The sequence below is a fragment of the Neopelma chrysocephalum genome, unplaced genomic scaffold (assembly GCF_003984885.1).
Source record: "Neopelma chrysocephalum unplaced genomic scaffold, ASM398488v2 Primary Assembly neopelma1_22, whole genome shotgun sequence".
NCBI classification, from domain to species: domain Eukaryota; kingdom Metazoa; phylum Chordata; class Aves; order Passeriformes; family Pipridae; genus Neopelma; species Neopelma chrysocephalum.
The window spans coordinates 5,961,035-6,021,982 of NW_020897689.1; the positions used below are offsets into that span (position 1 = coordinate 5,961,035).

The 60,948-nt window shown below is 38.5% G+C and overlaps 1 protein-coding gene and 1 long non-coding RNA gene across 3 annotated transcripts; one reads left to right on the plus strand and one right to left on the minus strand.

The window, feature by feature from the left end:
* Positions 1–27,413: 27,413 nt before the first annotated feature.
* On the minus strand, positions 27,414–37,627 carry LOC113970846. Its single transcript, XR_003535355.1, has 2 exons — positions 37,470–37,627; positions 27,414–27,522 (listed from the first exon to the last, which is right to left on the minus strand). It is a non-coding gene; the product is annotated as an uncharacterized LOC113970846 (long non-coding RNA).
* Positions 37,628–48,404: 10,777 nt separating this feature from the next.
* Positions 48,405–59,158, plus strand: IL7 (interleukin 7). 2 transcript variants are annotated; one of them, XM_027690095.1, is made up of 6 exons: positions 48,405–48,497; positions 51,858–52,000; positions 55,548–55,634; positions 56,392–56,544; positions 57,988–58,146; positions 58,251–59,158. In XM_027690095.1, exons 1-5 carry the CDS (start codon positions 48,488–48,490, stop codon positions 58,138–58,140), a joined length of 546 nt encoding a protein of 181 aa, XP_027545896.1. In that variant the 5' UTR covers positions 48,405–48,487; the 3' UTR covers positions 58,141–58,146; positions 58,251–59,158. The 2 variants fall into 2 exon arrangements, with proteins under 2 accessions (XP_027545896.1, XP_027545814.1); XM_027690013.1 differs by having other exon boundaries at positions 57,988–59,154.
* Positions 59,159–60,948: the final 1,790 nt, after the last annotated feature.

The following is a 60,948-nucleotide window of genomic DNA, read 5'->3' on the forward strand; positions in this document are numbered from 1 at the left end:
CTCTACAACTACCTGAAAGGAGGTTGTAGCAAGGTTACTTCTCCCAAACAGTAAGTAATAGGGTGGAGGAAATGGCCTCAAGTTGTGCTAGGGAAGATTTAGATTTACTATTAGGAAAAACTTCTTCACTGAAAGAGCTATGAAGGAAGGGTTAATGGAATGGCTGCCCAGGAAAGTGGTTGACTCACCATTCCTGAAAGAGTTCGAAACAAGAGTGGTTGTAGCACTTAGGGACATGGTTTATTGGTGAAGATGGCAGCGCTGAGTTAACAGTTGGATGTGATTGTTTTAGAGGTCCTTTTCAACCTAAAAATTCTATGATGCTATGAAAAATCCTAAGATACCCACTGCCATCATCTGAGCATTACTGATGCTCTCACAACTGTCTTTCCGTCATCAACAGTGCCAAAATGAGAGAAGTGCTCAGGCTGCATCATAGTTCACTGCCAGATATTCTCACTCCAGAGTAGAATGAATTTAACCTTCCCTTTTACACACAGGACAATGTCCAAGATTGTAAAACATGGTCTTGTAATGCTGTGGAATGAAAGAAATTACCATCAGCTCTCCCTCTGAAATGAATTTCCAAAAAATACTGGGGGGAAAGAGATTTATTATAGAGCTCTGCACATTCATTTTGCGTTTTCCTACTATTTTTCCATTATTTGACAGCATGCCTCTCTTATGCATATTAAGCACCCAAAGCTATTGCAGGCTTTTTATTTAGAACAGATATAATGGCTAAAGTATTCAATGATTTTTTTGTTAAAAAAAATTACAAACCTTAAGACAGTTGCTACCTAAGAGTGATTGAAATACCATATATTCTATATCAAAGAAACTTTGTGTCAATATTGAAGTTATTTTCACAAGCAGGAAACTCTTCATTCATTAAAAAAATTACTAAAACCATTTTAAAAGATAGATATTGCAATAAAAAAACACAATGACAGATAAGTTCTTTGAAGATCTGAGCCCAAATTCTTTGATAATGAATAGCTGTACTAAGACTAGTCTTTCTTAGCAGTCCAAATGTTTCTTTTCATCTTCTGTTTACATAAGAAAAGCAAAGAAAAAAATTTGACTGTCAAAACTTTTCCTTCTGTATAGCTAGATGCCAAATCAGCAGTTACATGATTCATAACTGTCATGAGATACATTAGTAATGTGCAATTAAAGTGAAGTCTGTTGTTCCCCCTTCATTTACTCTGATGTGCTAAATTCACATGCCTTAAATCATAAACTAATGATGGCCGTTAGGGTTTATTAAGGAAATCCAAAGTTATCCTGCATTTCTGTACTACATGGCAAGAGGGGCTGCTTTAACACCATATAATTGGATACACTAAGATTTTTAGATGCTAAATGCCAGTGAAAAGGAGAAAACACATCAGAAAACAGTACACATTAATGAAATATTTGTCTTTAATAGACTCACAACCTGTTTGTTTATTTCTTTGTTGTGGAAGATGTGGCAGGACTTTGGTCTCTCTCTCTCCCCCCCCCATGTACACAAACATCCAACCATAGACACGAGCATGCATGGTTCATAAAACTCCACTTACTGATGTTCAATTTAGTGCCCTTTAACATATAAGTTTCATTAAATATGAGTTTCATTAAAATAAGACAAAGTGAAAAGAAAAAAAATTCTCTGAGAACTTCATCACTTGCAGTTCCTCAGGTAAGTGCTCCCTAATTCTTCTGTGCTTCAGGCTGAATAATACTGGCAATCTATTTTCAATTTTTCACTGTAATATAATGGTATTTTCCCCTACAGTTACCTGTGATTCCTCCATTGTTCATCCAGGCTATTATCCACAGGAGACTTCTTTTTAAACTGAGAAAAAGGAATTATTTTTGAAAGAACTGATATCCAGTATTTGTGATTAGGTGTAAATCAGATCAATGTAGAGATCGTTAATGGTTACAAAGCCACATTCTAAACCGTAACAAAAGTTCACTAGACAAACATGGGAAAAATAGTTAATTCCCTTTTTTCTTTCTTGGAATTTTTTTGCCTTGCTTTAATAATGAGAAAAAAAGTCACAGGAATCTAGAGATTTGCATTTGAAATAAAGCCCAGACCTGTCTGTGTTTTGGCTATGCGTTCATCACTCTCTGTCTTGATAATTTTGACCAAGTGACATTAGCATGCATTTGCATATAAATCCTCCAGACTTTCTTATCTAGATCCAGAAGTACTACTTCCTTGTGGCACTCCTATGAGTTTGGTTATTAAATATTTGTAAAGCTTTCCATAGACAATTGCAAAACCAAATCATACTTTTTGGGGTTTTTTTGGCTAACAGGTATATTGTAAGCAACACAGGGCAGCCAAACAAAGCAAGACATCTGCACAGGCTGCAAATGCCTTTTTCCACCACGCACTGAGAGAAGAAGATAATGGATGCAAGTCTGTCTCATTTTCAAGCCTTATTTAACTAAGAATGAATTAATTCCAAAAGTGTCATCTCCTTCTTTAAGTAGAAAACTGCTATATCCAAACCAGGCAGAACAGGGGTTGGAAACAGAAAACTCTATTTTTGAGGTTTTTTTACTGTCCTAAGAACTAAGGAAATGAACAATTTCTGTGACAAAGGAACAGACGCCTCTTATGATCTGGTATTAAAATTACTAGAAATGCCTCTACCCGACTCAAGGTACAAATGAGACCAAATGTCAAAGTCAAAGCAGAGGGTTTATTTAAAGGTAAATATGAGACAGAGAAAGAGACATAGAAAGAAATAGGGAAAAGGGGGAGGGGGTGTAGAAGAAACAGAATGACAGAGAGAGAAAAAGTATCACCACTCCGTGTAACCTGGCGGCATCCTGTCAGTCCAGCTCTTCTGGTCTTCTTGGTGATGAGAGTTTCCCAGAAAACATAGAGTCCAATGGATTAATATACGTTCAGAAAATGCCCAGCACCTCCATTTGGGGGGGAACTTGCAGTCTCTTGTAACAGATTTGTTGCCTCACTTGGATCACGTGCAATCTTCTGGTGGAGGAAGGCCTCAGGAATGAATTAGGGGGGCGCTTTGGGGATCTTTGGTGGTTTATGACTTCTTCTCAGCTGCCTCTCGGGTGAATGTCCCATGTGCACGCGGTCTTCTTGGGAGGGGCAGGGAGTTACTCCATTGGTTTGCTGTGAAGAGATTTCACCATTACACACCCAAACCCCTTCTCCCTCACCACTCCCTGAGCCCAGCTAGGGCTTATTCTTAACACAGATACATTCTTCTTTCCTGAGCCTTGTTTACTTCTCCTCAGATTTGACATGATTAGACAATAGTCTTATCTCAAGTCCCCAGACACAGCCCAAATTCCAGTTGGGAGGCATTGCGAGGAGGGGAGTGCTTCGGTGGCAACAGACAGACTGTTGCTTCCTTGCAGTTTGACAAAAAGTCTTTCTATGATTTTGACAACGTTTAAGGCATTACCAACCTTTCAGTCCATCACAACCCCTTCATAAGAAGAAGTGGTGGAATAGGTTAAAACACACTCCTGCAGGCTTGGTGTGGTGACCATAATCTATTGCATCTTTAAACGAGGGCCAAAGAAGAGACTGAATTATTCATGGATCAATAAAAATCAGATGGTCTTATAAATTTCATTGCCCTCTCACCTCCTTCTATGGCTCAGGACCCCTAGTATTTCAGCAAATGGAGCACAATGTCTCAACAGATCTGACAGACCCAGGGCCACCTGCTACAATGACAATTAATACTTTTTAACACCTTTCATGCTTCACAAACCCAAATTAACATGCGAATAGTATATATGTGAATATATATTTAGAGATATAAAAATGATGATGTGTAGATAGATATATGTATATATATATATGGGTAATTTACATATGATGATAATGCATGATATTTTGTGGTTGAAGACAGGGAATGTGGTAGCTGATTGAGGAATCACACAGAAAGAAGGTAAAATTGTTTAACTTGTTCATCAGTGATTTGGACAAAGGGACAGAGTGACTCCTCAACAAGTTGGGTGATGATACCAAGCTGGGAGGAGTGGCCAATACCCGAGTGCAGTGCTGCCATTCAGTGAGACCTGGACAGGCCGGAGAGTTGGGTGGAGAAGAACATAATGAAGTTCAACAAAGGTAAGTACTGGGTTCTTCACCTGGGGAGGAATTACCCCATGCACCAGTACAGGCTGCGGGCTGACCTACTGGAAAGCAGCTCTGTGGAGAAGGACTGAGGGATCCTGGTGGACAACAAGCTATCATGAGCCAGCAGTGTGCTCTTGTGGCCAAGAAGGCCAGTGGTCTCCTGGGAAGCATTAGGAAGAGGGAAGTGCTAGTGAGGCCTCAACTGTAGTGCTGTGTCCAGTTCTGAGCTCCACAGTGCAAGAGAAATAGGTTGCTCCTGGAGTAAGTCCAGGGGAAGGCAACGAATATGACTGGGGGACTAGAGCATCTCTCTTACCAGGAAAGGCTAAGAGAGCTGGGTCTGTTCAGCCTCAAGAAGACATGACTGAGGGGATCTCACTGATGTATGTAAGTGTCCAAAGTGAGGGTGTCAAGATGATGGAGTGACCTCTCCTCCATGGTGCCAAGCAATGGGATAAGAGGCAATGGGCAGAAACTGATGCACAGGAAGTTCCACCTAATTATGAGAAAGATCTTCTTTACTGTGGAAGTGACCATGCACTGGAACAGATTGCCCAGAGAGGTTGTGGAGCCTCCATCACTGGAGATACTCAAGAATTGTCAGGACATGATCCTGTGCAAGGTGCTCCAGGAAGACCTTGCCTCAGCAGGAAGGTTGGACCAGATGACCTAAATGTGGTCCCATTGTGTGATTACATGAAATCACATTACTTCCTGATTTAGCATTTGGCAATCTCTAGTGCTCGGTATGCCTGCCCCAATAAAAGCTATTGTATAGCTCTAACTGAACATACTCTGTTTCTATGATGGTTTTTCCCAAACCTGATGGTCCACAGGCAATAAAAACAAAGAAGTAACACACTACTTAGATTTTCTTATAGACCTGGGGAAGAAAATACATCTGCAGAAAGTGAAATAACACAGTTTTAGAACCTATAGGTTGGAACACACTGGGTTACAATAGTGGCAATGAGCAGAAATAGCTCTGTTTTGTCTGTCATTGAGTAAAGAATCTCCAGCAACATTTCCCTTACTTTACACCATAACATCTACACTAACTTTAGTTCTGATACTGAAAGGACTTAGGTGAGTCATTGTGACTGACGTACAATCACAAGTATCTAGGAATCACAGTAACAAGACCATACAGGGATGATTACTGCCTTCCACTGAGGCAACTGCTTAAGTAACCTTTGAAGATATTCTATTCAGTATTCTGGTCTCTCCCAAGCTTTCTTCATTTGGAGGATTTGACAAATGCTATTTCATATCTCTGTTACTACTATTTCTCCCAGGAATTCTGATCTTATCAGAGCAAGATCATAGCCAACATGAGCCAGCATAGCAGATGTTATTCACTGAATTCAAAAGTCACCTTTGATCAAGCAGCATGGGTGTTGTCAGAAAAAGTATAAACCTTCCAAGAGGACAAAGTTCATGCGTAACATCAGGGCCAAAAGCCAAAAGAACAATTTTGTCTTTACTTTAGTCCTCAGCAAACTGATTTCTCTTAATAGTAATCACTGTTGTTCTGAATCTTAATTACAGGGCAAGTAGATTGCAACATCACTAAAGGAACACATAGGGTTTATTAATTTCTCCATATAAAAGTTAATAGTTTACTCATTGCACAAGTTATTTTAAGGTAGCTGAATACACAGATACAAATATTTCAAATATTTTCAGGAATGAGTATCTGGCTACTACCCGTGGGATGATTTTACTTGCAGTCATTGTAACAATAGCTATTGCAGGACAGTTTGATAATCCTCAGCAACTTCAGATGGTCTATATAAATGCTCTTAGGTCTTGACTATGAAGAAGTCCCTGTTACTGAGTTACATCCAAACCCTGGGAAGTGCTGATGGCAGAGTGTTTGCAGACTTGCCCTCCTCAGTCTGCAGCTGAGGAGCTGGGGCTGCTGCCTTGACTCTTGCCAGCACTGCTGCAGCCAGGGGAGCAAAACCAGACCCAGACTGAGACACCAAAGGGGAGTGTCAGAAGGCGACTGAAATACAAGTATGCATATCTACTGATGAACACACACATTGGATTTATTTGCCTCTAAAACAATCTTCAAAGATTTAGTACTCCCACTTACCCTGGACTTGAGTCACTGAAATCAACTACTGGCAGAGGGACAGAGCTAGGGCAGCATGAAAGCATATTCCTAGTACTGTTATGTTCCTTGACAGATGCAGTGTATTCTTCACTGTCTACTGTTGTTCCCACGGCTTGTTGGGACCTGTTTCATATTAGAATGCAAGTTGCTATGGGCAAAGTGTGTGTGTACTTGGCCACACCTACAGCACCGTGATCCTGGCTTGGGGCTTAATTGCTTTTATTGTAAGTAATGCATGATAAAATTAGTCATATAACCCAAGAGAACAAATGGCACTAGGCAGTTTCTAAACAACCTGCAGATGGGAATCATTCACACAAACAATTCAGCAAGCATTCAGTATAAAATATTTGACAAAAATAAAAACACTGCATGCATTGCTAACTATAGGTAAAGCTGTCTATGGCAAACTTAAAGACAACTGCATTTAGTGTGCAAAGGCTTTACTTCCGATTGCTTAGAAGTTTTCCTAATGTTAGCAGTTTTAAAGGAAACTTTTGTATTCTACCTATTAACTGAATTGTACCTGTCTCCCCCTACTGTTTCTGTCTGAATATTTCAACCATTTCTGAGAATGAGATTGGGAGGAAAAAAACCTTGTTATTTGGTCTCATATGAAAATATTGTAATGATATCTGAGGTTTTTCAATTTGAAAGGAAACATCATGCTCTTTATCTTGATCAAGAACACAAATCAATGAGTTCTGCTAAGAAATATTTAGAGATACTTTGCTGAAACCTGTGTGCACTGTGAATATTCTTTGAATGTGTTTGTTCAATGTATATTATTACTGTTAGAGAATCTAACCAAGGAAAATAACTCATGTATCTTTTGGTCATTGACAAAAGAGGTACACACACTTTGCTAATTATAAAAAATTAGGAGCATCCAAAGCATGTCGTTAGAGCTGGTATGTTAGTGATTTGTACATTAGTGACTAACTAACATAGCTGCTCATTGCAGTGGATTCCAATTAGATGACCTTTAAAGGTCCCTTCCAACCTCAACTATCCTATGATTCTATGACTACAGTGTATGTTAACAAGATCAAGCTAACCCAGAGTATTATAATATAAAATTAATTATATTTGGGTTTGTCTTTTCCATAGAAGCAATTTCATATTCACAAACTTATTGGAAAACATGGGCAAATCAGTTTGTCTTAAGAAAAAGGTAGTCAAGCTCTATCCTGGTGGAGTATAGTGGGCAACCTAAAAGTATACCACAATTATGGAGAAACATCAATACTTTTCCTCTGGTCTTGTGTTCAAAATCTGAAACAGGAGCCAGGCCTAAAAGAGTTAACTGAGATATCTTGGCCTGCTAAGAAACCTCAATACCTGTTTTGTTAGAACATTATTTTAGGAGTACTGGTTAATATCATGTTCTGTTCTGCTCACTGGACCAAAGGCCTTATTATAGAAAGAATAGGAGTAGCACACACACAGTAATAAATTAGGTAAACTAGACGTTTGAATAAGATCTACAAGGCCCAGAGCCAGGATTTTGCAAGCTTGAAGAATTCAGGTCACCTAATTGAAGAGGTCAAACTGAGGAAGACGTCCATGGCGACCACCAGGGGGATGAAGGCTTGAGCAGAAGACCCCCACAGTAGAAGACTGGGCATGTCTGGAAAGACTCTGCCCAGAGACCAGCCTACATATTAATATGTATGTTAAATGATGTAACCATGTATCTAAAGTGTATAATATGGCTTAGTTTTGCACTTGCAAGTTGAGCAAGTTTGTCCAGCGCGAGCTGGCTTGCTCCCAACGTTGAATAAACAAATACCTTACTGCTTAAAGATAAAAAAGTCTCTGAGCAGTTTTTCGGGCCAATTTTTCGGATTCAACCAATGTAATTTCCATTCCCCAGGAGGGCTCTGGTATACATTTCCTTAGTGTAACCAGCAACAATTAACGGATTTTACAAATTGCTATTTATGAATCTTAATATTTTGCTTCTTGTAGCTCCCTCCCTATCAAATCTATGATTAAAAGCAATCACATCTGTCAATATCTCATATCTGATTCAGTAGCACACAGCACCCAGGGGGCTGAATATGAGGACTGAGGCTACACCTACACAGTAAATAGTGCGAAGTGCAAGCAACACCATGGTCTACATCCAAATCACTGAACTCTTTTTTTCCCTCCCATTCCCTGTGCTATTCCTTTCTGTCACTGAACAGAGAGTTTTTGACATGGATATGGTTTAAAATGCTAACAGTAAATGATACTGGATAATCCATAAGCACAAGCATGGGCTATGCTGTGTGCTGATAAGAGAGGTAACCCCAGATTCCAAACTCAGTTCTCTTTCCTGTATGTGTCTTCACTCCCAACATTTTTAATGAGTATGATAAAGTTGTCACAGAAACTGACTTTATTCCTGATGGTAGCTGAGGCTGAAAGCAAGAAGCCTGCATGCTTTAGACTGGACTGGCAAAAGAGAGACGTTAGAGCAGTAAACATATACTGAGACAGGGTATACATATATTTATATTTTTTTTATTTTTTCCCTTTGTCTTATTTGCACCAAGATTTTGCTTGCTTCTGAAAAGAAAAGGTCCTGATTTGGATCTTAGTGAACATGCAGATTTGTGCATTGCCATGACATAAAACATCAAGACTATAATTTTCTAAAGTTTAGATAAGACAATTTCTAGACATGTTACTGAAAATAGTAGGAGTATTGTAGAACTAAAATTATCATCTCAAGAAGAACTGCAGAATATACACAAAGAAATCTGAATTCTGTATTACTTTCTTAGTGTCAATGATGAATGACAAAGATCATCAGAGTTCCAGATAACAGGTTTCTAAACACAATTTACTTCATGCAAAATGCAATGAATCATCCAACTTGTATCCTCTGTCATTTTGGAGAGATGAGACAGTGGAGTTGCTTTGGTTTTATGCATATTTGTTTGTTCTACAATTTACTGTTGAAAGTTTGAGAAAGACACAGTGAGTATATGTTCAAGACATGACAGAACTTGATCAAGATCTAACAGTATCTTAAAGTCAAAGGGACTTAAGGTGAAATCTCAGTGCCTCACATCCTCTGTAAATCTAGCCCCAGAAACAATTCTATCAATCTTTTATAATCTGCATTTTTTTTCTGTCATCACTTCTTGGTGTTTGAAGGAATCGATAGAGGTGTTACAGTTGGACTAAATGCTAGAAAAACAGACACAAAAGACAAATGACCCAGTGTCCTTCAGAGGAGACAGGCCACAGGAAAAACAGAATATTATCTTTATTTCTTAACCTAGTAATTCCTGATCAACACATTGTATCACAGAAGGCAGTAAGGCTTTCCATATTTATTGCATTTCTTTTAGTAAAGACAGATTTTTTCCTTTTAAAAATAATTTTTAAAAATTTGAGATTCAAATTTACTTGCCAAACAGATACATATCTCCATAAAACTAACTTCATAAGGAAAAAAAATCAGGACATTTTCAGAAACTTCTATTTCTCCTATGGGATCAACTACAGAAGAGCTGAGAAACTCAGCAGAGATTCCTTTGGACACTGTGTGCTCTTTGCAAAATGGAGCACTCAAAAAGATAGCTCATGAATGAGCCCAGATTTATTGTGTCATCAGCAATAGTTTTTTTTTAGGGTTTTTTTTGCTGAATTTTCTTGTACTTCTAAAAAGTTCTGAAGATAAAAAAAAATGATAAATTAACTCTGTGTGCAACAGATAGCTGACTAGCTTTTAAAAAGTGCTAAGGAATTTAAAATGTTTTATGCTGTTATTATTAACATCAAGTTCTAATATTATGAACTTCCCACATAAATAAGATACCGTGTCATTAGAGAGGTCTATTATTAACATAAAAAAGCACATGTAATGACATGCAGCAGTTTTGAACACCACAATTAATTGGCCTTGATTTAGGGTAAGACTGAAGCATATATTCATATAGGACAAAGCTTGAATTTGGGGGAAACTGTAGTCTGCTCTTTCTTTTTCAAATTCAAGAACTGTGCTATGAAAATTATTTTCTTTTCCTGTAGCTGAATGCAAGAGAAACCAAGTAGAAACTAGGATTCTCCTAGTTCATATTAACTACAAATGGAAATACAAGCTTAATTTACAATACATAATCCATTCTAAAGCATACAAAGAAGAACCTCTACAACTTTCTTGTTCTGCCTTGCTCTCCTCTCCTTTTTGCTTTCAAAAAAGTCCTTTGAGGTTGGTGATGATTTGGCAATGGCTTTGAGTTCCCCATCTGGTTCAGCCTTTTGTTCCTGTCTCACAGCAGAATCACTAAGTTAACTTTCAATGCCAGACTAATGTTCCCTAAGATCACTCTAACAGTGCATATGTGAGAACTAAAGGGATTTAATAGCATTTATTACCCATTTAAAGTCCTCTTCTTCTGTTTTCTCCCTCCCTCTAACCTTCCTTTCAATCCATAAACCTATGCAGAACTGAAGGATTGCACAATATTGCTGAGGAGTATAATCTTTGTTTTAAAAAAGGAAGAAACATTATTCAAAGCACTCATCCAGAAATTTGGCTAAGAGAGGCCTGATCACAATTAACACTCTAAGTCCCTTAGGGCATTTCCCTTTTCTTCTAGAAAAGACAAGACACTGGAGAACACGAGATTAAAAAAAAACCAAAACAAAAGCAACAACAACAAAAAAAACAAAAAACCAACAACAAAACCAAACAAACAAAACCCAAACAAACAAACAAACAAAACCTACACAAACATGAAAACACTAGCCAAAAACAATTAAAAAACCCAAACTCTACCTATGGCAAAGAAAAGCAAATAGACTTTGAAATATTTTGCTTTTGTGACTCATTATGTTCCTGAATTGTGACAAGCATGCTAAAGAGAACAACTGGATGCTTGACTAGCTCTGGGTGTGCTGAATTTCAGTCTTATTTCAATTCAGGAGCATAGTTCTGAGATAAATCTTCTGATCACCCTCACTTACCAGTTAGATTCATGCAAGCTCTGAGTGCACAGCTCAATTTCTTTCAAATTAAACCAAACCAGGAGATGTGCTCCCAAAGCATGCTCCTCCAAACTCTAAAATATTTAGTCCATAGGCTGTAAAGCTGTAAACTTCCCCTAAAATGCATATGGTATAAATGTCAGACCTTAGCACACATTCATTTGCTCTCCAAATGCTTCTGTAGTGCTATCCTGATTGCCACTATGAATTTTGCCTCTATGGCTGCATTGGGATACAGTTTGTGCACACAGTCATGAAATCTATTTGTTGAAATAAGAAAGACTTCTGCCTACAGCCATCCTGGGAAATCAGGTACAGTGAGTGCTTTTCCTGTGAAACAATTACTCTCCAAACGTTGCAGGTCAGGATTTCAAAGCATATGAGAGAGAGACTATAGTTGAGACCAGTGAAGGCAGAAACTGGGGGATTTTTTAATCTCTTAAAATTTTAAGACCATTTACCATTTTTCATTTGTATATGAGGACATGTCTAACAGAAGTTACTGTGCTGACAATGTCAAAAGATCACATCTTTGTCACGATTTTCATTGTTATTCTTATGTTGGCATGAATAGCTGCATACTTACAATTATCTATAGTTCCGAATTGATAAACCAACAATCAATTTGATTAAAAAGACTATTTGCAGAGCCATGCTCTCACTGCTTCCATATGCCTACAGAGGGAAGATCACAGCATATTACTACAAAATCTGATTTAAGTCTCCAGAAGCAGTAAAATTCTGGTTTGTTGCCAACACGTGTGAACCCAGACACGATGGACCTCAAGAACAGCATTAGGGGCAAGTATATATTAATGGACATGTGAGAGTGATCAGAGAAAGCTGGATGAACTACTCTATGAAAGCATCAGTGTCTCATTATGCAAAGAATGCGTAGTTTGGCATAACCAAGTGTTTCTGCATACAAGAGAACTGGAATATGTATGTACAAGTGAGTTGTTTGAAAAGTTGAGGTCATGATAGTTGCTTGCCATATTTCAGACATTTTTGTGAATACAAAAGCATAGTTGTGCTGTCTCTCTTAAAAAAAAAATAGAAAAAAAGTATGAAAAGTACATGAAAAATGGAGTCCACATTTTAACTGTCTTTGGTACAGCTGTCAGCACATAGGTAAGAGCTGAAAATAGTTACTAATGAGAAAAGTTTGGTAAAAAAACTATTGCTGCTTGTGAAGAACAGAAATGGAAGTTAGTATGGTATGACAGCATCTCATTGCACACAGCTGATTAGGAAGAATTTTTGAGTCAGGAAAATGTCTCATGAGTGGGAGGAAAAAGTGTTGCTCAGAGACGTAAAGTTTTCTCAGAGATGTAAAGTCCTGGATTTTTAAACAACAAATTACAGAGCAAGCAGACAGTGTACTGAAGAAATTAACTTGCACTTGTAGGAGGTGGAACAGGAAAGAATGTAATAGGTATTTTGCAATCCAAATATTTCTTTGCTGAAATTAAATTTGAAAATATGTCTATGAATAGATCTCTACCATAGTAGTATAGTGAAGAACTGATCACTGTTTCAGACCAAAGCTGCAAAATTCAGCTGCAAAATTCAGCATAGCATCAACTACAGCCAGGGGGATAGTTTACAATAGAAGAAATATAGTTTAATGTGGCTGGTTTCTCGGGTCTTTTTCAGAAGGATATGCTGACATTTTCTCAGAAAAACTGTAAAATATGAAGAAAGATCAGAACATTGAAGAACACCTTTAAGAATTCTTTAATTATCTTGTTTTAGACATCTCAAAGTCCTGACAAAGACTACTCTGAGAGCAGTAAAGTCCCACAATAATGTATTTTTCTGACAAGTACTGTAGGCTGAAGCAAGAGATTAAGTTAAACTAACCTATGTTAGTGTCTTTGGAATATGGTTTTCTTTTCCCTCAGTGATGCCATTGTATAGAAGTTGGTCAATGTAAAGAATAAAACAGAGTGATTACTCAGACTCTTGCAGTTTCAAGGTTAGGTTGGAACAATTTTGGTGGCAGACATTATATAAGAAACACTGTTGTATAAAAACAGTGATTTTATCAAGATGGAGAAGATGACTCCAAAGGCTGCAAAGGAGTCCCCAAAGGTCTTCAAAGAAGATATTCATATTTTCAGACATATCATATTTGTCTTTTTGATTACACTCTAAGATTCATTAGATGTGGGCAGGTCCTACATTTAGCCCAGGAGTCCATAAAATCAGTTATACAAGAGTGCAGTCAGACCCTTAGGCACCAGAAAGCAGATCAAAGCTGCATCCTGAATCTTGTTAGCTGCCTTTGTCCTCCACACCCTTAATTTGTTAGGGCTTTATTTATATGGAACTATGTTATAGGAAGTGTATCACTTTTCTGAAGTGGTATTTAATAGAGTAAAATGATTAAATGGCATTTTGGTGAAGATAGCTTGGACTGAAATTCATACTCAGTGATGGATCAGGATCAGGGTTTGGGAATAGAGTGGGTGAAACACTGTGAAATGTTCCAAGATTACTTGAAATATTAATTAAGGGCTCACACTAAATTCAGCTTTCCCTGATAGTGAAAGGCACCAGTCTTTTTGAAGCTTTTTTGTTGTTTTGTGGGCTTGCAGCCTTTTACTTACAACACTTTTTGTTCTTAGGTTGAATGCTTGTACTACAGTGTCTTAAGTTTATCTTGGCATTCTAGAAGGAGAGCTGTCAGAAAAGGTTGGGGCACTTGCAAGTTCAATGACAATAGGTTTTGTTGAAAAGCCTTTAGGAGTCTGTGGGAATCATAACTTGTATCTGTTCTGCTAATACCATAATTGTCTGTGTCCCACAATATGATACTTTGTTCTTCAAGGCTCCAGCATGGTAAATCCTGGGGATGCGTTTCCTCTTAAAACACGTCAATAGTCCAACAGCAGAGAAAAAACCCCCACCACTTTATCAAACACATAATCAGAAATAAATATGAGATCTCAGAGATTTGCAGAAGATTTAAGTGTAAAAATCAATTTAATCATAATTATAGAAACCCATATTCTTTATACTACATATCAGTAATTAGTCAAAAAAATTACCCATGTTTGTTCCAAACAAAAATATTTTGGCAATACTTTTTTAAGTACCATATTTCACTGTGTGAAAATAAGCTTCACATCAACAAACATTAATCACAGATTCAACAGTACTGATTCAATATTTGTGATTAATGCTTTTATATGAGATTAGATGTTGCCATCTCACTTTTCATAAACATATGTAGAGTTAACACTTTGTAAGATAATTTTTTGGGTGATGTTTCAATTCACTGTGCAATGATATTATTACCCCTGGAGGTATTTAAAAGATGTGTAGATGTGGCACTTTGGGACATGGTTTAGTGCTGGACTTGGCAGTGCTGGGTTAACAGACAGACTTGTTGATCTTAAGGGTCTTTTCCAACCTAATGATTCTACGATTCCACTGCCATAATGGCTTTTCAAAGGCAACCATTCCAAATGCTCCTTTATGGAATTTCACTCTGACCATAGTCCACAGCTGGGATTATTTGGTTTGGGTGAAAAAATACCCAAAGAAAAAAAAAACAAACCCTTTTGGATTCATTCCATGTGGAACAATTTTTTTCAAGGACAATTGTGAATCAGCGGAGGGTCACTCTCAGCACTGTGACACAGTAGCCCTGCTGATGGGATGCAGAGGCAGGTTGAAGCTTCCTGGTCAAATGCTGCACAGCTGAAGAGGCAGCATCAGAGGTTTGCAGACAGAGTATTAGATATCATGACTTTGGTCACAGAAGTATTGAAGGAGCTGATTGCAATGCAGTTCCTCTACAGTGACTTCCACAAGGCTTTTACCCTATCAGGGGAAAAAAAATAATCACTTTTCATTTGTATTGAATAAGATGGAGCCTTTTCATTTCCAATTCTCGACATTTTCTATGTTCATTGTTTAAAATTGGTCACCCAGCACCAGCATATTTATAAAAACTGATTAATCACATAAATTTAGCAGTTGGCTTGTTTAAGAGGTTTGTCTGTTATTTACAAGATAGGAAATTAAACTTGGCATAGTGAGGAAAATCGGATTGTTACTATACCAATCATTAATTGTATTTCACTTATAATTTTCATACTGTCAAAAATATATTCCAGTTTGCAACTAGTTTAACAGGGTTTTTTTATGCCATCATACCAAGTTTCCTTTTAATTTTAAAGAATGTTTCGGTTTTCTAATCTGAGGACTATCATTTCATGATAGAGTTACAATTACAGTGCTGAGAATCCTTTCCAAGAGAGTGTTTATTTGGGGTGGATTGAACCCAGTGTTCTGGAAGAAAAAGAGGACAAAGAATATAGTATCACTGAATGTTTTGGTGTCAATAGGGACTTCAGTTACTTATTCTGACCTGAATTTCCAAATAGTCCTCTACAGATGCAAAACATGCCTGGTCACATACAGCTTGGATATTCCATATGCAGAAAGAGAAATTTAGCTGTATAACCAGTTCCACACACAAGTACACTTTCTAAATATATCTGCAATTACTAACACCTAATCACATGGCCATAAATCTACTTAGAAAATTACTTATCTTCTCATGTTGCCTATGCAGGCATAGGAAAATGAAGTCATAAATGCTCCTTACCCCAGTAGTTTGGACACATGATATGCACTTCCATCTATATTCTCACATTGTTTTCCAGTTCAATATGAAGTACAACTCTGTCGCTTTAATAGATGATATATTTTTCATACAAATATCACGCAAAAGCAAAATATTAAGGATATTTAATGAAACCCCATCCTCAAAATATGAGTGAAATTGGACAGACTACAAAAAATTATGTGAAAATTTGACAAATATTTCAGGGTATGCAATATTAAAATTAATCCACTGGAGCAGAATAAGTTAGGATAGGAACTTGATTATTATTGTTTACTAGAATAGCAGCTCCTGGTGGAGACTCCTATGTTTCTAAACTATAATTATATTTTTTCAGCCACTTTTGTCTGTTTTACAAATAATTTTTAAAATCTAATGTTAGTCATACTACTAAAAATTGAATGGTTCAGACACATGATTTGGGAAACTGAGCTATAAGACTTCTGAATGGAGAGCTTGTCACTGAAGAATGTGTTTGTTTGTCATTTGGCTAAATCAGACCCAGACAATGTAAGTATCACCAGCTGGGAAGTATTATTATAATAAAAATAAATTTAAAAAACCTTCAGAGAAATACATTTGAGTATGCACTGGTCTGTATTGCTACTTAAATACTCAAATAAAACCTATGGAACTAAATATCCTTATAGGGTCATCCTGAAACTTGCAAGAGCATGGAGAAGCCTTCACTGAAGGAGTTCAACTTCTTTTGAAAGACAGTAGAAAACTCCAGCCAAGTTTTATAATGGCTGAATGAAACAGTCCGAGTAATTGTATCTTTCTCCAGAATAAAAACTAGATGGCTTGTAACCCAGTATTACTGCATCAGGCCATATGTGCTGGATCATTAAAGGCAGTTAAAATAAACAGATAAGTAGGAAATCCAGTCTGGTTTTACAAATCAACAGTGCAATCAGCTACTTCCACAAGCTTAGTAAAGTGGCCCAGAGCTCAGCAAACTGAACAATGAAAAATGTTTATGCAGTTTACTCATAAATTGTCCTTCACTGAATGCTTGGGACATGGTATATTTTGCTTGTAGATTTGTGACTTTGGGAGAGCAAGTATTCTCATAATAAATATATGTTTAAAGTCTGTTATTTAAAAAACTTAATACATTAACAAGGAAATAGCAGCCATTACTGAAACAAATAGGGCAGTATGGACATGCAATACAAAAACCAGTGGTAGAAGTACGGACTGAGTGAGGTAAAAACTGAACTCTCCCTAGTCTGGATTATAATCCTCTTCTAAGAGGATCAAGTACAACCTGAGCTTGACACTTCTGAAAATCCAGTCATGTCTGCTCTACAAGAGTGGTCTGCAACTTGAACCTGACACAGTTGGGAACAGCCAGAATTCAACAGTAGAGGAAGGAGGTCCTCCCCATGTCCAGGTCCTCAGTCCATCAGGAGCTCTTTTGGGCTTAAATGTTGATCCTACATGAAAAGGTTTCTTAGGAGAGCTGAGGTACTCGACAGCCTTAATAGGCTAATCCTAAGCCACAGAACCACAGTGCTGAAGTTAAGAGCTTGAAGAAAAAATGAAAAACTTACTGAAAAAAAATGTTTGCATCAACTTAAAATTTTGAAGCTCCTTCCTGGTGGAACAAACACACCATTGATTTTGGGTCCAACCAGCTTTGGAAGGAACATCCTGATTTTCTTCTCTGCAACCACCAAAAAAGTCCTCAGAACCTGAAATACTGTTCTTATTTTGGGTCATATCTGTAGTGATAGCCCATAAATATCTTTTACCAAATGGCTAAGCAGAGGCTTATATTTTATTACAGCATTGAAATCAAGAAATATCAGTATTCCATTTTTCAGTGATTTTTATAAAGGATATTAATGGAAGAAAAATAATAATTAATGGAAGAAGCACTATTTTTACCTAATTTAAGGTATATTCAGTCAGCTAACATATCTAGGTGATTGTTACCCAGAATGCACAGTCTTGTTCAAATGGTCTGCTAAAAACAGAACAAAATCACAGAATCATAGAATTACAGAATATTCTGAGTTGGAAGGGACTCTCAAGGATCATCAAGTCCAACTCTTTAAGTGAATGGCCCATATGGGGATCAAGCCCACAACCTTGGTGTTATTAGCACCATGGTCTAACAACTGAGCTAACCTGGGCCAAAAAACCCCTCTTTTTGAGGAAGAAACAGGGACCAAGCTGGCAGATGTTATATATCTGTATTTTTAACTGATTGGTATTTATTTTGCCTGGAAGCAAGCCTGCCATTTTCATACGGCTTATTGGGGTTTTTTTAGCAGTTTTATGCCAATGGGTAGTATCTACTGACGAAATGGAGTCAGAAGAGCTGCTTGTGTAATTGCACTTTCAGTGAAGCAGTTAAATCCTCTCCTTCAGCACTTGCTTGCTCTCACACCCACATGCTCTTATTCGTATGCAGTGTCTTATCTCTTGCTGTCTGGCCTGTGAATTATGTGTCTGCTTTTATGTTTTCTGCCAGTGTTTGCTCATCATTGGTTAGTCATTTTTCACCTCCTGAGATACACAGTCATCACAATTACCAGTTGTACTTCCATGATAGAAAATTAAAAGTACGTCCCTTCACTTCAATATTTAACCCTGTCTGTGCTAAAATGGTTGAAAACTACTCTAGTCACAGCATACTATCTTTTTCTAATTGAGATCAATCTAGAGCTAAAAACGTATGTTTCCTTAGTATTTTGTTACTAAAGTTATCAGAATCAGCAGTAGTCCTGGCCTCTGTCCATAAAATACGTGGTCATAATAGATCACTGTGAGGTTAAGTCTGCTCTTCCATATTATGGTACACAGCGGGCTGAATGGTAGAGTGACACACTAAATGGAGATGCACACAAGTGTGTGTGAAACAGAGAACACTGCAGGGCAGCAAATGGTTTCCTGAAAGCACCAAGAGGCACTTAATCAGAGGGATCGTGTGAGTGGCAGGAATTACTTGCTCCCTTAGCTGGGTGATGCTAGAGCATGTGGCTCCAACGCTACCATTAAGCCACCATAAACACCTCCTATTCTCTCCCATGCAGTACAAAGAGTCAGATACTGGTGGAGTGACTGTATTCCTGGTATTGCTGCCAAAAATACTTCAAGGGCATGTATGAATGGAGGAAAAAATACCAACGGGTTGCTTTTCAGACTGAATTACTGGCACAAAAATACATGCATTTTAATGAAACTTCTGTTCACAGAACAGTGTTCAAGAAATTGAAATACTTATGTGATTTCCAGTAGCATATCTTAAGGGGATTCCTCTATTTTGACTTTTATTAATAAATTAATTGCTGACAAATTTATCACACATTATGTGCACAGATCTTCAATCACCTTTGATCAACCTTTCTTTAAAGCATTTTGTTCTTGACAATAACAGAAAAATCTCTAGGGGTGCCAATAATAGTAATACTTATGCAAATTCCTTGGCCCTAATTGAAAGTCAACAGAAAAAAAGACAAGTTAATAATTTGCTGGTAAAACACCAGTATTGCTCACAAAAGAAAAAACAGACTTAATAACTATTCATCTATGAAATCATGGAACCAGATAAGCCGGAAACCTTGCCAGTATATGTTTACCACTCTGTCTGGCTTTTTTCAGTAGGCTTTAAGGCATTGATAGAAATAAGCACATTCTCCAAATCACCTTCTCTTTTGCAGCAGATACTAGAAAAAATTTATCACATGGGAACAACAGGGATGTTGAAACTAGATGGATCTTTAAGGTCCTTCCAACCCAAACCATTACACGATTCTATGAAATTACAGTTTGCCAGCCCTCTTCCTGCAGCAAACCCCTGCAGTCTGAAACAGGTAGGACTCTGGCTTCAGAAGCACAAGGCTGTCTGACCTGACCCTAGGGTCCAGCCAGATCCCAGGGGCTGCAACCCCACCAGGATGTAACTCTGGGGAAAAAACCGCTCCTTGCCCATCCAGGGTACTAGTAGCCTGCTAACATGGGATGAGCTGAGCTGATCAGAGGCACAATTACATGGTCAAGTACGTCAATGAAGTTGCCCCCTCCTCAGAGAGCTACAGGTTTTAGTAGGGCATGTACTGGAAGCTATGGCTCCTTGTTTCCAGCAGGCACTCAAGGAAGAACAGCACCTGTGGCAAGGTCACGGGAATGACAGATGGGACAACACTTCTGAAACACCTCCAGTCAAAGCTTGCTTCTATGGCACAAAAGAAAACAAGCTTGTTTCTCAGGAGGGCTCTTGGAACAATTAGTGCATTTGCTGCTAAAGAGTATAAAAGGCAAGATAGTCCCAGTTATGTTTACCACTCCTGAAATGGCTGCGCTGCCAGCCATGGTCTATAACCCCTGTACATTCAGTGCTGAAGCTGCTGTTTCTTTCCTGAGAGCTAGAATTAGGGTGAGAATGTTAAGGCAAAGACTGTCTGGCCTGAATTAAAGTCATATGCAAACAACATCGTAGAAATAAATATGCAAAAAGTCATGTTCTTGTCTTCTTCTGCAGTGTGCACCTGTTAAGTATTCCTCTCAAACCCTGTGAACCTGAAAATATATTGGAAGCTCAACTGAGTTAAACAATTGTTGTAGAGCATGGGACAGTATCTTGTGCTACTTTTGAGTGTAGCTGTATAGTTAAATAGTGCTGCTGGTGGCATCCTCTTTTATAGAACCAAAGCAAAAGGCTGAGAGTAACCTGTGGACAAGACACTGTGGGTTTTGTGCAACTGAACTCTAGTGCCAACACTCTTCTGACCAGGGACTCATTTTTAATAACTAGGGAGAGCAGAGCATCCTAAATGAAGCTTGCTCCTGGCAAGCAGACCCACCTGAAAATGTACAAATCTTGGGTGTACAGAGCAAAAGCCTAGACAAAGATATGAATTTTAATATGGTTTCAAAGTTTCAGAGGGGACACATGCTTTCTCTCCCATTCAGGATCTAGAAGCATCTCCCATAATCACAGTAAAAAGCCTTAATTTTTCACCTTCCAGTCCTTTGAAGTGCAGATAGGCCACTTTTAAACAATCATGTTTATATTTCGTGACACTGTTAAAAAACTATGTGTCATTCTGGTCATCTATGTCAAATACTTGAGAACAACACCTAAAATTTGAAAAGTTCTTCATATGACACATGAATTTTCCTGAGGGCTGAAGGATTTTTAGGACATGCCTTTTACATGAGTACTCCATGGCCAACTATCATCTTCTGCCATCTGCAATTTTGGAGGATGTGATTGACTTCACCTGCCCTTGAAAAGAAATAAAAACAAAAACTGGTTTTCTCTAGCTTAGAAGAAAAAGGAAAAAGAAATCACAAAAAACAAAGGTGATGGAATATTCAGTTGTGCAAAAATCTGGTGAAGCATGAAAACAAGTTCTACCCTACCCCAAAGGGTTGATTCTTTGTGCCTAGGTTCATATACCAGCGGCAACTTTTCCAGCTTTGCAAGGGATGCTAACACCTTGCCTTGCCCTCCACTCTGCAGCAAGTGGGACAGTCACAGTAGGGAGAAGGTGGCACAGTTCAGGAGGCAGCAATGCTGCCTTAGCATGGGAATACCCCATCTCTCCAGGGATGCCTCTCCCAGCTGGCTCCTCTCTGAAGGGTCCCACTGTGCCTCCACATCAGTTCCCACTGCTGCTGGAAGACTGTCAAATGTTTTGTTGCGGGCAGCTAGCAGGGTTTGCTACCTTTAGGAGGTGAGCAAGGGGCAAAAGTTATTCCACGAGAATAAGGCATAATTTCAGGTAAAGTTCTCTGTGTGCTGCTGAGTAAACAGTCTGGCTTACGCTGTGCAATTGCTTCCTGTCTCCTCATGAAATAAGGACTGTGTCGGTCCATCGGGACAGTGACCCAAAGTCTTTTCCAATGCATGACAAGTGAAACAAACATGAAACTGGAAGAGATTACATTTCAATTTCTAAATGCTGCCAGAAGTTGTGATTCAGAGTGACAGACTATGTAGGGATGCATACACATACGGATCCTCTGCGTTACAGGGAGCAATCAGTATCTTGTGTTGTCAGTAATTGTCTTTTTCTGTTGTCTTTCATAACAAAAGTTCCAGAAAGGAGAAGACACTGAAGCATGATTTTAATCAAGGGATGCAATTACATACTTCCACCTTTTTTTTCTTCTTTTTTTTTTTCCAAGTCAGTAGCTTTCTAGCAAGTTTTAGAAGTGCTACAACTTATACCAAAATCAACAGCATTCGGTTGTGGACACACACCTCTGAAAAGTAAAAGAAGCCCTTGTTCCTAAGTACTTCTTGTGACCAAAATGCAAAATGTAATTACGAAAAAGGAACTGTGCAAACTCTGCTAAAACAGACTTTTAAATGGTCTATTACTTTTCATTATGCAAAGTTATAAGGTTAAAATCACAGATTTAATATGTTAGTTTTCAGCAATTAGGCAAACCCTTTCTCAGGCAAGTACAGAGCATTCTGAACAAATTATTACTGCAAATGCCATGTGTATTTCAATGTTTTTCATATAAATTAACTTTCATAGTTTCCTTTTTTTTAAAAAGTGCATCATAAGTCATGAATACTCTAAAATAACATGAAACTATCTTTCATTTTTCAATTGCTTTCAAAAAGAGTAGAAAAAATTATCTTGCTCAACATTTAATTAAAATATCATGTTAATATTTAAGAACACAAACAGGATAATATCTGTATGAGATGAAAATCCCATGAGCTACTATAACTTTCTCTGATTCAGCAGATATAAAACAGTGTAGCCTACACTGATAAATCAACAGGTGTAAGACTTACAGTTTACTACATATTCTGCTGCTACAGTTAGCTTGAAACTTCATATACTTGAAACAAGATATATGCTCCATTATTTTAAAAAATTATGTACAAATGTGTGTATATACATTATGTGCCATTAAATACAATTACAACTGAGTTGAATTTTGCATGAATACCAGGAATTCACCTAATCTTTGAACTTCTGCAAAAATAATTTCAGCCTGCAAACATCAGCCCCAGAATCAAGAACTTCTAGGAGAACTTTATATCAGGGATTCAGTTGACCCATCATTCTTTTTCATTTCATTGGAAAGCAGAGAGCCATATTTCGAAATAAATAGATGAATTAATTTTATGTATCTTTACCAGCTATCTCCTTTTGTTATATGCATTGGTAAAGATGACTTTCTACCTTTAGATTGTTTTCATTTATCATTTACAAATGTCATTCTACATAAGACTTTTTTCACTAAATGTGTACTTTATAGTTTCTAGGGAATGTTTATTGGGAAATTTATTTAGAACCATGCTTTTCAATAACACATTCATATGTACATCAACGAATTCAAGACTAACAAAGAATATTTAGTTTCAATTTTGATTATGTTTTTAAATGTTGGCTATTAATTCTCTTTTATTCCTAAATATATTAAAGCAATCTCTTGAGGCATTGTTTATACATTCCAAAATATCTTGTATTTCCTTATGTCCTTTTAGATGAAAGCTTGTTTTCCTTACCCTTTTTATATTCCATGGAAAATTTTTTGCATTTCAATAATCATTTTCAGATGACAACTTGTGTTCAGTATTATTATCTGTATTCAGTTTTCATATATTATTATGCCATGCAGACAAACCCCAATAATTTTAGAAAGCTTCTGGTTGTATCAACACCATTGGCATGTGTTTAAGTCCCATTTGTTATCACAATGATCCTTATCAGTTTGTCCTTTTCCTCTTAAAATTCATGGAAGGAGTCCACATTCTTTTGTTCTTATTCACAGAGAAAAGAAAAGGGTTTTCTGCTGTGGAGCAAGGAAAGTTTATGAGGAGTTCACCAGTTTCAGTGTACAGACAAAATATTAAACTGCCTTTCATCCTTACTTTCTGTGATTTAGCATCTGATTTGATGTAGGTATATCTATACACATTCATAAATAATATACACTGAAGTTTCTTGGTATTTGGTTATTACTGCCATACAAAGAAGATAGATTCTTTTACTTCAAATCCTGAATTTATCTTATTTCACATAACCATATATCTCTGTATTGCAACAATTGCAATTGTTTGTTAGTAGGTTTGTTTCCCTCGAAGGGAAAGTGAAATAATTATTTTGTAATAATTCATCTATTTAATACAGTGATGATGTTTTCCCTGATAAATAATTTACTTGTGATAAGCTAAGCATATGGGCTCTTAACAGTCAGTTCCTAAATTCTAATTGCTAAAAGGGATTGAACTTACACCATCCCCGGGCACCATCATGAAATCTATTTGCAACAGTATATGCTTATTTTCTTTAGGAAACAGTTCCCGGACGTGTGACATATGAGGTGCTGTACAGACATCAGAATGATCTACACCAAAACATCTAAATTGCTTAGCTGGACTTATTTTTAACTCCACACTTTAGTTTCAGAAGAGAATGCTCTGATTAGTTGGATTTCAGAGTCAGTGTGGGAAAGCTGTGTTCTGTTCATTATCCACTGTGCTGGGTATTTAGGCATTGCAATTTCATTTTTATAATGATTCAGCTCTTTTATTGGGAACTTGCAACTTCTTACGTAGCAATGTTCTTCTTTTACATTCAGTTTCACATGAGCTTAATTCGAATTCCATTGAATGAGAGCACTACATAGCACAAATGAAGCCACGGTCTCATTAGTACTTTTTGTAATAATTACTTTTTGCAACCATGGGGTTTTGGTTGGCTTTATAAAGTAAGTTTTAATAAACAAAAGAGAAAATTCGTAGCAATGCAATCTATTGTAAGAAAAAATGACAAAGAGAGACAAGGTGCTAACAGGTACCTACTAGTCTGGAAGTTTTCTCTCATCACATAAAATCAAGATGTCTTTTTTATATGAGATGTATTTTCTTTTTCTCTAAATGAATATGTACCATGCTGGTTTTGGGGTTCTTAATTTCATAGGTTAATCACCTATCGTACAGTAAAATCATTTGTGTTTACATGGAGTTGCTATAGCATTATTGTCTGTACTCTGATTACACCTATATCCACCAGAGATTTCTAATTGTCACTCTTTGGTTTATTAAATATTGATTATCTATAACTATTTTTGATACCCAGACATGCACTGGGAATCAGCAAACCTTTTTGCATAAGCAAATGATTAACAGGGAGCCTTGCAATATAGAGCAGACATGAGGATTTATGTAGTATAATAATGAGAATATGAAATTTGGGTTTATGTGCACAGTGAGAAAAATAAATATTGAAAGAAAAACAATAAATATTTTAAACTGAAAGATTACTTTGAAACACTAACGGACAGCCAGCTTATTTGATTAAACTAAGTGCAGGAGAGTATTTTACAGTTTCTGTAAATGAGTTGTTCTGTGTCAGTACATTTTTAGCCTTAGAGAAACAGCAACCCTGCAGTTGCATTTCACTCACTGGGATAACAGATGACAAACATCCTCCTTCACTACCTTTAACTGTTGAGTAGGATAGCTTCCTATCTGGCAGAAAACTTCTTTCTCCATGGATCTGTTCTTTCATAAAGGTCAGCATAGTCTCTGCTTCATCTTTGTTAGTTTAAAAAAAAAAAGAATTCAGTAAGTATACCAGCATATTTGCTAACTCCTGAGTTCCTAGGGCATTTTTTGCCCTTCTTTCTTAAAGAATTAAAAAAAGAAAGAAGAACAAATGAGAGAAATATATTTCTCATTGAAAATGTTTGCTTTATGATTTCATAATATTTATATAACACCAATCTTCAAAACCCCTCACATTGGTATTTGGCAAGTATTTCTTCCATTGTCAAACAGAAAGTTATTTTTACCCAACAATTAAGGTGCTTGCTAAGATGCTTCCTCAAAAATATTTCTTCCCACACAACTATTTTGTCATCTGACTGCTATCATAAAAAAGAGGATAAAGGTACTGCACTGAATCTGAAGGGATGTTTTCAATAAAATGACCTGGTTGAATAAAAATCTGAGCACAGATTCAATTTCTGAGTTTTTAAATGCATTTTGGCGTCCAGATGTTTGTATTAACTGTTAATTGCAAGCTAATTATAAGTTTTAACCACACATTACTTTGTGTCTGAGCTTACTAGTAATGCACTTTATATTTTTCAGACTCAGTCTGATTCATACAGCATACCAATCCAACAAAGAAGCCAGAATTATAACCTTGCTCAGTGTAATTTCAGGGACACTGTGAGCCACACACAAATGTCAATATTATTCTCTATGTATAATATTCCCTTTGTTTGCATTATCCTCAAGCGTATCATGAGGATAATGATAATCACCAAAATTTGGTCTTCTGGCAAACCAAAGGGCAAGATGGTGGAGAGACCAGCAGCAATGTCTGTTACAAGAAGACTTTGAACAAAAAAAGGTTTTTGGCCTTGGCAAAACCAAAGTAACCAAATTCAGTCTCTGGTTAAAATAAGGTCGGTTTTATGTATGTCAAGTGAGGTTTTCAGGAGTCAAACAAACAAGATACTGCCTAGTGCTTCACCCTCCTCCCACATCCCCCAGTACAATACAAGTAAGAGGAAGGTACGTTACTAATTCCACCCTGGGGTGTGATACAGCAAATATTTGTACATCCACCCCCCCCAAATAACAACAATATTTTACAATCCAGAACATATCCCCTGCCTTAAGTAAAAATTTTTCATTCATTCTTTTAAGCAGCCCTTAATGCCCCTCAGCGCTGGCAATTGGGTCCATCAGACACAAGACTGACTGAGAGGGGACCTCATCAGTGTCTAGAAGTATCTGAAGGGAGGGTGTCAAGAAGACGGAGCCAGTCTCTTCTCAGTGGTGTCAAGTAATAGGACAAGAGGCAGTGGACAGAAACTGATGTACAAGAAGTTCCACTTGATTATGAGGCAGAATTGCTTTACTGTGCAGGTGACTGAGCACTAGAACAGGCTGCCCAGAGAGGTTGAGGAGTCTCCCTCATTGGAGATATTCAGGAACTGTCTAGATAAAATCCTGTGCCATGTGATTTAAGATGAGCCTGCTTAAGCAGGGAAGTTGGATGATCCACCGTGGTCCCTTCCAACCTTACATATTTTGTGATTCTGTAGTTGTAGGGGTTTGCTCTTGAATAAAGGGTTAGCATTGTACTTTCTCTTTAACACACATATATGTCAAATCCTGAAATTCTTCCACCTCATGCCTGAGGAAATGTTGTTTTTGGTTTGTAACATTCAACAATGCCATAAACAACAGTTTTCACTGCAAAAATGTGACTGTTTTAGCTTAATATCATTAACTTGAAAGCAATGGTATTTTTATATTTTGTTCTTTTAAAAGTTTTCCATAACTTCTCATTTTTTTAATGTACCTACAGGTTTTCCTCCTTGCAGAACTCTGCCTTAGATTTTGGACACTTGTTGACCTCCCAGGAAAAAAGTGTCTTGACAGGTTTCTCAGTGTACACCCTTGCTCAGTTAGCATTTCCAGCATGGGATTCAACCAGCAGTTCCAGCTAACCTCCTTAAGGGACACTTACTTGCCAAAGAACCTTTTTTTAGCAGTGGTATTTTTTAGTATCACTGACTCTTATTTCAGATCGGTTAATTTTTATTGCAGTCAATTTCAAAACTCCAGGTTGTTCTGAAATCCATTACCATCCGCTATCTGATTTTCTAAGTCTGTTTTCTTTCTGTGTAGCACATGTATTCCTGGAAGAAGGAATGCAATTAGAGGCTTTGTTAGTTTGAGTCAGTAGGAAGTACAGCTTCATGCATCCAGCTCAATGATCCAAACCCCGTTCTTACTTTCTATTGCACAGCCAGATGCTGCATATTTTAATTCCATTTTCACCCCCCAGTTTGCCTCCTGCATTTATTGCCTCAGCTATCTATGCAGAACAATAAACTACGCTTGCAGATAAGGCACTGCATTCTTTGCTGATTATCCCAACAGGGCTAATAACAATGAGACCCTTGCGTCTTTGCACAGCCACAGCAGAATTTCTTTGCACTGCTAATAATTTCTCGGCACAGTATGCATCGAGTATACAGGAAGAAAGAGGAGGAGGTGGTGGGAGTCGGGGTGGGTCAGAGCATCTCTCTCGCTGCCGTGCGGCACCGGGAGCCTCGGCTGCCCTGACGCGAGGGTGGGCACAGTCCGCGCAGAAGCACCTCGATGTATACCGGCGTCTGAGCAAAACACTGGCTTTGCCAGAAGACAATGTCAGAGCCTCAGGTCGAGTTTAGGCTGTATTGTTTGACAGGGTTTACTGCTGACATTTTAAAGACAGTTCTGGCTCCCTCTCGTGGAGGATGAGCCACAGGCAACGTTTTCCCTATGCAGAGGACATACCGAAGACACGTTTATATATTCCTGGTCCTAAAGTGTACGTACTAATAAGATAAACTATTTCATTAAAGAGATCAAAAGGACCTCACGTTCTGATTTCTAAAAAAATAGTTCCTTTATCTTCACTATCTTCCTACAGTAAACCACCCCACTCAACAGCACAATACTGCATTTCTTCATCAAACTTCAGCAAAGCTTCACAAGGTTCCTTTCCCTCCTCAGTACTTCCACGACTCTGCCTATCTGATATCCACCTTGCCACCAACCTCTAGCTCCTCCGTGCACCAGACCTGAAGATGGAAGACGCTCTTCTTGCCAGAGCTCTCCCTCAGCACTCAGCATCACAAAAATAATGACTACCTTTAAAATAAACAGAACCAATATTGAAGACAATACTTATATTTCATTCTTGCAGTTGTTTTCTGAGATGTTTCAATTTTTTTTGCCGTGCCTCTTTCATAGGAGTGCAATAAAAAAGTGACACTGCAGTCTGGTAAGGGAATAGCTAATGTCATATACAGAAGTAATACAGATTTTCTTTTCCTTCCTTCATATTTCAATTCAGGTCTCCATTGATCCATAAAATATGACATCATCTTACTAAATGCTCATGTTTATTTGATGGTTCTTCATGATCTGAAGTCCTTTATTTCCTTCATTAAGCAGAAGAAAATGTAAAGTGAAACAAGAACCAGTGGGAAAAAAAGGCATCATCCAGACTTAAATCCTTACCAATGGCTCTCACATTGAGCTTGATTGGTGAGATAATACCTTGATATTTCACTTCCACATTAAGTTTTCTATGTGATATTTATATGAGGTATTAATTGATATGGCATATCAAAATAAGCAACAGGTCAGAATTCCACTACGTGCCATATTCATCACTGCACTTAAAGTAAAAACCACATGGAAAAACTCAATTTTTTTTACAAAAGCTATTTTTTAAAAAGAAAGTTGTACATCCTTATAAATACAAAAAGGAAAGTAATGGCATTACTGGCATCACAGGAGTGTTCTGTAGCACTTAAAATGCCACTCACTAGTCTTACTGCTCATTAATAAACTATAGCAAGTAATTTTTATGTGATGTGTTCATTTTTATCTATATAGCAGTAATAGATATTGCAACTGATAAGTAAAAAAAAAATCCACAAGACTGTCAATAAGAGAAGTGTATGATTTTATGCAGAAGCATCCCTTAGAGGAGGGTTACTTGCATTTTTCCCAGCCTCCACTGGCCTCTGTGTGTTCCAGCACATGTTGAATATCCCTCCATGTCTGCATAGAGAACAAATAAATACAACAACTGCTTCCTGGGAAAGTGCAGCCAAAATAAGTAATATGGGTGCTCTGGGAGAAAGAGTGGACACTTCCTACCTCTCCCACATGTACTCTAGGCTTGAATATGTCTGTATAATCCAAATCCAATCCACAGCAGGCTACTTAATTATCCCAAGTTCAACTGTTCAGTTAGCCTAATCCTTCATACTGTGTGAACACTCATGCTAGCAATAACGTAAATAATAGTAACACTGAGCATGGTGTCCCTTCAGAGAAAGCAATAATTTTCATTTGAACTTCTGTACTAGTGAAAAACCAAACATCTTTTGAAAATTCATGCCCTTCATAAATTTAAGGTGTTATGGTGGTAATATATTTTCCCTTACACTTGTTATGTGTTGTATTTTCAATTTTTAATTTCCAGAAAAACAAATACCCCTTGTAAAGAATCTAATTTGCAATAACATGAATCTGTGAAAGGACAAATGAAGATTAATCAAGAAGAACAACATACCTTCATTATAGTTCTTGTGACTGGTCTTTGCAATGCCTTCTTTCAGTATTTTGAGGCAATTCACAATCAGCAAATTCACATCTACCAGAAATTTAGCCTCCTAATTGGAAGAATTAAGTGGCAAAACTGATGCTGCTAATGTTGGTGGTTCTCAGGGAGCCAGAGCTCTCAGCAAAGGTGACTTGCCCAGAATCATATTTTTTCTGGCAAAAATATTTTTTAAAATATGATATGAAAGGATAAAACAAAAAACCAAAACAAGCTGAAAACCCAAGTGTGCCTCCTTATTTCACACTTGAACATAAACACAAATTACATAATGCAAATTGTTCCATGCATAAAAAGAAATTTGTGAGAGGCTTACAGGAATGTCAAAAATTATGCATGTGTCTTGCTAAAACCTCCCAAACTCCGATAAAATCACTATTTTAGGTTTCTCACCATCATTAAAGGTCAAGACAATATTTTATTTGTATATAGGTAATCAAATTATATCTTAATTGCTTGTCAATAGGCAACCATTGATTTTAAGATGAGTAATCAGCTCTTGGAGAAAAAGAGTAAACTAAACAAAACCAGGAATTACCAGTTAGTTCTTTAAATAATCATTAAAATCAAAGAAACACTGTTTTCTCTCACCAGAAAACTACTCCTTTTAAGTCCCAGCTTCAAAGAATCACAGCAGGTACATTAGTGTGGTTTTGCTAAATCAGTTCTTGCTTTTAATTATGTAGAGGATATAAAAATGCTTGTATGAGGGGGAAAAAAAAGAAAGTGAGTATGAGAGACAACCTGTAGTGTATTGTAAGTCTTTTCTATAGTTCAGGACTGGAAAGTACTATTAGGCCATTTTATTTTGTCTTCTACAACCTCCTAGCAACAGTGTTTTCATATTATTCTTACAGCTTTTTTTTTTCAATCTCTACCATAACATAGGCTAAAGGCTAAAATACAAAAATGTGGTTTCTTCTGTTGGTTAGAAGCCATCTTCCAGAGACTAGCCCAAGTTATTTGCAAACTAATTACATGCATCAATCACCCATTAGTTTATCTAGCTCTTTCCCATTGTGCTCAGTCTCTAGATTTATCTATGAGTAACAGTCTCATTTTCCCTCTTTGGTAGACAAAATTCAGCCAGTTAACTTCCTTTTGCGCTAGAGGATCTATGCCCCCTTAATGTCAAGTGCCTGCATCTGTTCTTGTCAACTTTTATTTTTCTTGTATATGCTCCAGTTGTCTCCTTCGGGATCTGTATTTCAACAGCGTCTTACCACTAATACTTCCTCTCTTCACAGGAGATGTTTTTTCTGATGATCTGCCAATTCTCTATGCCCAGAAGTGAGAAAGTGATCTGGCATGATTATTCCTTAAAATAAGTCATACAACCTGGCAAGGAAATTAAACCAAACAGTTTTTCTACAGAACATGTCAGACATCTGTACCCATGAAAGAAATGTAGGAATCTGAAGAGAAGCCTCTAAACATGTTAAATGTGAAGTGTGATTACCTGGGCCAGTTAGCGTAGCTGAGATTGGATTGGATAATTCATGCAGGCTGGATGAGTGGCAGAGTAAGCCTGGTGGAGAAGAGACATGCTGTTGCCTTGTGCCAGGAGAGGACACCATTCGCAGAGGGATAGTGGAACTTTTTATGCTGCAAGTGACCTGGTGAAGGTGAGGAGACAGCATCCTGTCAGAAGAGTTACCTATACAGTTGTCCAAAAGTCTGTCTCTGTTGGTGAAGAAAAGCAAATTCTACTCATGATTGCAGGGAAGAGTTTGGCAGAGGATATGAAGAAAGCAGTGAGAGAAGACTTCGAATGGTCAGCAATGCTGCTAGGAGAATCAGCTGTGCATACATAGGCAGGTCAAGTAGTAGACTCATTATGTGATACTTTAACATTTCTGGGGAAAAAAAGAGGAAGAAGAGCAGTGGACACCAAGACAGAAGACACTAGTTTCAAGGAACTGACTGTATTTCACTGGCAGAAAAGAAGTACACCTTAAAAAAATTTAAAAAATTGAACCATTCCAAAAAAAAAAATGAGGAAACTTAAAAAGTGATCACTTATGGTTCCTCAATAATCTGAAATCAAGAAAGTATATAACACGAAATGAAGGAGGAGCAAAAGTCTTTTTGAAGCATGAAGCCAGAATGAGGCTGTCCAAGGCACAAGGCAAATGTCATAAAGGACAGAAGAAAATGCACTGTTCATGCATATTGTAATGGGAAAAGCACAGAAAGAGATGGCACAGAAAAAACCAATGTTTATTCATTTCTTTAGAGTCACACTCACTAGTTTGTGTTTTGCTTTTGTATTGGCTCACTCTTACCAGCTGCAGATCTTTCACGTCTTCCCATTGAAAAACTTATTTCTCTTCTCCTTCCCCCAGAACTTCCTTAGCTCAGTGAGTTTAGTTGTAGTATTTATCCCGTCCTACAGCATGGATTATACCCTTTACAGTTCCATGGCATCTGAGACCTTAAAAGTAAGTCTCCATCACCAATGCAATACACGGGTTAGCATGGAACACAAACCAGACGCTTGCAAAATATGTATTCTACTTCTTTCATAGCGTTCTCATTGACAAGCTTGTTTGAAATCTGAATTCTAAGTCACGCACCCAGCTAGTTATGCATTGCCTTGGCCATATTTCTCTTACTGTACAAGCATGTCATAAATAACAATAACAAAAGCCCTAATAATGCCAAGACAGATTAAATTTACTGTTTCCTCTCTGTTCAAATGATTTTATCCTTACAAAGAAAGAAATAATACTGGCTCAACACAACTTGTTGATTATAATTCATCTCATTTTGATCTTTCAAGTACTTAAATGTCTTTGAAATTTTTATTCCAGAACTTATCTGGAAATTGTAATTAGTTGACTGGTCTACAATTGTGCACCCACATCTACTTTTCTCTTTGCCTTCCTCCTCTTTCTTACTTATAAGTTTTCTCAGCACTTTCTCTGTCTTTCTCAAGTCAGTAGACAGCGCAAGCAGCTCTGATTTTCAAACCATTTTGAACAATTTTAATTTGATGGCTGATGCAACATGCTGTCTCTTAATTGCTGCCATAAATTCTATTATTTGAGAAGGACAATAGCTCTTAACAGCATAAGTAACAGATATACTTCCCTACAAAGATTATTTCCAAATAGCTCAGAATCAGAGCCAAACAAACTTGTTTTCATTCCCCTGTTGAAATTAAGACCATTGGTACAAAACCTAAAAGTTTGCACTTCACGTACAGTAAAAAATGAACAAGAATATGTTCAAGTAATCAGTAAAAATTCAATTAATCTTTTATATAAGGGTTTATCAGATAACCTATTAAAAATAAATAAAGAAAAAAGACTGGGAACAGACAGTGAAAATTATTAATATATTACAATATTATGTTTACACTAAGGAAGGTCAAAAAAAGACAAAGATACTATACAATTTATTTCATGGTATTTTTTTGTTTTCACTCCTCATTTCTTAATCAAAGGACTTGAATAGCCAAATACTTCTAATCATTACACTCCCAAAAGTAGAACACAGAGTAGCCTGAGAAAGGAGTCTTGGCTGAAATCAAAGACAAGAAAATAATCCATATCTCATAACAGATGTCTAGTCTTTGACACTTTAGATATTCTTCCTTCATGCTTGCTGATTCATTTCTTGACTCTGTCTTTTGTGGAAGTCTCAGCTAAGCAGTGTCACAACCTTCACTCATATATCTTTTTGAACAATAATATAATTTTTACCTAGTGCTGACAGGTTGTCATCTTTCCCCCAAGAATTCATACTGAGAGATGCTGATCTTGTGGTGTATCCAAGATCAAAAGAATCTGCTTTTGGTTTTCGCTTAATAAGCTAAAATCCATAAAAAACTGTGGTACATGAGATTGCACTGAAGTACTGAAATTCATTTTCATTTACAACTGTTCTCAGTGCAATTCTCTGGTTTTTAACCTTTATTGAAAAAGAAGCTTGTCAGAGAAATCCTTTCCTGTTTGCGAACTTGGAGGATTAGAGCTCAGGGACAATGACCCACCTTCTCCCAGCACAAGCATCCCTGCCTGGAACTCTGTTTTGCAAAACTGGTGCAAGACACAGAACTCAAGCAGCATTACACTACTTCTAGCTACTTGTGACAGCAGTGTTTGACATCCTCTCAGGAGAAAGTCTTCCAGAGTAATTTTGCTGCTCCCAGTTCCTTGTTCTTTCTGCTGTGTCAGGTTCAGAAATGAAGGGTTAGCCTACAGAAACTCTGGGGTTATACTGTCGCCGATTTTAAAGCCTGAAAAATTGTTTTAAAAGTCCATATCTTTCAGACATAGCTATACCCAAAATCATGACAATAAAGGTAAATATCCAGCATCATGGAGTTTTGCTCACATAATATAATCCTCACAAATTAAGCTAGGTAAAAATCTATTTAAAATATATTTCATGTATTAGACCACCCCAGTTCCATGTCAGACTGCTGAAGAAGATGAAATCTAATAAATACAAACACACAGACCCCCCAAAAAATCCTGAGAGTAGGGTGCATATGAAAAACAGCAAATAAAATCATGTAAAATTAATGGTTTGTTCAAGTTTGTTTAATTGCTTTTTTTTCAATTGAGAGAGTAGACTTGGCTGGCTGTAATTATATTCCAGGGGTCATTACCCTTATTTAATGGAAGTTCTCAAGTGCTTTTATGATGGGGCTGTATCACAACAGATATACAAAACACACTACTTCCTTTTGCAGTCACACAAGATCCCCATCTACTCTGCAGAACTTCATGAGATACCATCCTGTAAGCACATAGTGTCTGGAGCAGTGCCTGCTCAACATGATCAGCCAGCTGTCTTAAGGCTGTCTTAAGCAAGAATTCCAAAACCCTTCAACGAACAAATATTTAGAGCATCCATGCCTGCAAAAATGTTTTCTTGCTACATTTTTCAAACCCGCAGAATAATTTTCAGAGCACAAAGGCAGCAAAAGGTCTCTAGAAAACAGCATTCCAACATGTCTACTTCTTTTAAGCTCTGCAAAACTCATACATGCTCTCTCATACAAACTCACACATGGTCATGAATGTAATCAATCATAATTTGTCAGGGCAACACACAGCTAGGGACAGAACTATGAGCACACTATAGTGTCATTCACTTTTGACCTTTGCTGCTTAGAAAAGGGCAAGCAATTTCCGGTTCTGCTCCATTAGGAAAAACTTTCATGAAGAAGGACAGAGCTCTGTCCTTCACAGGATCAGGACACTTCAGACATACTCCTAAGCCCTAAGCTGGTAGAACAGCACCATGTACAGAAAAAAAACCCACGGGGACCAAACCACGCTTGGTTTTCTCTGGCTTTGCCTATCAGGTTGTCTGCAAACTGCAAGGTTTCAGAATTCTTTCTCTCATGTTGATTATCTGATTTACAACAAAGCGCAAGTTTATATTACAGCCACTCCTTCTGTCAAGGCATTGAGTTTCTTTCACCCAGCTGCCAATTTTCACAAAACTTGGAGGAACTGTGCATCTTCATGATAGCCAACTTGCTGTCCATAACAACCAATGAAACCAGCATTTTAGGATAAGAAGGTACAAATCCAGTGAGAGCACTGCTTAAAAGATAGCATTAGGCTGACAAGAAGAGGAGGCTGCAGTGACAATGCAGTATGGAGAGACGGACTCTTAACACAATATATTTGCATATAAGCCAAGTACTAACTGGCTTTAAATAAGCTCTCTTCAGTAAAATACTGACAACAACTAAACATTTCCAAAATTGGTTTAAGTTGATTATAGTCCTAAGGTCTCGGAGTCTTGGTTTTAACAATCTTATTTATTCTATTCAGCCTTAGAGATTGTTTTTTCATGAACACAAAACCTAAAATCTCATTTATTTTTGTCACAGAAAAGGGTTGATATGATGGTTTTCCAATTCCTATACAATCATTTACTAAAAAAGAAGAAGCTCTAAGGGAAAAAAACAAAGATTATAGATGTTTTGTAGTCTGTGACTACATACAAAATGTTACTAGTAATATGACAGGGGTTTTTTGCATACTGGTAATTGGTTAAAATCCAACTGTACAATAAATTAAGAATGTATTACATGTATAAAATCCATAGCAGGATTCTATCAAATAGGAAAGTAAAACCTGTGCTTTTTAAGAGACACTGAAAGAAGCTTTTGTAATATTCAGACAGTAGGTATTAGTTGTGGTCTAACTATGAAAGAAGCTCAACAGATTTATGTCCAACAACTCCTGTATTATAGTGTGACTTAGTGCCGCAAGGAAGTAGATTACTTAATATATGAATCACTGAAGTTTATAAAGGAAGATTTCATGTCCTTCACTGTCAGCACTTCACACCCTCATATATCATACTATTATGACACCACTGCTCTGAGTGGTGAGGGTAGGCCTGAACAGATTTGTAGTCCAGAATTTTAGGATTAACTAGGAAGATAATACGTATTCCACAAAGTAATCAACTTCTGCACAGGTTGATTTGTTTATTTCTTCTAATTGCATTCTTCCCAAGAATGCAAAGTATGGATCCAGAAGGAGGCACCTGTAAACTATAGCACATTAGGAAATTTTGGTTCATTTGGAGGGAATTAGTAGAAGTTAAACTACTATAAAAACTCATCTAATCCATTTGTGAAACACATACAATTTCAGATAGCTACATACAACTGAAGGTCAGATTGTTATAACCTCAAATAAAGTATATTACACCTTGTTAAACTGGAATCCATTAAGGACATGGCCTAAAACAGCAATGAGCTACAGGGAAAATTTCATACCCACTGCACTGTACAAATTCAGTGTGCAAAGCATCAGCCATTTAAGTTTCCAAATTGGTGAGACTACAGCTCCTGTTATCAAAGCACAGTATTTGATGTAATCCCCCAAACATGTTTTATAGCTAACAAAAAGGTAAACATGTCTATGCAGAATTTGACTTTGCAGACTAGCTAGACTGCTAAGTTCCAGTTGGTATGTGTTGGCCAAAATCTGTCAGACTAAACAAGCATTGCATAACATGTCTCCCCCAACCTCTGAGCTGTGCTCTAGTCACCTAAATTAGGAGGCAGAAGACAGGAACTCAGAATGGCTTGGGAATTAGTGGCTTTGCAGATGAGTCTGAATATATATTCTCACTTTTTGGCAAGTTGCTGAATTTAGGCAACTTTCTTTTGTTAAAGACCTAGTCAGAATTCTCGAATGTGACTTCAGAGATCAAAAACTGTATTAATCAAAATGTAAGATCAAAACTGTATTCATCTCTATCACAGAAGGGAGATAGTCAAAAGCAAAAAGCATTTTTGCTCAATAAATCTTCTTTTTCTAAGCTCAAACAGTATTTGTTTTACAAAACCGTCTGAAATAACATGGCATCTTGAGATGTACAATTATTCACTTTAACTAAAAAATACCAGGTACTTTATGACCACCACTATCACTCAATACCCAAGGGCAGATTTCAGAAATTTTTTGGCTTACTGACCTGTTTGACTTGAAGCTCCATCAGAGATAATAAATGTATAACAGAAATAATTATTCTGGTTTCTAACTGGTCTTCATATCCCATAATTATCTTCTACTTTGTGAAAACATGGAGCATTACTTCTACCTAATGGGTCATTTTCTTCAGGGTAAGTGGCAAATGACCCATTAGATAAAAAAATAATTATATCTGCATGCTTCTTTTTCTATGTCAGAGAAACGACTGGGAGGACACTTAGCAGTGGTAGTTCTGAGTGTGTAGTCACCACATTAGTTGTTAATGACAGCACTAAGCGACAGTGGCAGTTGGATGAAGCAGTTACCTGCATAATAATCGTTGTGGTGCATGCCACTGGATTCAGTTAGCAACACACTTACCAGTTTATCTGGTTATCACTCTACAAATCAAATGAACTATCTTTCAGCCTTGACACTTCTACTGATACTACCTATTCAGAAGTATGTATCTCTGAAATCAATCTGTATTCATGCCCCTACAAGTGCAAAAAAATTTATTATCTCGCAAATGGCACAGAGAGGAGAAAGCAAATAAAATTTTCATTGGTTATTGAAAAGGAGGATTGGAAATCAGACTGCTTTTGATAAAGGACAACAGCATGAAAATGTTTCCATCAGATGCAACACTTTTTATTTTGGGCCTACCAATATGGAGCAATGAAGCACTTTCCATGAGCCTTTGCCACTTATTTCTCTGCTATTCCAGAATAGACATCCTTCTTTCCCACCCTGTTGCAGGCACCCTCAAACAGCAAGGGAAGGGCACCCTTTAACATGTGCGCACACAGGCACACACTGGCAGATACCTGCAAAAACCAGCACAAATATTTGCTACAGCTGACAGATCACATCAAGTTTTAACTAGAACAGTAAAAATGTTTTGTGTGAGCTATGCCAATTTTCTCCCACTTGTGAGCAGCTAGAGTGAACAAGTTACATCTTAGCAAGTATTTTCCTTCAGTGCCTGTCCTCCTTTCAGAAGTCAAGTAACCAGTTTTTACTTAACTTCCTAAAATAATCTATCAATAATATTTTCAGGCTGAGAACAGACACACCTTTATTCAGTTTAAAAGTAAAGGAATACAAGAATAAAGCAGCAGCCAAAAAGCCATCGGACAAACAATTTTACATATAACTAAAGCTAAGCATTAGGGTCATCCTGGGGGCTTTTGCTAGCTTAAAAATCCTATTCTGGTCCACCTCCTCCTCTCCAAGTAGCCTTGGAAGGGAAACAAAGTCCTTCAACCTTTTTTTGGTGAAGGATGACTTTTGGGTTAATCTGATAATAATAGAAGTTAAAGGCATCCTACTTAGAGAAGCATGCTTTATTCACTTTTCCCATACTTGTATTGTGTAATTTTGTTTAATCTCCTAACTCTTCAGCACTTACTAGAGCGATAATAAAAAATAAAACCCACATGTGAATCCCAGTCCTCACTTTCATGAGTACTTCCAATTTGGAAACAATGGATAATTTAATTTTAAAAAGCATGAGCACTGTGGAGAGCAGCAGCAGGCAGATCTCCCCTAGTAAGGAAGGCAACACAGCTTATATGTTGCCTTGCTTTCTTACAAATGAGGCCAAAGTATTCTGCATTCCTGATTGTACCTGAAGCTTTTCCACACTGTCTAGCTTATAGCCTTGTTCCAGAAATCGCTGTGTGGCCCATGAGACAGTGCAGCACAAACCACACCTCCAGACATGCTGCTAAAGCCCTTCCAACCTGACCTGTTTCAGGCACATCTCTCACCTGACTTACCATTTTGTTTAGCTGCTGACTCTCTGGGACTGACATGCAGTGCATGGCAGTCATTTCACATGTAGCACAACTACAGCCTGCCTCACATTCAGAGCAACATGCAGAACACTGCCTGAGTGAAAGATGAGAGTGATTTTCAGACTACTCACTTTTTCCCCTCCTCCTCCCGTGTTTGAACAGGACCAGTGAAATATGGTACCGTAATTTAATAAGGAAAAACCTATGCTGGCTGTGGCCAACACTGTGATGCCAATTAGCACTGCATACATATGCATGCTTTTGTCATTTTACTCTTAAGTAACTTCTTTCCTTGTTTGCTCTGAGTGCAGTGATGCCAACACACTGTAAGAGGTCAAGGTGCTGAGCAGTGCCTCAGTCCCTGGCAGGCACATATGGCCCAGGTGAGCAGAGGGGAAAAAAACAGGCTAGTCCTTGAGTTTATCCAAAGAGGATCTCCAACATTTTCGTAACTGTTGCAGTGCAAAAATCATGCCCACTTTAACTTCTTGCTATTTTTTAAACACTATTGTAAAAGTAATATCAATATGCCATATTTATGGTCTTCAGTTCCTGCCTGTGGTGGGGCAAGATAACCACAAAGTATTCTCACACAGTGTTTTTGGAGGGAAAAGGAAAATGCTGTAACCTTCTACTCCTCTGCATCCATAGATGGTGCAGAAAATCTGGGAAGCTGCATTGACAGCTCCCTGTGAACATAGTACACCTTATCATTCCTATGGAGCCAGTTCCTTTTCTGCACTCTCAGGCTGGCGCACCAGGGTGTGCATCCCTGGTGCACGTCCTGGGCACGGGACTGAAAAGAGAGGGAAGGAATTAATAAGTTTGTTACCAGCTGGTCTGGCCCTCACCTGTCTTTGGATACTCCCCCTGATTCTTCCTAAGGCACTCATCCAATCTGTGCACCAGGGCTTAGTAGTGGAGACTCCAGCCTTGACAATACTGAGCACTTTTTGCTTTTCTGGACCTGGCAGCTTTTAGAAAGGCCTCTAGAAAAGGGTGAAGAACAGATTTAATTGGCACCAGAAGGACCTAGGAGGTAGGTATCCCACTGAATCCAGACATCCAAGGAGTGGAAGTGAGTATCCCATTTAATTTTCTATAGATGTGCCTTGTGGAAAATGCCTTGATCACTTTCTGAAGCTTGGGTTGGAAACACCTCCCCAGGCAGGGAGCAGAAGGCTATCCTCCTGTTCCCCCTCCCTAATGAGGCTCCCTGTCTTGTTATGACCACAGCAGGGTAGATCTCCATCTCAGATTTAGAAAAGCTTGAAAGGTCACTGTAGGGTGTAAGTTTTCTTGGCCAAGCTCCTAGGTAATTTGCCTACCAGAAGTTACTGGCAATAGGGGGTTTCTTTGCAGGGCAATGGCTAAAAGGATATCTTTTGACAGAGTCAGAGAGAGGCAATTTTCTAGTGGCTTAAGCCTGACTCCAGCACCCGGTTAAAGGTTATTCCAGAATCCTTCCCCAGGATTTCCCTCCAGGAAAATGGAGGGGACAGTAATTTTAGCTTGTGCTCCAGGATCTGCAACTAGTGGAAGTTGTCCATACATCTCCTTTATGCCTCAGTCCAAATCCATGGAAGCAAATTTGATGTATTGACCTGCTAGTATATTCACCAATAAGCACTGGGGAAGACTTTTTGTCCAGGTTCACAAGATGTGTTATAAGCACCACTGGTTAATATCTGCATTCAAATAAGACCCTTATAAGCAGAGAAGGGCATAAGAAAGATTGAGTTGGGGCAGGATAAATGCAAGAAGAATGTCACATGGATTTGAGACAGGTATTTTTGCCAGGAGCACCCCAAGTACGTGTACACTTAGTACCACACTTCTGTACCAGAAGTGCCTTAAGGGATCATAAGACAAATGCGAGAACACTGTGGCACAGGGATCCCTTTCTAGGGTGCTTCTCAGAAGCAACTAAAGACAATGTACATGATGCCATGATGTCTCCAAGGCTTTTCTTCTGTGGAAGAAGATGTGGCAGTTCTAACACCTTGCAAAGCACTCCTGATTTAGGGGCCCAGGTTGTCAGTAATGGACAAGCACTCCCAAAGAGACCCATATCCCTCTGCTGAAACCCTTATTCACCTCTATAAATGTCCCAGTCACACAATCTTACCTAGACACATCTTCAGCTGCCTTGCTCACAGCCTTGCCCTAATCTTAACCATACACAGAAAAAAGGCACTAAATTGTATCATCTGGGGCAGAAAAGATAACAGACAGCACTGGGTGTGACACACAGAAAATGCCACAGCTTCTCAGTGCCCACATAAAAACACATCAGACAAAACAGGTGGCAAAATGGAACTCTGCCTGTGAAATGACTTGTGAATTACTGACAAGTTATTTTTCCTTCCAAAACTGTATGACCCAGAATCCCAACAAATAAGCCATGGATAAGAAGTAAGAGATATATGGTATATTTCTTCAACAATTCCGGAGAGAAAGGGGCTAAAAATTGCTGGGTCAGGAAACCTTTACTATTGATATACCAACCTTCATTAGCTGCCCCTCCTATTGTTGTTGTTTCTGCAAAATTACATGCCTTTTTAATACCTTGAAAGAGACTCAAATCTGCAACATGAAGTGCGACATTCTAGAACATGTTTCTGAATCACAACAGCCTATTAAAGACTGATTAATTAGACAGTAGTAATTGCGGACATGAGGCAAAGAGAGTCTTGACAGTCACATTTAGCTTTGGTTTTTCTTCATCATTTTGAAAATTGCCACTGTTTAATATTTTCAGAATAATTTCTGAATGTAATTTAAAACAATTTTTAAAAAGCTACTATTAACCACTCACTCATTTATTCCCTTTAGTTTTATAGCTTAAGTTGTTATTTGATCCCTTTTCTGTAGGTTAGAACAATTTCAGATCACTCTTTTGAAGACAGTGTTGTTACTCCTGCTGAAGGAGAAAACACAAATCAAAGGTACTAAAAGGCTCACAGAACAAGCACACACATATCCATTCACTGTTTCCAAGTCAGCCCTTTAAAATGGATATGGTAAAACAAAAAATACAGTACCTGCACACTGTTCTTACAAAATGCTTTGGCTTGATCTTCATGTAATATATAAGTGTACTTTGTTAAAAAAAAGAAATTCAGGTCTCAGCATGCACCAACTGTTTTGATTTGCCAAGTGATGTTTGTTGAGCAAACTGCATTAACACATCATATTTTAATTGTAATTTTTCTTCTTTCTTAACCATTTCCTCCCACTATAACCATGCACAGATCTCACACTTGCTGCAAACAATGGAGAAAGACACATTTGTAATGGCTTACACTACTATTACAATGTAATTTGTAACCTTCAGAGATAGATATGCGTTTGGAATTATTTTAGGGTGACTCTGGACAGCAGCAAAATAAATGTCAGAGATAACTCAAATCTTCAAAGGAAAAATGTTCTTTTTTCATTCAAGCTTCAAATCTGCAAACTAATATTTTGCTTAAAAATAAACATGTAAGTGAGATATGCTTAAATTGGATTAAAGAGACACACGCTTGTGGGATTGGACCCACAAAGTCCACACAAGAGTTCTCTGCTTCAAGTAATTTCTTTCTATTGATTGTTTTTTTATTAAATCAGTTTTAAGAAGACTTCCTCTTCAAGATAATTTACTACCATGCAATAAATGCAGCTTCTTGGTGGTAAAGAGTACATTTCATAAGGTTTTTTAAGTGCACGGATTTAAACATACTGCTGGACTAAACAAATCAAGTAAAAGTTGATCAAGTAAAACTATACCAAGGCTGGGAAGAAATGCTTAGCAAAATAAAAAAAACCCTGAAATTCACAGAATTCATTACATTTAAGTTTGTTTTCACATTTGGACAAGTTAGCCAGCTTTATGTTGTGTTTGAAGGACACAGAATATCCTTTCCTAAAATAAACATTTATTCAGAGAAGGGATTAAAAAACCAAAAACCAAACCGAAAAATCAAACACTTCTTTTAGATGGAGAAAAAATGTCTTTCAATTAATTTAGTAACAGACTTAAATCTTCAATGGAATTGTTGTAACAGGACACACACATTCACTAATCGAAACCAAAGATAAAAAAAACCCTTTAGGACCTTGTAGTATATTTCCAAGATTTAATGTCTGAAACTAATTCCTCAGGTAGACACTGGTTCTAAAAAATTGCGGATTTAATTTTACTCCCCAGCACAGTGGCTCCAATGACTTTGCTGTAACTTTTCAGGGTGACTCTCTAGCTGCCTTTAAAATCAGGAGGAAGACTTCCAGTTCTCTTAAAAAAAAAAATCAAAAAGGAAAAAGAAAAAAAAGGAAAAGGAAATTGAAGAAATGGAAAAAAAAGAGTAATATTTCAGGACAGTGAAGAAGAGAGGGGAAAATTAAAAAGTTCCATAAATGCTTTTTCGTATTGTATATGTAATTTCGTAAAAAAGAGACACCACTAAAAGACACATAGGTTTACTCAAATAATAAAATATAATTGATTATAATTTTGGAAAAGAAGCTTTTAAAAGCACAACACCAAAACCAAAGGAAACTCCAAGACCCTGAAATGCAATGAAATTTTCATAATTTCAATAGGGGTTTATATCTGCAAGGACCAATGCTGGTCCACTACCAAACCTCCCCTCCTCCCTAAAATAGCACTTTTTAAAGTAGGAAAAGCAAAAGAATATGCACTGACAGAAACCCACCCCCAAGTCCTTGTTTCTTCTGTGCCTCACTAAGAAGGAACAGGATTTTCACAATTTGTCCCGGTTGAAATATTCATTTCTCCCACATTCAGTCTCCTTTGAGGCACCAAAACAGACAACAACCAGCTCAAAAGCGTCCACTCAGTGGAGAGGACTGCCCCACTGGAGCCTCTCACTGCCACGGAGCTGATGCAAGCAGAAGATGTGACCCAGGGGCACAGTACCAGCTGGGTTTCAGGCACACCTCAGGCGCCACCAAACAAAGACCAGAAACAATTCTCGTGACTGAGGGAAGCTGGAGGAAAGCCTGATTCAGGCACCGGGCTCTGGGATGAGAACATGGGTAGTGCCCCTGGCAGCCAGGAGTGAGAAGCCTGATTCCCACTACTACTGCCTCACACCGCACCGTGTCCTCCACACTGGTAGTGCTGCTCTTAGGAAACTTCCCCTTCCTAGTGGTGGTTTCTCAAAATACCTTTATTTGGCATATTGCTTTTGATAAAATCTTTATTGGCATCTTCCTGTACAGCAAGACAGGAAGAGAACGTAATGACTCCTTCTTTTCCACAGCTTTAAAACAAAAATTTCCTGTGAGCTTCACACACTTTCACAACTCTTATCTAAATAATTTTCCAGAAATACTGTTTTCTTCTTTTTATTTAATTCTCACCAAAGAAAAAGAGACACATATGTTATATTTGAGTGAATGTAACATATAATTCTGCATTATAATCAGTTTATCAGTCAGTTCATGTGTTTTTGTATACAAGTCATTTGTCCTGTCATTGAGGTGAGCACTGAAAAAAAAATTAGCAACAGTAATTCAAAAACATGGGTGTTCTGGTGCAATGACAAGATTAGGTCCCTTGGTTTTGCCTAAATACAACAGAAGATCAGAACTTCCTGGATCCGAGTATCAATCAGAGTTTTGGGTGCACAATAAATATAACTCCGAACCCCAGTTAATTTATTTAGAGGGAGGAGTAGGGGAGAATATGTCTTCTTCTCCCCATCCCCCATAGTTAATTGAGAATAATTTAAGTGCCAGACACATTTATTCTTAAAAATAAGAACATAATAACAGTGGACACATTTTCCTGAGTCCTATTAGTTTGTGACAACTGCAGAAGGTACATTTTATTCCAAAATGAAATAAAAAATTTATAACTTTTTAACTAATGTTATACAATAACACAGTCAATGGTGCTATATGTTTCCAAGCAGTCTAAAGTCCAATCTAAAGTCATGATCAAAAGACCTTTTCAAGCTGACAAGTAACAGCCACAGAAAGACAGCAACATTCCCAGAAGTATTTAGTCTTTAGAGAACTGAATCTTAACAAGAAATTATGTGCTTTGCAATCATGTAGCTACCCAACAATTTTAGTATTCTATTGGAGGTTTATATGTAAAGCCTGCTTTTCTAAGAATGAATTTGACCAGGTCAGAAGACAACTGGATATCTAAATTCAAACTTGTTTAAAGAAACTATCCTCAAGAAGTGTACCGAACAGAATCATGGAATATGTTCATACATGAACAGATAAAATTACTGGTGCCTTTCAGTTGTTAGCTATGCAGTACCTTCTTTTATTGTTTAAAAAGTTATTTTTGAAAACAATGCAAAAGAAAAAACTGCACACATTTGCAGCAATGCCCTGCCTTGGACCACATCTTTCTAGCTTATTTGGAGTCTTATCAAAGTATTTACATAGTAAAGCCAATATATCTCTTATTAAAACGGTCAGGTCAAAAAATTGTCAAGGTATTATAGAGAAGTGGGAGACCTAACATTTCAGAAATTCTACAGAAATATTTCAGTTTTATTCTCTCGCCAAAAGTTTCACCCCCAGCCACAGTCAAGTCACAGTTTAGTTCAATTCCAAAGGGAGGAGTCTCTATTTACAGCTCAGCACCAACTGTGTTTTCCAAAATGGGCAAATTGATACCAGTCATTTAAACAAGGTAAGTCTCAGACGGGATAAACTTTTATATCTTCAGGAGTCCTTTCATGATTTCTTGATAAAAATGCATTGTTAAGATGATATTCACATAATTGGTTTTATATTAATTCTTCTAATATTACATCTGGTCAATGTCTATTTTTCCTTTAAAAAATATGCAATTACATCTGTGTAACATATTCTCCTAAACACTTGAATTTTATCTCTCTGCAGGTAACCTTTTCAGGAAAAAAACATTGCTAAATCACTAAAAGAAGCACTTTGAAAACAAAGCGCATATAGTGATTCAAAATATTTTTTAAACCACATAAAAGTTACAAAAAAAGCTTGAATATTTTAACACCCTCTACATACAAATATATCAAATAATGTCTATATCACAAGTTTATGCCACAGTCCAGGGTTAGGTCATGTAAGAGGGATTGACTGGGATCCAAACACATGATATAGGCAAAGTAAAGATCACACCAACTATCTGTCACTTTGACTGAAGAAAAAGTTTCCTATACATTTAACAGACTTTTCATCTTAAAAAAAAAATAAGACTCTACCACTACTGAAGAAGAGAGCAAAATTCCTATTAAGACTCCAGCACCTTTCAGAGTCATGTTTCCATTAACGTGTAAAGCTGCTACGCTGACTGCTTGCATCAATCACATTATTTAGAAAAAAAAAATAAATTGAAGCAATTATCAGTCTTCCTGATGTTTCAGCCAGGAAAGTAACATAAGCAAAGCAGCTAAAAAGTTTTCCTTTATATTTTACACCTTGACAATTTACTAACATCTGCATAAACTACCTCATTTTGCGAGCACACATGTACTGTCATAAGAAATTGAAAGAACTGCTTGCCAGAAGGAAAGTTGATTTTGGGGAGTTTTGCATGACTGGAGCTTTATAGTGCAGCTTTTTCAAAATATTTGAGTATTGAAAGTGCAAGTCTCTAAGTGCCAGACCCTAGAAACAGATAAATTTGCTTGGATTACACTAGGTACAAATCCCCTCCAAGAGTCCTGTGGCATTTTCTGACCTGCACATGGCAGCAAATTCAAATGTACAGAGGGATGTTTTCAGACAATATCTGACAGAAGACAAAAAAGAAAACAATAAATTAAAAAAAAAAGTGACAACTTAAGACACAGTAAGAACTAGATCATTTTCCTATTAGCGAGTCAAAATCCTTGTCCAGATTCAAGATCTGAACAATCCATCACATCCAATCTCACACTCATTAGAGGAAGAAGCAGTGACGTGCTTGCTCCTTGTATGAAGCTGTGTTGATATCAATCATTATTCTTTGCCCGAGTATTATGGTAGTGATGTGCAATTATTAGTAAAGTTAACCAGCTCAAAGCTGAAGGGGTGGAAAAACCATCTCCTTTTTGAATCTTGACAGAATACTTCTGAAGAAGGATTCATTAACTTTGCCAAAGAAAAACTCATGAGAACTGTATAGCCAATCCAAAACAGAGTATAATTCAGAGTCAATAAAGAGGACTAAGTACCTCCTCACACAAGAATGAAGTGGCACAACTCCAATGAGAGAGAATGAGAGGAAACTATCCTAACCAGGCCAATATATTTGCTCCTTGATATTCACGCTCCAGTATATATCCCCCCCTTAGAAAAGCACTCTAATCAGAAGGGAGCAGGATTATGGAATTAGCTCTCTGTGCTCACGCAGAGCAGGAAAAGAAAAACACCTTCCTGAGCCATTCACCATCCTTTCTTAATCCTTTCATATTTCTCAGGATGAACTTTGCCGCCGGGAGGGTGGGGGTGGAGGGGCAACACGAAGAACTCCTCAAAAAAACATCCACCTTCCGCTTCTGACCCCGTGCCAAAAGCCTGGAGTAACCCTTGAACTGACACGGAGCCCTCTTGGCAGTCGCGCCTCCCACAACCCACCCAAGGGCAGCTGAGGGAGCGACGGGGCAGCGCAGCACCTCTCAGACCAAGCCTCTCTCCTCCAAAAGCGCGAGTCCACAACACAGAGTAGTGTTGTGTTTTTGGGTTTTTTTTGTTGTTGTTGTTGGGTTTTTTTTTAGGATATCCTCCCCGCGTATGAGCGGATCTTTCCACGCGCACTGCCAAGGTCCATCCTTCCTTCCCTGGCCGCACACCCGGCACTGGGCGTGTAACCGGGGCTGTATGTAACCCCGCCGGCACGGCTCGGCCCCGCCATAGCCGCTCCGCACCGTCCGTCCCGGGCGCTCCCGACCCTCCGGCAGCGGAGCGGGGATGCCTCCAGCCCCGGCGGCCGGACCGCCGCCCGCCGAGCCGCGGGCAGCTCCGCCGCAGCGGAGCAGAAAGTGAAAGTACCTGCGGCCGGCGGAGCCCCATGGGAAAGGCAAAGCCCGGCCGTCCCGCCGCCGCCTCTGACAGCGCCGCGACCCCGCTCGGCGGGCGGGCGGCCGGGGGCTGCTGAGCCCCGCCCGGCCGCCGCGGCCCCTCTCGGCCCCTGCGCGGCGCTCCGCGGGCTGCGGGCGTCATGGGCGACACGGTGCCGCCACCATGACCGCGGAGCCGTCGGCGCAGCTCCCTGGCATCCTCCCTGCGGACCATGTTCCATGGTAAGGAGCGAGCCCCGCACCGCACCGCTCCGCTCCGAAGGCGGCGGCGGGAAGAGCCCGCTCCACGGGTGCCCCGCTCCACCTGCCTCCCGCGCTGGGCTGGGATGGGCTGGGCTCCGCCGCGCTGCTCCGCACCGCTCCGCACCCCCGGCCGCGCTGGCTTCTCACCGGCTCCGCTGTCTCCGCGCCGTCTCGCCTGCTCTGCCGGCGCAGTGCTGCCCGGTGCCTTTTAAACCCATGGTGACGGCCGGGGAAATTCCCAGTTTTGCTTTTTTTTTCAGTTTTTCCCGTAGAATGAAAGTAAAAGCGTCCGGTTCCCATCCTGCCTGCTGCCGGGAAGCGGAGCTCGGGAGTGGCAGAGGCAGCGGGACGGCGCGGGGCGGGGGAGCTGCGGGGAGCATTACCCCGCGCCGGTCGTCGCTGCACCCACCGCGGGCACCAGCTTCCCTGTGGTCACCTGCCTCGCTGTGGGCATCTGTCACCCTGTGGGCACCAGCTTCGCTGGAGGCACCAGATTCCCTGTGGGCATCTGCCTCGCTGTGGGCACCTGCCGCCCCGTGGGCGCGCCCGAAGCAGGTGCCGCGCAGCGCCGGGGGTGCCTTGCCCTCGGGTCTCACTCGCGGAGCGCCCGCCCGCCCCTGAGCGCGGGTTCAGGGGGGCAGAGGGAGAACAGCTGGCAGAGACCCGCTGCCCGGGGACTGCGGGCTACGGAGCGGGTCCAGGGGTAGAGGGTGCCGCCCGCCGAGACGAGGGTGGGTTGTGGCGGACGGGGGCTGCTGGGATTCCGCTGCGTGCGGCCGGGGGCGCGCCTCGGGCTGCATGCACAGGAGGGTTTTTTAAAATTAGAAGTCCAAGAGGGTTTTTCCAATTATTTGGAAATACTGGAATACTAAGTCTTCCTGTCTTTTCTGGGAGAATTTTTGGGGCTTTCCAGATATGACTTAGGAGTTTCTGGGAGTTTACTGAAAAGATGGGGTACTACCAGTAATACAGATTCTATTTCTTTTGGAGTGCTGGTCATATGGAGTGCTATAAATTAATCTTCTTTTGAAGTTACCCAACTTTAAGAAAAACCCTCCCGATTTTCAGTGTAAAGCTCCCGGAACTTTTTATGACACTCGTCTATGGTTCTTCCAGAGGACTCATTCAGAAATGTCTGAACAGATTCGATCCTGGTCCTGCAAAGGCTTAAGGGACTTCACAAGTGTGACAAACACTATCTGCCTTGATTCTGTAATTTCCTCATTTTAAAAAAGGCCCACAATCTGTACAATACAGAGAAAGTAAAAATAAAGAAATAAAAGTGACCTTGCAGTTTTCACCTGTTGTCTCCACTTGTTGCTGAACAAACCAAGTTTTAAGTGATGGAGTCAGTTAGACTGGTTTTAAATTAGAAGATTGTTATTTTTGTCTCTTGAAGCATGTTTGTGAAGCAGCATATCCAAGTTGCTTGTATTACTGCTACAATGCAAACTAGCATTGCAGTCTTTTTTTTTGCACTGGAATCAAGAGGTGCAATGGGAGATTGGAAAAATGTCCTGTAATCGAGTTCTTGCATGTTTTTGAACATCTTTTAAAATGTTAAATCTTAGTCCTTCAAACTGATAATTTGCTCAACACAGTTATAGTTAGCATAGAGACTTACAAAGTGGAAGTCAAGTGTGTCCACTTGGATCTTGAAGATCATAATAGAGTCGCCTTACATGGTTTTTATATTTATACATGTAGGATCCATTTAAGATCCACTTAGCTTTTCAGGCTAGATTTTTTTGAGAAACTAATAGACCTCCGTTGATCAGTATATGGAAAAGGTTAGAAAATTTGGTTTTCAATCCATCAAATTTCCCATTAAAATTTGGCAACTTGCCACAAGAAGAATTCTGTGATTTAGATCGTACGTGTAAAACTTTTCTAGTCCTTTTTCTAGGACAGAGGTGTACATCACAGCGTGTTCACAAGCAATCTATCAGAAAAACAAGGTTTTGGTAGTCAGGAAAAGTGGTATACTTTCTTCTTTGAAGCATATTCTCTGTGTTTGGAGTTGGCTGGGATGGGCTGTAACAGACTGTGTTTGTTTTAATGGCTGGGAGCATGTGCTGTGTCTTGGGGTTCTTGCATCACAGAAGTTAGGTGGGTCAGCAAAAATTACGGTCAAGTTTCATTGCTTTCTTCTTAGTTGTTGAAGATTTCTCTCTGAGGCTGTGATTTGCTAGTGAAGCCCAGATCCAGAGGTGTCCATCTCTTGAGTGCAGGGCTGGCTGTACCCAACAGCCTGTCCTCGCCATAGAGGAAGAAAAGTAGCAGCTAGGGTCGGGGCATCCCTTCTTCCTTTCCTGGCTCCTACCTCATAGTTACTCCATATGCGGTTGTTCTTCTTACTCAGTAGCAGAGATGGGCAGAAACAGCTGTGATCTTCACTAGTCCCCCACCAGAAATTTCTAGCTTTGCTTTTTTCTCAAAACCTTCAATTTAAGCATCATCCTAGCTAGTTGAGCTCTAGACCAGAGTCCAGTTATGAGCTTCCTAATGTACCTAGTCCTTCATTCCAAGTACCAGGCCAGTCACCTGCAGCCTTCTGTTACCCTGTCAGTCGCTTTGGGGTCTTTTGATATTTTGGTCTTTTCTCTCTGCCTGTCCTCACAGAACTCATATTTTCCTGGATGTCATGCAAAGACAGAAGACCAGGGGTCTGAGCTAAGCAAGACAGTACACTGAAGGGAGAAACAAAGAGAGGGGCAGTGAGATTTGTTCCAAAACATTGTAAAAATCTTGAAGAGAAGATTTATCTTCTGCTTCTGCTTTATCTCATGTTATGGCCATTAGTATGGCTTCATACATTTGGTCAGCCTGAAAATGTTTTTAAACGCACCTTTGATGTAAAGATGTGTTCATGGGGATTTGTAGAATTTATCAAATGAAAAATGGATGGTCAGGATGAGATTCAGCTGCAGGTTAAGACACTTGGACGTCTAAACTTATTTGACTAAGACACTTGTCTACATATGCCTGAGGTGGTTATGGGTTGGTTATGGGCCGGTTATGGTCAATGGAGAGACCTTGTCAATGCTTGCAGTGAAGCCTGGAGATGAATTCAGCCCAAGCAGTCGCCAAGTTGCTGGTCAGCTCAGTAGTTTTATCCTCTTACTAATGCTGGCTGAATCATTTTTGAGTATGAGGGATTTTGGACACCCAAACAGTGTCTTAATCTGGAGCAGAATCCTTCCCTCAAGGAAGGACTAGTCATTTGTTGGTACAAACATCCCTTTTAAACTATTTCAACAGATTACAGAATGTATTTGTAAATAAAACATACACTTTGTGGCATTTAATATATATTTAACTGTTCTTCTTGTAATCCAGCCTTTTTTAGATCTACTCTTCCAGTTCTGCCACTGCTCCTTGTTCTGTCTCCAGTGAATTCATCTAGTTGCACAATGGAAAATAAAACAACTGAAATCCGTGTGAAGTATGAGAACATATTAATTCATGACATCAATGAGCTGGTAGGTAATAGCTCTTGGGTTTTCAAAAAAATGTTGATTATTTTTAGATTATAGCAAATATTAATAAAAGCTCTAACATTAACACACAAGAAAAGACCAATTTAAAACCTCATGTTATCCTGGAATAGTGGCTTTATTTGAGGGGGTGTGACAATTTAGTCTCTCTAAAATCTCTGAAATCTGTGGATGCTGCCTATTTGCATGTACAAATACTGTGATACAGGTATTTGCACCAGTGCATCATGTAGTTAGACATATGTACCATTTGGCCATAAATAGGATGATATATTGCATTAAAAGGTACTCTTTTCTAAAGTAATTTCATGACTACTTCTGTTCGTATGTTTTTATCAAAAGAAGAAAACATTACATAACTTGTAATTTGTTCTACTAATTGTAGACTTCTTGACTGAAGTTTTATGTTGTCCATTGAATACAAATGCATAGAGGCACAAAATTCATACGAAAATAAAAGTTCCTTTTTATTTTACCTATTAATAATCTTATTTAGCCAACAAAGAATGAACTTTTCTAAGCTGGCAAAACAGTATCATAACAGTTTACCAATCTGTGCCCAAAACCTACCTTCCAACTGTTCTTCATGAATTATTTATTAACAATTAAATTAATCTGTCAAGATTTTCATGGGAGAAAACACCATAGTTGGATTAGCAGAGGCATTTCCATGAAAATGGGATTTTTTCTAACAGGTTGTCACTCAATGAGAATTCACCATTCTGTTGCAGTCTTAAACCAAGATGTGTTTGCACAAAATCCAAAATTGTATATAGTGTTTTCCCAAAGGTGAAATCAGAAGCCACTGTATTTCTTCACACTTATGATCCACTACTATTCTTCAGAGCACTATGCCAGTGGTGTCCAACCTTCCAAGACACATCAGCCCTCATCTGGAAACAAAATACCTCTAGGGTCAGAGAATGATCATTTAACATTCTGATCATGTTGTGTTTGTCGAGATTATGAAGAGAGAAAGGTTCTTCTCTATAGAAAGTGACCTTATCCTGAACAAGGCACCAAAGCTGGAGAAAATATTCGTGGTCATATTAGAATAGACAACTCTTCCCTTCAGTTTGTTGTCTTATTGCTGACGAAGACAAGTATCTCCTACAGAACAAAAATAAACCCTCTTGGTGAGCAGTTACAGGATAGCTGACCTATCAGAGAAAATAATATGACAGAAATAAGAGCCTTTGGGAAGCAGATCTTGCTGTCTTCCTGTGGTGGAGAGGCATGAGGTGCATCCCAGCTCCACTCAAACTGCAGGATCAGGGAGATTGGGGGAATGTCCTGGGCTGGAGGTGGCAATGGTTTGCCACTGCCCAATTGTAGGATAGAGCTTGATGCAGTTGGTGCCTCATGATGTCATCAAGGATTTGTATGGAACAATGTCACTCTTCCAGGTACATTTTGAAAGTATTTATCTTTTTTTCCCCCCTTTTTTTTTTAAATTGTAATTTTTAAATAAGTATTAGGGAGGCTTTTTTTAAGACATGGAGTTTTTTAGGAGATTGTATGAAAACGAAAAGTTATGAAAATAAATAAATAAATAATGAATTAATGTTTGTGAAACTAATGGGAATGTACTGAATTTTGAAGCTTTTACTTCCTAGAACAGGCATGTACCAGTAACTACTGTGCAAGTTTCTTCATTTTTCTATCTTTATTTTTCCCATTTTAAGAGAGATTCATTTGTCTTATATGTAAAATCAGTGCTGAGTGGGTGATAGCAACTGCCCACTAGGCACTTCCCTACAATTGCAGAGCCAAAGTCAGTACCTTTCAGTCCCTCATCCTGATGTTTGAAGCAGTTATGGAGATTACTAGTGGGTTACATAGTAGATCTCTGTAAGGTAATTTAATTTTCACTAATGACTTTTCTGAGGTCCAGATTTCCCTTATATTAGTTTAGTCACAGCCAATAAACTGTCTTCATAAGTGGCTACTGTATGTTATACTAAAGGTGATCTGAGGAAGCCAGTGAGAATAGGTAAATCCCTTAGCAGTTAGCAATTGAAGTTGTAGATATATAGGTTTCAGGGTGATTACTTATTTGGTTATTTATTTATTTGTGCAATTAATTATTTATTTATAACTTTTGGTGCTGTGTGACTGCAGGAAAACTTCATTCTGTTGTGGTGCAAGGAAAGACGTTCTTCCAAATTAGATTAGCTTCCAAATGTTGTTGGTTTGGCTTTTTTTGTTTGGTTTTGTTGGGGGTTTTTTGGTGTTTGTTTGTTTGTTTTTAGTGAATATTTGACTCCCTAAAGTCTTGGTTTTGAAAACACTTCCTGGATGAAACTCTATTATCTTGGGTGACCTTCCAAAATATAGACACTGTTACACGAAAATACACATAAAAACTTTAGGAATTAAGTTGTCTAATGCGTTCATATAGATGCCCAAGTGAGGAGATCTAACACAATATTGTCATGAGCTGCCTTTTTTAAAGCCTTTCTGGTTGCATTGGGTTATATGGATACAGGTTGAAGACGAAAACGAAGCTTTTGTTGAGTTGGGTTCCATTGACATCTTCATGACAAGTGTGAAAGTAAAAGAAAAAAACAACAGAGATTAAACCCTTGATAAAGATTATAGTCACACAAAGGAGCAAGTGATATTGCTTAAGGCATATTCTGTTAGTATATAGCAAAGTGAGTGCTGTAGCTGTTTAGAGCCTGGGTCATGTATTATGGAGACAAACATTGACAAACATTGTATTTAATGTATTCAATGTTAAAATTCAAATGTAAGATTTAAACATCGCTGTATGTTTCAAAATTGCTAAAGAACAAAGTAATTTGATAGAATAGGAAGATTTAAATTTAACAGATTTATGTCCAATTCTGGGCTTCCCCATACAACAGAAATAAGGAGCTACTGGAGAGAGTCCAGCAAAAAGCTATGAAGACAATGAACAGACTGGAACATCTGTCTAATAAAGAAAGGCTGAGAGCTGGGACTATTCAGCCTGGAGAAGAGAAGGCTTAGGGCGATCTCATTAATGTGTATAAATACCTGAAGAGAGGGGGCAAAGGCTGCAGAGACAGGTTCTGCTCAGTGGTGCCCAGCAACAGGACAAGGGGCAGTGGGCAAAAACAGAAACACAAGTGGTTCCCTCTGAACATCAGGAAATACTTTTTCATTGTGAGGGTGACTGAGCACTGGCACAAGTTTCCAAGGGAGTCTACATCCTTGGAGATATTCAAACCCCATCTGGATGTGGTCCTAGGCAACCGGCTCTAGGGGCCCTGTCTCAGCAGGGGGGTGGGAGCAGATGGGCTCCTTCCAGCCTTGGCCATTTTGTGATTCTGTGTGATTCTGTGAATACCTTTAGATAGTGTAGCTGGATTGGGGTTTTATTTTCCTGCTTGCTGAGGAAGAGCTCAGAATTGTACACTAACACTGCTACCCTGACCGAGAAGATGTTACAGAACGATTTACTGTTGACATCACTGGCTGTTAGGCAGAAAACTTGCTCACTTTATTATAAGTACTTCCATGTCTAAACATATACGATATTTTACAGGTAAATATATCTGCTCAGAATCGTGACAGGTGCTGCAAGAACAAAAAACACGAAAATATCAAAGTGTTCTTCTGCAATGATACTCAGGTAAAATTTAACTTCTCAGAATTTAGAGAGTATAAAATCAAATGAGTTCTCTGCACACTCCAGTCCCTGAAAAAAATATTGTGATGGAGAGTAATATAACCTTTTAATAGTCAAATCATAATACTTAGGGTTGTTCTTTTTTATGACTCTGGAATCACAGAATTTGTCAAGAAAATTGATATTTTTAAAATTAAAATATTAAGCAATTCCATATCCAAGAAATGTGGATTTTTTTTTTCTACTATAAAGATTTTTCTGTACAAATAGTACAATGGAAATGGAATTAAACATTAAAATTTCCCAAACTCTGTTTCTATTTTTCTACAGAAACTTTTATTAGCTAACCTTTCCACTTCAGATCTGAAAGCTTTAAATAATAGTTTGGGCACATCTCAAGTGGCAGAAAGCACAACTGTCAGCCATTGCTGCAGATTTTATCATGACTTGATAGAAGGACTGACTCCAAAAATCACTTCCTGTTTTCCTAACAGCATCAATTGATTACATTATGGCTGTGATTTCTCCCTAACATCCTTATGCTACTATTATTACTACTACAAATTGCTTCTTTAATTATTTTGAAGACATGGCAGGTACGTTAGAGTACTTATGCGTTTTATTGGAAAAGATTAGCACTATGAAAGCAAAAGAAACTAATGGTAATTGATGGAGGGTTTTTTTTTGAAAGACAAACCAACATTGCAAAGAATCAATGGTGCATACCTTTCAGGACATATTTTTCTTTCTCCCTTTACAGGAAATAGAATCACTACAGAGCATGGCATGCAACATGCTCAGATTCTTTCATAAGCAAAGAATCAGCAAAGCCTTTAGATGGAAAGCAGCATTCGTCTCATGTGGGACATTACAGGTTCTGAAATGCAAATGTGAAGGACACAGAAAAGAAAAGGTAAGTGGTAATGATGTTCTACAGTTCATTTTACCTATTTGACTTATTGCTTAGAGCTATTCAACACAGACTCTCACATCTACCTCTCAAAGGTACAACTATCATACACGTTATATGCAAGAGGAATTTTGCTCTGTATAGCACGTCTTGTCATAGACATTAAGCCCAGTGCAAAGACTAAGTAAAACAATCCTCTGGAATTCTGTGGTGAAGATATCTACTCTGGTTCAGTACTGAAATACCTGAGTTAATTCTTCAGTAAAAGACAAAGGCCAGACTTGTGCAAAGAAGGTGTTTAACTTCTCCGGCGTATAAAATCATAGTTGTTACTTCTCATTGGAGTTCTACCCTAAGAGTAATGTTTAATCTGGTTTGTTTCAACAAACAGTTAGGGGGGAGTTTGTCTCTTTTCCATAATCTTTTTGGTCTTTATTTTAACCACAGTATCTCAAATTCAATAAGAACAGTTAGGCATGATAATAATTGGATTTTTAGCCATTGGCAGAATCTTATTTTTAATGTGTCACTCAAACGTAGCACAATTATCTACAGGCTACCATAGCAAAGGAAGAGTGTTCTTTTAAGAAGTGTGGCTCAGTGTTACCTATTGAACACAAAAATATTAACCAACATCAAAAAGTCTCCACATAGGCACCATAGGATATAATGCCTAAATAGTTGGATTGAAGGCTGCATTTAACTCATTCTTTTACTCATTGAAATGGAGAGACCCTTATAATCTGGGACTAGATCTTCAAAGTAATGTTGGATGATTTGCTTAGTCACCTGTGCTGAATCCAGTGTTTGCCTTACTTTAAAAGGTATCCCAGTCAAAGTCACAGAAGTCAGTGTCACCCTTGCAACTCCTACTTAACCTCATGGATGCCTGTTTTTATTTTAAAGACCAATTAAAATAATCTAGTAAAAAAATATGAATAGCCATTGAATATGAAAAAAGAACCACAGTAGTTTTTTCTGGTTGAGATCCTGAATACTAGGCCACAGCATCAGCCCCTAGAACAAGTCTGTCTTGTTCCACCAGTCTCAACACATGCAGTCAAAGTTTGGCTCACAATTTAATGGGCTTTATTTTCCCAGTCCTTCAGATAATGGAGGATAAATTTTAAACCACTGATAGAGGACATACGTGATCTCAGTTGGACACACTGGTTTCAGCTGTCCTAATTTGCTGTGTGTTAAAGCCATGTTCTCCCAGTCCCATGGGCAGGGGTGGCAGCAGGGCTCTGTTCGGAGTGAGAACATCAGGGTGATGCAGGCTGTGTACTGCCATGGCTTGCTTTGAGAGCGGCCCAGTTTTCTGGCTTACCATGCATGGTACCTGCATTATTTATTGAAATGTAATGGAATGGGTGTGTTTTAAAAGATGTCTGTAGGAATAGAATAAGCAGTCCTCAATTAACAATACAATCTATTCTTTTTCAGATTTGTCCACATGTAAATGTATTTAGTCAAGAAGATACAGAGACAGGTGAACAGTCCAGAAAGAAATGTAACCAAGAAGTTTGTGAACTGAAAGAAAATATATCTAGCCTTAGATCCTGCTGGAATAAATTTGAAAAAATAATTTCCAGGTGATTCCAGGTGAATCCTGTTTTTTTCTTTTGAAGTGGCATTACTTGGTACCTTTGCATTTTATATGCATTCTTCAAGTAACCTTGCTCGCTTATATAAACACTTTATGCCAGAATTCTGATGGAAAGCTACTGAACCTTGTTCCTGGAGATGGAATAAACAGAAATGGCTGAACAAGCTGCTGAAGTCCAAGAAGTGGAAATAAAAGACCAGCATGTGAAACAAAGAACTCTACAGAAGGCTGTGTCCCACCTTTGTGCTCTGGAAACTACTTTGAATATTCTGATTTTTCAAGTAACTTTATAATACCATCACATGAAAGCAATCTATTTACATGTCTACTGCAATTTATAAAATCATCTTAGAAGCTGCAGGTGAAGAAAACAGTATGGAAAAGTAGCTGCTTTCTCTATATCTATGTAAAACTCATCAAGATCCAAAAGTAACAATCTATCAAAGCAGCAGCTAATCTTGGGTATGTTCTGCTGACACAAAAGTGTTTTCAGTGTAGGTCAAATGGGTCTGCTAACTGATTTGGGTTTGGAAAGAGCAGGGAAGAAGTCAACTTTTTGAAAAACTTAGAAAGGGTACTGATTTTTGAGAGATGTAGCATGCTTCTGCTCTCTGAAGTAGAGGCAAGACAGCAAGTCCTATGGAAGGCAAAAAAGGAGAGGCCTGAATGTAAGTTTGTTCAGTTGACTAGCAGCACTAGCTCTATGAATTTGGTTAACCCATAGTTAGCTGCAGGAGGAGCTAGAATTTCTTAGCTTCGGATTGTGATTTGTTATATGCAATTATTTTATATAACGTGTTTTAAGATGTTAGACAACCATGAATTAAAATGTGTGAATATTGTCAGAGAATAATATATTGGCATTTAACTAATAAAGTGTTCGTATTTAATTTTGGATAAATATAAGTATTTTTATAGTTGTTTATAACTCTTTTGCAGTTTCTTACTTTGATATTATAACTCCTTTGGTAATAAAATATTTGTCTCATATGGAATTGGGCTGTTCAGTTTTTGACTGTCACTACTCCTTTTTTAGCTTTTTTTCACAGCCAGTCATTAAAAGCACAGTTGGTAATGTAACTTCCAGCTGTTGGGTACTTCCCGTCATTTAAAATATCTGTTTCTTAGCTGCTTGTAACCTGGCCAGTTTAGGCAAACATTTCCATACCAGCCACCTGCCCTGGACTAAATACTTTGGGAAAGCTTTAGCTAAGCCAGCCTGTTGCTTCCTGTTTCAGAGTAAACCAATATACAATACTGTTTTATCTGTGCTAAAAGCATCTTTCCGCAGAACTACTCTGAGAAAATTTTGGTATTCAGAACAAACACCTGAAAAAATGGTTCAGTTGACTGGAAACAGCACTTAGCCTTATGCATTTGACTGGAATAAGATTGCCGTACTGAATCCATGAGGGAAGAGGTTAAGAGCCAAGCAAACATGTCATGCTTCCCTGCAATACACCCCTCTATTGGGTCTGGGTGAGATGGAGTTCATTTTCCCATAGCAGCCCTCACAGTGCTGTGCTCTGCATCAGTAGCTAGAAAGATGCTGATAGTACACCATTGTTTTGGCTACTGCTGAGCAGAGCTGGCACAGCATCAGTGCTGTCTTTCAGCATTTCCCCTGCCCATGAAAGGTGTGGGGGTGGGCAAGATCCTGGGAGGGGACACAACCGGGCCAGCTGATATTCCATACCATATGATATCAGCTCAGGTATAAAAGCCAAGGGAAGGAGGAGGGGGCGAGCATTTGTAATTTACAAGGTTTGCCTTCTGGAGCACCACTACAGCTGCTGAAGCCCTGCTTCCCAGGAAGTGGCTGAACATCACTTGCTGAATAAATCTTTTTTCTTTCTTTGCTTGTACACATGCAAACTTTCGCTTCTGTTTTAGTAAACTGCTTTATCTCAATCCACCGGTCATTTTTCATCTTATTTTCTCTCCCTTGTCTAGCCGGGAAGGGGAGTGATAAAGTGACTTGGTGGGCACATGGCATCCAGCCAAGGTCAAATCATCACAACCCCCTCAAGCCCCCATCTATTTATGGTGACAATGAGGCAGGAGTGATAATTTTGTAAAACTGTGATTGAGACTTTCACATATTCTCTTTAGCTCTTCATATAAGAGATTGCAACTTTAACTCTAAACACTTAAAAAATCCAAAGCCAACCCATAAATCTTTTATGTAACGGGGAAGGGAAACATTTCCAACTATCATACTGCAGATAAGTGAATGTAATCCCTATTGTAAGGACTTCTCTGGAAATCCCTTCTTCTAAAGGGACAGAAAGACAACCCAGGAAACTGAGGATTCAATTGGTCTCCGAGACTGAAGAACAGTGGTTTTGGTTTTCTTTGGAAATTTAGGAACAGTTGAAAGCCAAGATTTATTTCCTAATAACCACTTGGCAAGGAAACGGCAGTGTGAATTAAAACAAAAACACACATGCAGCATTCATCATCGTGGCTAGGTTTCGCGAATGAAGATTTGGGAAAGGCTCTATCCACATTTATTACAAGCACGCTGGTGGCTAATAAGGTCAATATGAGATAGACATGTCCAATTGCAAAAAGCATAGCAGAAAGACTCCTTAGGTGGAATATTCTGCAAGACATGGTCCTTTCTGTGTTGTCTTTTCTCCTCGAGAGTGATCCTGCGTGCGTTAAAGATAGTGTGTCTCCAGACCTCCCGATCGGAGGCCAGAGTAGACCAGTTATATTGATCAATATGGCCAAGGCTGAGATGTTGTTTCAGGGAGTCCTTGTATCTCCTCTTCGGGGCTCCTCTCCTGCGGCAG

What these genes read in the sequence shown, in the direction of transcription:
- IL7 (XM_027690095.1), top strand. An exon ending in TCTTCTGCAATGATACTCAG is followed by an intron (nt 55,635 to 56,391) that starts GTAAAATTTAAC and finishes CTCCCTTTACAG; the next exon opens with GAAATAGAATCACTACAGAG. An exon ending in AAGGACACAGAAAAGAAAAG is followed by an intron (nt 56,545 to 57,987) that starts GTAAGTGGTAAT and finishes ATTCTTTTTCAG; the next exon opens with ATTTGTCCACATGTAAATGT.